Genomic DNA, 72089 nt, shown 5'->3' with positions numbered 1-72089 from the left:
TGGTTTGGTTTTATAGTTTTATTCGTTATTTTAATATTTCGGCCAATTGAATCAGATTTTTAATTGAAATATTGTGTTTTAACTTTTGTATATGTGTTTTATCTTGGCTGTAAACCACCCTGAGTCTTCAGAGAAGGGCGGTATAGAAATGCAAATAATAAATAAATAAATAAATACTCCAGGGGAAGGTTAGTGCAAAAATCCCCATTTTCTCCTGATCAGCTGTGAATTGAAAGGCAGAGAATAGATGGGGGCGGGACTAGTCAGAAGTTTTACTACCGGTTCTCCGAACTACTCAAAATTTCCGCTATTGGTTCTCCAGAACTGATCAGAACCTGCTGAAACCCACCTCTGGAGGATATGCATCATCTATTTTTTCTCAGTTCTTCCCCATCTGGCACTGGGAAACTAACACTAACATAACTTCTTAAGGCCGGGTGGGAAGCCCAGCTTGAAGTTCCTAAAAGTCATGGCTGCAGCTCCCAATGTCTTATGTACTAGTTTTTAATTCAACACAACAATATTTAAGTACCTTAAAATTAAATCCTAATACAGGTATCCTTGACTTATGACCATATTCTTGATTTATGATCATAATTCAGCCCAATTATGGGCTAACTTGACCTATCTTGATTTAAGACCATAAGTATCCTTGACTTACTACCATAATTCAGCCCAAAACTTCTGTTGCTAAGCGAGACAGTTGTTGTGAACTTCTTTTGCCACAGTTGTTAAATGAATCACTGCAGTTGTTAAATTACTAACACAATTGTTAAGCGAAACTGATTCTCCATTACTTGTCAGAAAGTCACAAAAAGTGATCCCATGATCCTGAGGCACTACAACTGTCATAAATATGAGTCAGCTGCCAAATGTCTGGGTTTTGATCACATGACCATAGAGATGCTGCAACAGTCAGAAGTGTGAAAAATGGTCACAAGTCTTTTTTTTGGTGCCATTGTAATTTCACATAGTCACTAAACAAACAGTTGTAAGTTGAGGGCTACCTGTATATATTTTTTTCCAAACTCAACCTTGAAAAGCAACTGTGCCCCTTAAACTCCCAAATTTGAAAACTACTGAATATAAGTAAAACTTAAATAATGATGGGTGTTTGCAGGAACTCCCTTAACATACGACACTGTTGGCCAAACCAACTTCCTATGTCTTCCTGGCTTGCAGACAGTGGCTCATCTAGTCCTAACTAGATATTCTGAAGTGGGACTGAAGTCGTCTGCTCTACCACCATCCATAAGGTGATAACTTAACTGGAATCCCTGAAGACAACCCCAAATCATTATTTCCTGTAAATATGTGTGAGGACCAGTGGTGGGATTCAAAAAATTTTACTACCTGTTCTGCAGGTGTGGCTTGGTGGACGTAGCATGGCTTGGTGAGTGTGCTTTGGTGGGCATGGCAGGGGAAGGATACTGTAAAATCTCCATTCCCACTCTACTCCAGGGAAAGGTTACTGCAAAATCCCCATTTCCTCCCAATCAGCTGGGGCTCGGGAGACAGAGAATAGATGGGGGTGGGGCCAATCAGAGGTGGTATTTACTGGTTCTACAAACTACTCAGTTCTAGAGGAGATCAACCCTGACTGCTCTTTAGAAGGCCAGATCCTGAAGATGAAACTGAAATACTTTGGCCATCTAATGAGAAAGAAGGACTCACTGGAGAAGAGCCTAATGCTGGGAAAGATTGAGGGCAAAAGAAGAATGGGACGACAGAGAATGAGGTAGCTGGATGGAGTCACTGAAGCAGTAGGCATGAGTTTAAATGGACTCCAGAGGATGGTAGAGGACAGGAAGGCCTGGAGGAATATTGTCCATGGGGTCGCGATGGGTCGGACACAACTTCGCAACTAACAACAACAACAACAAACTACTCAAAATGTCTGCTGCCGGTCCTCCAGAACTGGTCAGAACCTGCTGAATACCACCTCTGGTGGGGACCATGATGAGACAGAGCTTGATTCTGTGAAACCACACCCAAAAAGATTGTGGCTTCCCCCACAAACAGTTAATGCAGTGTTTCTCAACCTTGGCAACTTTAAGTGTGGACTTCAACTCCCAGAATTTCCAAGCCAGCAAATGGAATTCTGGGAATTGAAGTCCAGACGTGTTAAAGTTGCCAAGCTTAAGAAACACTAACTGAACCGCATTAGGGCGAAACTGCACAATATGAGAAACATAGAAAAATGTTGTTTCTTGCCTGATATGCTATTGAATTAATCCTAAATTTTGTTATTTGCAGTCTGCATTTTGATCCTTCAGGAGAACTAATTTTCTGCTGCTGTTATGTCAGAGGCTATTTCTTCTCAAAATTTCTGCCAGTTTATGTCTGTGATTTCCTCACCTTTTCGTTCTGTTTTTTACCATTATTTTCGAACTGAGGCTTGCTTAAAAAACCAGGATCTCTTTAGATTATTTTTCATAATAGCATAGGGTGGGGAAAAGTGTGTTAATTTGTTCCAAATGCTGCATGTGTTGATTTCAGATTGAGATCCAGATATATTGACATTTCAAAGTATTTAATTAATGAAGAAAAAGACAGCCAACTTAATTACGCCTGAGAATGCAGTGGAGCGTGTATTTTAGTCTTAAATTGCTAAGAACGGTAGCTAAAAGTGAGTTGAACTCAAAAGAACTACCAGATGTGATGTTAAAACTCTCTTTTTTCCATATGTGAGTCAGATGTCCTAATTAGTTAAAGGCAATTCAAATAACTGATTCCAGAACGACATTTTGTAAATGTAATTAAGAGAAAATGTCTGTTTTTGCTTAACACCTCGTGTAAATTATATTATTTACTCTTTTTCTTTCACTTTTTCACTTTGCAGACAGAGAACACAATTTATTTACTTGTGTATTAAAAATACGTTCTTTTAAAAGTATATTTAATTTTGCTTTTGGTAAGAAAAATCCAATATCTTATAAGGTATCTTAACACGATGGCAGCTTAGAACTATTTTAGATGGTTCAAATGCAATCTTGCATGTTTACACAAAAGGAATTACAATCTTTAATACACATTTATATATAAATATATTTATATACATGTTTAAACTAAAATGTATGTAAGAAGCAATACTGAAATTCCAAAACCTGGTCTCCTTACTCTTTATATCCTATGTCTACTTATTTAGCAATTAATTTCAATGGATTAGATATAATTTATTTCCTTATACAGTAATATATTTAGAATTGCATGGTAAATGTAATTTTTGGATACATGTTTTCCCAATTTTACTGGATCTGCAACCATACTGTGTTTAGTTTCCTTGGAAGACAAAAATATATGTTTTTTCAATATTTCCTTCTTTGATGTGTTAACTAACACAGGTCCTTGTTTATTCTTTCCCTAATAGGTAGTTATTTAAGATCAAAATGTGGATTACACTGATGCATGTGTTTAGATTGGTTAAATTCAATAGAAATATTTTTTTCAAAATGCATGTAGGTATTTCGTGTTTCTTTATCTCTGTTAGTGGTTAAGAAAAAAGCAATAAATTATGAATAATGCTATAACAAGAGAGATAAAATGCTGGAAAACCTGGGCACGTTTTTTAAAAAATAAAAAATTTACCTGGTGCCAGAAAGACATTAGATTTGATGCCATATGAGCTTCTGGGAGGAAAATCCAGATAAATGATTCAGTTTCCCAAGTGGTATAGTTCAGTGTGGCTTTAAAATGGGAAGCTGAATGAAGATAAACTGAACAATAATTGAATTCATCTCTCAAGCTGATAAGACATACAGGCTGGTTATACAGTTACGGAAACTGTTTGTGCTTTCACTTGGTGGATTAGTGCTCATTCAGAAATTATTTCATATTTTATAAAATAATGGATAGAAGACAATAAAGTCCTAGATCTACCCCAGATGTTTTAATATTATAGTGCAGGAATTGAGTGTGGTCTAGTCTAATGGACTAGACACGGTGGCTCAGGGGCTAGAACGTTGAGCTTGTCGATTGAAAGGTCGGCAGCTCAGCGGTTCAAATCCCTAGTGCTGCCATGTAACGGGGTCAGCTCCCGGTACTTGTCCCAGCTTCTGCCAACCTAGCAATTTCGAAAGCACGTAAAAATGCAAATAGAAATAATAGGGACCACCTTTGGTGGGAAGGTAACAGCGTTCCATGCGTCTTTGGCATTGAGTCATGCCGGCCACATGACCACGGAGACGTCTTCGGACAGCGCTGGCTCTTCAGCTTTGAAACGGAGATGAGCACCGCCCCCTAGAGTCTGCAACGACTAGCACATATGTACAAGGGGAAACTTTACCTTTACCTTTAGTCTAATGGAAAGAAGGACTAGAGGTGACATGATAAAATATTCCAATATTTGAGGGGCTCCTACCTAGATGAGGGAGTCAAACTATTTTCCAAAGCACCAGAAGGCAAGATGAGAAACAATGGTTGGAAACTAACCAAGGAAAGAAGCAACCTAGAACTAAGGAGAAATTTCCTAATGTGGTGAGAGCAACCAATGGAATAGGTTGCCTTCAGAAGTTCTGAGAGCTCCATCACTGGAGGATTTCAAAAAGAGACTGGAGAACCACTTGTCTGAAATGGTATAGGGTCTTCTGTTTCAGCAGGGATTGGACTAAAAAACTTCTCAGATCTTTTCCAACTATGTTATTCTATGTTATTATTCTATGACTCCTACTGGCTTCAGAGAAGAAAAACTGATTCTGGACCAGTGGTGAAATCTGAACCAGTTTACTACCAGTTTGCTGGTTGTGCATGAACGCTGCGCATGTGCATGCGCAGTGCAGACCACACACCAAATGCAAGGTGTGCATGTGTGCATACAGTGCACACCCAAAGGAGGCATGGGGTAAGTAGAACAGCACGCAGGTGAATAGGTTGTAAAAAATGCTTTTAAAAGTAAAAAAAAGGCTCTGACGATCAGGCAGCTCAGCTGGGATCGTCAGAGCCTTTTTTTTTTACCTTTTAAAAGCATTTTTTAAAAGAAGCGGCAAGCGGGGAAGCAGGCGACTGGGCATTGAGTGGACATGGGGGGTGGGCAGGGATTTTTGCTACTGATTCTCCGAACCACCTGCCACCATTGCTACCAGATCCCCTGATCCGGTCCGAACCGGGAGCATTTCACCCCTGTTCTGGACATCCTCAACGTGAACATCCTAAATATCCTCACCATGTTTACCATATTGTCACCATCTAATAGGAAATTCCCAGTGCCTAATAAAGTCAGAAGCCAGTATGATAAATTAGAGAATGCTGTTTGGGTTATAGGTGAGATGTTCGGAATTCCTTCACAACAGCGTAACAAAATCAGCGTCTTGCAGACAGATAAGTTATCGTGATGCCCAAGATAAGCAATACAAGAAGATAGAAAGTAGCGAGAGTTTTTTTTTTTTTAAGTAATCAGTTATGAATCAAAGTTTGTTCTTTCAAGGTCAATTTCATCTCTGGACAAGACATTTAAAACAGCTTTTCTCAGTGATGTACTGTACTGGGCATTTTGCTTGTCAGAACTCTAAGCAATGGTTCAGTGTTCAGCAGATTTGGGAGAACCAAAATTGTTCGATGTGACCAAACTTGTTCTCCTATTGTAGCTCATGATTAAAGCATTTTTAAAAAACCACAATTAAAAAAACAACAACTAAAAAACCCCCTAATCCTCTATCCGGATGACTCATACCAGCTGTTAAACAACTAGATATTTAAGTAAAGCTGAACACCACCTATAATCAAAACCTATAATATAAAAGAACCGTTCCCTTCCTGCATGGATTGTTGCGTCTACCGTAATTTGATGGATGCTGACAAATTTATTGGATGTTCCTGGATGGTTTTGACTAATGGTGGACAATAGTTATAATGGTGGCCTTACGTGTCATAGAAAGGCATGGAAATGAATACTTCATTTGAAATCAGTATCACTTATTCATTGGATAAATCATATCTCACCTTTGCATCAAGTGTTCCACATGAACAACCTAGGCTGAGGCAGTGACCCGAACCAAAGTTTCCATGGCTGAAAATAGATTTGAATCTGGGTCTTCCAGTCCATATCTAATATCTAAAACACTGTCATACACTATAATATTTCATATACTGTACTCACAGGGTGTGTATACAAAATATAAAATAAATGTGAAGTGCTTCTTTTCTACAGAATCATCAATCTTCTTCAGACATTACCAGTGTGCACTAGTTACTTGCATTTTAAGCATAGGATCCAATCTGAGTTGATTTCTGGGACCAAAGATTTATTCTTCCAAGATTTTGGGCTTGTGCTGGAGCCCATCAATAGAGAACTTCTCTCTCTCCAGAATATTTCAGGCATGAGCCCAAAAGCTTAGAAGAATAAACTTTTGGTCCCAGTGACTGACTCAGATTGGATCCTGCAACATTATCCTGGGACACATATATTTTCCTTTACTTGTGAATTAGTATATGGATCTAGGATTGGGACAATGACCATCACTGACACAACCTAACCGACATTTCCTAAGTGTCATTTCCCCCTATTTTTCTATCTCATTCCTAGGCTGTTTGACAATTTTGGGGTGGGAATTTGAACTAATTTTGTTTCATATAGAACTTTAAATATAAGCCTTTCAAGGTGGGCCAGACCAGGAAATTGGTTCCATCACATATTTGCCTGGGACTCTATTGATTTAGGTTATATGAATGCAATCTTGAATTGCATTTTCCCTTCTCCTCCAGCTTATACCCCAGGTAAAGCCAATCTGAATTTTTATTTATATTTATTTATTTATTTATTTATTTATCAATCATATATAAGATAACAGGTAAAAGTATAAACATAATTTGGATACATGAAACGAGTAAGTAAAAAAGAAATATCAGGACAGGGATGGTAGGCACGCAGGTGCACTTATGCACGCCCCTTATAAACCTCTTAGGAATGGGGTGAGGTCAACAGTAGACAGTTTAAGCTTAAAGTTTTGGGGGTTTGGGGAAGAAACTACAGAGTCAGGTAGTGCATTCCAGGCACTGACCACTCTGTTACTGAAGTCATATTTTCTGCAATCATATTTGGAGCTGTTTACTTTGAGTTTGTATCTATTATTTGCCCGTGTATTGTTGTGGTTGAAGCTGAAGTAGTGATTGATACGTAGGACAATGTGGTAGATAATTTTATGTACAATGCTTAGGTCAGATTGAAGTCTGCGTAGTTCTAAGTTGTCTAAGCCCAAAATTTGGAGTCTGGGGGCATAAGGTATTTTATTGCAAGCAGGGGAGTGGAGGACTCTTCTTGTGAAATATCTCTGGATTCTCTCAATTGTATTTATGTCCAATATGCAGTGTGGGTTCCAGACAGATGAGCCACCTCGTTCTCTGTCATCCCCTTCTTCTTTTGCCCTCAATCTTTCCCAGCATTAGGCTCTTCTCCAGTGAGTCCTTCCTCCTCATTAGGTGGCCAAAGTATTTCAGTTTCATCTTTAGGATAGTCATGGTGATATTAGGAACCTGAGCCAGCACCCTGAACTGTACATTTCTGAACTGTAAACCACCGAGAGTCATTGACTGAGATGGGCAGCCATAGAAAATGAATGAATGAAGAATGAATGAACATTTGCTGCATTATGGACCAGCTGGAACTCCTGAGTGATCTTCAGTGTAGAGCACCTTGCAATAATTCCAACATGAAGGGACAAAGGAATGAATGACTTGAATAGGGCATAAGGGGCATACACAGCATGGTTCTGGGCAAAAGCCCTCCAGGTCATGGATGTGATTTCCTGCAAGTCCAAGAGAACTCCCAAATTACATTTTTTTTAAATTTGAATTTATATCCCGCCCTTCTCCGAAGACTCAGGGCAGCTTACATTGTGTAAGGCAATAGTCTCATCCTATTTGTATATTTATATATAAAGTCAATTTATTGCTCCCCCAACAATCTGGGTCCTCATTTTACCTACCTTATAAAGGATGGAAGGCTGAGTCAACCTTGGGCCTGGTGCGACTCGAGCCTGCAGTAATTGTAATTGCAGGCAGCTGTGTATTAATAACAGGCTGCATTAGCCTGGTGAGCCACTTCCCAGCCCTTTTAAGATCTATCTGTGGAAATGCAATCCCATCAATGTTAAGAAATCTCCAGACTTGAAGATCCTTTGAATCTACAGCCTCTCAGTCCTCCTAGGATCTTTCCTTTCCTTTTATGCTGGCCTGTGGTAATTTAGAGATTACAAAGGATGAAGTTTGCATATATAGTGGCTTCTTTGTTTTATTATCTCTCCTAGGGAAGGTTTTCTTCCTCACTTCATTTCTTAATAAACTTGCTTTTGAACCACACGATTTTACATTTTCTGGTCACCTGAGGCCATTCTGGAGAAGCCAAGTTTGTTTAGAAATCATCCGCCCGTCACTTCAAGTGTTGAAATTTTAATTCTTTGATTCCCAGAGGGGATGGGTGGAGAAAATACCATAAGATAATTTCCTATATCTTGATCATATGTTGAACGTACAAAAGGTCCGAGTAGCATAAAGCTCCATTTCCCTGCTACTTTAAAATGTTACATTTGATGGAGCGGTTCAACTAGATGGATGTACCTAAAGCATGGGAAATCAAGAGTCCAGGCAGTTCAAATCAATATAAAGCTTAAGTTTATTGCAAACTTAAGCTCTCTACAAGAATCTGAACTACTAACAGCCAAAGCAAATTGATGGTAGATAAGAGTCAACCAAATTCAAGGTCAGGTAGACTTAGATCTCTTGTGGACACAAAGGACTTGAGACTGATGTTGCATTTGATCCCTCCCTCAGGCTCAGCCTGGTCATCTCCTACAAGAACGTAAGAATAGTGCTCTGGCTCAGGTTAAAATCCATCTTGGTTTGCCATTTTGCTTCTCACAGTGGCTGACCATATACTACTAAGTAGCTTGGAAGAAGCAGCTGGAGATACACCTTCTATTGTTCTATTGTTCAGCTGCTCCTGGTTTAGTGGCACCGTGCGTGCCCCCAACCAAAGCTGATGCTAATCCTTCAGACTAATAGCATGTGATAGACCTGTCATCAATGAATGTATTCAATCTTTTTTAAAGCTGTGCTTTGTGGCATGAATTTCACATGTTATTATGTACTTTGTGAAGAAGTATCTTTGTTTATTTGTTCTAAATCTCCATCCAACCAGCTTCTTTGGATCATGTCTGACCCTAATGTTTTCAAAAAGGGAGATAAATATTTCCTTTTTCATAACCCTTTTTCAAACTTGCTCTACAGTACATAATTTAATACACTTCAGTCATCCCTCTTCAATCATCTTTTTTTCCCCAGGCTAAAGAGCTTCTTTTTTAATAGCCCAAGATCACTTTAGTTTCCTTCAAGTTCACTGCTTACTCCTAAATAAAAAAAAAAAAATGCTGGTTCCATTACAGATCGGTAGTCCTTCACTTTTGGCTTTCTTCCTACTAGCCAATCTTAACAGAAAAAGCAATGGTCAGCTATTTCCATGTAAGTATTTTTGCCAAGAAGACTATGTAGTTGTGTCCAAGAAACCATCAGAATTAAATTTACTCAGTTGTGATAGAAGAAAGGATTTAATCTTTTTGAAATCAACTAAAGATGGCTGGATTCTATAAGGATTATTATATAAATCATCATAGTAAGATTAATTTTATTCTCTTTATACAAAAATAAAGGTGAGGGAGATACAAGCTGAGACAATGAGATAACTACAAACATTGAGTGGCATATAAATTTAATAAATAATAAATAATAATAATAATATAGGCGCCAGTTCACTGCATGAAAGATCACCGCAGATGGGAAACCTGGCAAAGGCTAAGAAAAGGAAAGTTGAAAAAGAGACAGAGGGGCTAATCCTGGTTGCACAAAAGCTGGCAAAGAAATTGAAAGAAACAATGGACCATCCAATTAGCTGCTGCAAGAAGTTTGCACAGACTGACTACAAACAACAGCATGACAAAACAGCAACAACAGTGCATTGGAATATCTGCAAGAAATACCACTTGCCTGCAAGCAAGAACTGATGGGACCACAAAATAGACAAAGTAATTGATAGGCAAGCAAACAATAGACAAGTATTGCTGCCACCACATACACACCATACTTAAGAATTGTTGATAAAAAAAGAGAAAAAAGTCTGGACAGTGAACATTGCAATATTTGGAAACAGTAGAATAGATTTTAAAAAACCTGGAGAAAATAAAAAAATACAAAGACCTTCAAATAGAAGCAGAACAATGGTGGTAAAAGAAAACAATGATAGTACCAACAGTAATAGGCACCTTGGTTACAATCCCAGAACAACTGGCGCATCACTTGAACACCATTGGCATTGACAAAATAACCATCATTCAATTGCAAAAGGCAGCTTTATTTGGAACAGCTCACATCTTGTGACAGTACCTTTAATATTATTAAATCGCAATACTTGCCTATCACAGGGCCTTTGGAAGGCCTCAATAGCTGGACAAAAATGCCAAATCCAGTCTCGACATCTGGTTGACTATGCTACCGACCATAATAATGCAAAATCTCTTAGGTTCTGTCACCAGCCCAGCCCCTTCGAAGAACATCGGATGGCTACAGTGACCTGTCCCTGAAGCAAAAGAAGCAGAAAGCAAATATCAAACCAGGATTGTTTTCAGCCAGCTCATAAGTAGGTAGAGAGATCTTCAGTCCTATCTAACATACAGGGTGATTGTGTGGACAACAATGGGAGGAAGAATTCCTTGAAATCAGGTGAAATACAACTACCTTCAGTATATTAATAAGTATATACTCTTAAACATTTTTTCATTTCTTATGACAGCATTATAGTCTTTATCCACAAACTGGGGAAGTTCTCTTAGTTTCCAATTATTTTCATTCACATCCAGACCCTCTTATCTAAACTTGCTCTCTTGTACATTCCATTTGCTTTGATCTATTGTGGCTTTCACTTAGCTTTGGAAAGTAGTCCTCCCATTACTAAATGGTGTATTACTTTCACATTTTAAGACCAGAGAGACAAACTTTTTAAAAGAAGGTCGGGGGTGGGGGGTGGGGGAGAAGAGTGCTACACCTTTGCACAAGACAAAAAGATAGGCATCTAGCTGGAGATGGATTCATTGAAAATGCTTTGCAGGTTTAAGAATGCCTCTGAACTTTTCAGCACACAGGCCTGCTCAGTTTTATGAAGACAAAGGGTTTACCAAAGGAGGATCCAGTTTCTTAATGTTAAGTGACTGCTGTAATAATTGACAAAAAGAAATGCAGGTAAGAGCTGCCTTCGAGCTAGCTAGCTTCTCGTGCAATAAACTACCTCAGACAGTAGTGGCTTCCACTTACCGTGTTTCCCCAAAAATAAGACCCTGTCTTATATTTTTTGAACCCTGAAATAAGCGCTTGGCCTTATTGCCATGCGCTCAAAAGCCTTATTATCTACTAAGATAGGGCTTATTATCAGGGGATGTCTTATTTTGGGGAAAAGAGGGTACCTTTGCTACTGGTTCAGAACCAGTTACTTCGCTCACACATGGCACGTCTGCGCATGCACAGAGCATCCATGATGACATCCAAGCGGCTGGGCGGAGCCTCCTGCCACCACCACTAGCAATTCGTCCGGACCGGGGCGAACCGGTAGAAACCCACCACTGACTGCAGAATATTTAGGATGCAACCATTGTAAACTCTCTTACTGCTTCCTTTAAATGCAGTGAGACTTACTTCTGAATAACCCTGATAAAATTGCACTGCATGGTCTACATTGCCACTGCCTTTACTCCCAAACATACCTATTTATCTATTGAAGAAAAAAAATGCCTTGCTCATCACAAGGTGGATGTTCTATGAGTTGAGCCTGTTTGCTTCAATCTACTCCAGGGGTGTCAAACTGAAGGCGTATGGACCGGATCCCGCCCATGGGGTGCTTAGATCTGACCCGTGGGGCCACCGTGGAAACAGCAAAGGACTGGCCCACGGTGCTTCTGCCAGTGAAAATGGAGCTCAGGAGGGCCTCCTGCAGCCCTCCCGAGCTCCCTTTTTGGGTGTGACAGCCAGTGGTGGGTTTCAAATTCTTTTACTACCGGTTCTGTGGGCGTGCCTTGGTGGGCATGGCTTGGCTTGGTGGGCGTGGCTTGGTGGGCGTGGCGGGTGAAGGATTCTGTAAAACCTCCATTCCCTCCCCAATTCAGGGGAAGGTTACTGCAAAATCCCCATTTCCTCCCAATCAGCTGGGACTCTGGAGGCAAAGAACAGATGGGGGCAGGGCCAGTCAGAATTTTTACTACTGGTTCTCCTCAAAATTTCTGCTACCGTTCTCCAGAACTGGTCAGAACCTGCTGAAACCCACTTCTGGTGACAGCCTCCTGCAGCTGTCTGCCAGTGAAGTCAGAGTTCTATTTTCGCTGGCAGAGGGCTGCAGGACGTCAAGCTGGCCACGCCCACTGCAGCCACGCCCACCGCGGCCATGCCTACTTGGCTCCCCGAGGCCCTGATGCGACCCTCAATGAAATCAAGTTTGAGACTCCTGATCTATTCCTTCATTATAAGGATTTTTTAAAATGTCTGCAGTCTTTTATACCATCCTGTCTATGTCATCCCTTTCCATTGTTTCTGGCCTCAAGTCTGGCAAAACAGCCAAAACTCAGTTGTGGGCTTATTCATATATGAACACTTAGAACACTCTGATAATACTACAATGCTAACAATAGCAGCAGTAGTTTTAATTGTAGTAGAAGCAATAACTATATATGACTTCATCAAAATTCATTACCAAGAGAGACTGATTCATTATTCATTACCAAGAGAGACTATATCTGGATGAAATAAGAGTGCTCATCTAGATTTACTAGCCATCTGACATCGTTCCAAGGGGCTGGTGACATAGTTTAAGAGTTAAGTCCTTCCAAAGACCAGCCAGGTTTGATTTCCTTTAAGATGGTCACCAATATTTTCCTTCATTTTTGGGAAAAAGAAGAAAGTGTATGTATCCAAATCTGGATCACATGGTCTAGATCACACATCCAACTATGCAATTCCTCTTGGGTGTTCAATTAAGATTATTACGGTTCATAGCAGAATAACAGAATAACAGAGTTGGAATGGACTTTGGAGATTTTCTAGTCCAACCCCCTGCTCAACCAGGAAACCCTATAACATTTTAGACAAATGGTTTTCTGATCTCTTCTTAAAAACTGCTAGTGTTGGAGCATCCACAACTTCTGGAAGCAAGTCATTCCACTAATTAATTGTTCTAACTCTCTTAAAATTTCTCCTTAGTTCTAGGTTGCTTCTCTCCTTGATTAGTTTCCATCCATTGCTTCTTGTCTTGTCCTCAGGTCAGGGGTGAAATCTAATTTTTTTTGCTACTGGTTCTGTGGGCGTGGCTTGGTGGGCATGGCTTGGTGGGGGTCATGTGACTGGGTGGGCATGGCTATATGACTGGGGGTTCAAAAAACAGAAACTCACTAGCAATGTCCTGCTGGAGCAGGGTTGGACTAGATGACCTCCAGGTCCCTTCCAGCCCTGGATTATCCTCTGAAGCTGCCTCTAGTGCCAGGTTTGTATCCTTCCTTCCTTCCTTCCTTCCTTCCTTCCTTCCTTCCTTCCTTCCTTCCTTCCTTCCTTCCTCTCTCTCTCTCTCTCTCAAAAACGAACCCTCCCCACACACACCCTGTTTTTCTTCCCAGCAGGCTTGCTAGGCAAACCAAAAAATGGGGGGAGTGCATTTTTCCTCCCAGCAGGCTTCAGTGAAGGATTTCCTCCCCTGCTGGGAGGAAAAACGGACTCCCCCCCTTTTTTTTTGGTTTGGCTATCAGGGAAGCCTGCTGGGAGGAACCGGTAGCAAAAATCCCTGCCCGCCCCCCATGCCCAGCTGAGCTGCGTGATCATTAGAGGCTTTTTTTTTACTTTTAAAAGCATTTTTTCGGCCGAACAAAAAATGCTTTTAAAAGTAAAAAATAAAACACTGATGATCACGTGGCTCAGCTGGGGATGGGGGGGGGATGCAGGGATTTTTGCCACCGGTTCTCCAAATCACCCGCTGCCATCGCTACTGGATTGGGCGATCCAGTCCAAACCGGGAGCATTTTTCCCCTGCTTCAGGTGCTATAAAGAATAGGTTGACTGCTACTACTTTTGAAAAGACTCTTTGTGGAAGCAGGGTGTACCATCAGGCTGAAAATAACATTTTATTCATCAGAGTAGTCTCTAGGCTGAAGAAGATTTTGTCCTAATAAATATGCTAAAGTCTGAAACCTTTGCTTGCTACTAAATTATAGCACTGGGCCTGTCCTTATGCAGGCAGGAAAGCAATGCCAGCATGAATTTCTAATACATATATCCCTGCCACCGCCATGGTCTACGTGTATCTTGCCTCCACTTTCTGCTTTTCACGTCCTTGTCAGCCGTCTGACTTCCTTCCAAGCGTGCTTTATGGATTTTCCATACCTTGAGGCTGCCTTGGACAACGTCGAAATAAGGGAGAACTGATGACTGTAAGCTGGCACAGGTAAAAATGACTTAACCCTGTGTTACATATCTGCTGGGGATGAGATGAAGGCAACAACACGGGGACCCAGCAGGAAAGATCATGTTGCCAGGGCATGTTCATGTTGTGGTTAGATGCAAGTGAGGACACAGCTTTTCATAAAATGCAGTAAGGCTTTTTTGTTGTTGTTGTTTTGTTAAGCATTTGATCCAAAGGCTGTTTCTACGGAGAAGTAATCTTTTGGGAGCTCTCAGAAAAATTAATTTGACATCTCAACTGATTGAGTCTATGATTTTATTGCCTTGCACCAGGGGTAAAATTGAGCAGGTTTGACAGGTTCTGGAGAACCGGTAGGGGAAATTTTGAGAAATTCAGAGGAACCAGCAAATACCACCTCTGGCTAGCCCCAGAGTGGGGTGGGAATGGAGATTTTGCAGTAACTTTCCCAGTGGTGAAATCTGAACCAGTTTACTACCGGTTGGCTAGCACGCACCAAATGCAAGGTGTGTGTGCTCACACGCAGTGCATGTCAAAAGGAGGCATGGGATAAGTAGAACAGCACAGGGTGTGTGTGTGATCAGCTGTGGTGCACAATCTTTTTTTTTATTTTTAAAAACATTTTTTAACGACCTATTCAGTCGAATAGGTCAAACTTTTTTTAAAAAATGCTTTTAAAAGTTAAAAAAAAGGCTCCGACGATCACACGGCTCAACTGGGATCATCGGAGCCTTTTTTTTACCTTTTAAAAAACATTTTTTTACAACCTATTTGGCCGAATAGGGGATTTTGCAGTATCCTTCCCCTGCCATGCCCACCAAACCACGCCCACAAAACCAGTAGTGAAAAAAAATGGATTTCACCACTGCTTCAATTGGTCACTAATTGAACTATTGTAAATCAAGGCCTACCTGTAATCTAAATGGCTGGACATGCATATAATTACAAGAGCTCCATTTATTGTTTTGACTTTGAAAATTTGTCCTTTTCTTTTCTACAACAAAATGCTCCTTGTTCCTCAACAAAGCTATGTCAAAGCAGGGAAGGGGATATCCACAGGATAAGGACTAGTCACTAGACCTAAAATGATCTATTTGTGCCACTAATTTCAATCCCCCTCCCCCGAGGCATTTTAATCCCTCAACAGGTAAGACTCATTCAATCATTTTCTATACTAAACAGTTGACCTAAATACTTTCATAAAACTCCTGCAAGAAAAAAAACCTACCAAGCAGGAAAAATTACTGTACTGTGTTTCTGGACATGAAAGAGCGAATTATTTTACTTCTCTGTTGTTGGTTTTCTTTTTAATCTCCATTATGTTCTTCAATCTTTTTGAAATCCTAAATGTTTTCCTTTTCATCTTTCCTCTTTCTCACAAGGTGGGATTTTATCGTCATTGTTTGGAAGGAGGTTGGTTCATTTTCTTTGTTTTTTGCCTTCTTGGCTGCTCCCGATAGCAGATGCACCAAGATAATGCTGTATTGTCTGACATTATTTTCCAAACCATTGATGACTTAAGTAGCTTGACATAGGGAACTATAGTTAGTCTTTATGAGGCAGAGTCCTGTATTAGATAGTAATTCCCCTACAGAGCCAGTCTTATCGTTGGACAGAACGGGCATCTCAAACAACTAATGCGGTATCCTTAAAAGTCAACAAATGAATCAATTTTTACTGCTAGAAATGAGAGAGTTGCTTCGGATGCCAAATTTAACTTGAACAGTGTTGGATACTATTCACCATTTCAAGGCAAAAGGCATTTGCTCCTTTTTTTTCCCCTCCAAAACCTCTTGAACCAGCTTGGGAGGCGCTATTTGAAGTTTGCTATAATTTGTTAGATACAAAATAGATCAGGAAGAGATAACCTGGGGACTTAGAGCGTGGCTGTGAACAATGTCACAAAATGGCTGCTCTCTCTCACTCTTTCTCTCTCACTCTCACTCTCACACACACACACACACACACACTCACACACACACACACACACACAAACACACACACACACACACATCTAATCAGAAAAATATTGTAAAAACACATGCTGCTGGGAATTTGGCAGGCAAATACAAATCTGCAGGTACAGTACCTATCCTCGATTTGGTTAAAACAGTGGCAAAGGAAGAATAGATATTGCAGACACAGTCACTGAATTTTCTAGTATTGGGAATGGGGTATTTTTTCTCTCTCTCAACAGAAACACAAAGAGAAATGTATGAGTCCATCTTCCATCTAAATAAGGAATAAATTTCCTTCCATTTGCTGATTCTGGTCAAGCAGTAGATAAATACTAAGAAAAGTCACATGCGCTGCCAAATACTTTAATTCAGATATGTTATAGTATAAAGTTTTATTTCTTCACCTTTATGATGCCATATATCATCATGTAGGTTTGGCTTTATTAGTGGTGGGATTCAGCCAGTTCACACCACTTCGAGAGAACCGGTTGTTAACTTTCTGAGCAGTTTGGCAAACTGGTTGTTGGAAGAAATCATTAGGGCAGAGAACCGGTTGTTAAATTACTTGAATCCCACCACTGGCTTTATTGACACCACCTTCCTGAGTTGACTTTTAACCTGGGTACTAGTACGGTGGATCATCTGACAAAATATTTTCCTCTTACTGGGATTTCTTCACATACCTGCCAATGCAGGTGTTAAAAGAAGCGGCTGAAGACAAAAAAGCAAGTTACCTAATTATGGACAATAACAACTCTGGATTTTTCTGAAATAACAAAGCTGTGCCTCTCATATCTTATGATATTGTCCCGTTCACAGACATTGCTACAATGAGATTAGCCCAAAGTATTTTATGTAGCATAATAGAGCAGGCTGGGAAAAGTTACTTCCTCAACATCAAAGTGAATGAAGCATACAATGAATTGGTAAGATGGGGATTCTCAACATCACTATCACTTTCTTGTTGTATGTATGTACACTGAGAGCTTATGCACTGGAGACAGATTCCTTGTGTGTCCAATCATACTTGGCAATAAAGAAGTCTAGTCTAGTCTAGTCTAGTTTAGTCTAGTCTAGTCTAGTCTAATAAATGAAATACATCCTTCTCAATTCACAACCTGATGTGCTGCATCAGATCCAGAGTGACCAGCAAAGAAAAATTCAAAGCTAATTGTACAAAAATGCAATAATGGTTGGATTATTTCTATTTCCAGAAGCCTGGTTGTTGTTGTTGTTTTACTGGGGAACTTATTTCTGCTCCCTAAGAAGCCATCTTAGTTGGTGGGGGAAAGTTAAACTGTAGATTCTCCAATATAGGGGCCCCCAGTTCTCAACTTTTATCTCCTCTTCTTTTTAGTATTTCCATGACGCCTTGGGTATCATCAATCTGCTGACTGTATGACAATTACTGCAAGTTCAAGTCCCACCAGGCCCAAGATTGACTCAGCCTTCCATCCTTTATAAGGTAGGTAAAATGAGGACCCAGATTGTTGGGGGCAATAAAAGTTGACTTTGTATATAATATACAAATGGATGAAGACTATTGCTTAACACAATGTAAGCCGCCCTGAGTCTTCAGAGAAGGGCGGGATATAAATTAAAAAAAAATATTAAATTGTTTGTATTATACTGGTATATTTATTAGTTAACTATTAGTATAATCTTAGTATTATTAGTAACTATTGGTAACTATAAAATGTAAAGTAGCTTTTTTCTCTTTTTTCTCTTCTTTCTTAGCTTGTATTTTTAGTTTGCTTGTGGTGATCACTGTTCTATTATTTTTAAGTATGTTTTCATATATTTTTCAAGAATTGCGTATGCATAAAATAAATATTTTTTTAAAAAAACATCAATATGCTGATGATACCTTGTTGTACATCTCCATCCTGGACCAAACAAGAGATTTAACCAAAGTCCTCTCCCAGTTTCAGACGGATCTAGAAGGAGATAATCAGGTTTAGGTATAATCCCAGCAAGATAAAGTGGGAATGGCTTTTTGAAGTTGACCCATTCTGGTAAAAAAATCTATTTTAGGCTGCGTGGACATGGTTGTGCTCTCCTTGTGTGAAGCAGATTCACAATCCTCTTGGATTTATGGTTCCTTTGCAAAGCTCCACCTTGTGTGTCAGTTGACGAACAAGACTGCACCTTATCACCTCACATTATTGCAATTTATTCTTCACGAAAGGGAAGACAACTCAGAAACTACCGGTGGGTCAAGATGCAGTGGTTCTTATAGTACTGCAGGAGCTACATTGGTTGTTGGTTTGATTTCAGATATGGTATAAATTTCAGATACGTTAGTGATTATCATTAAAGTTCTTTCTATCCTTAGACCTGGGTAACTCCAATAACACCTATACAACTGAGAATCTGCTTGCCTGGTAAAATCCAAATGAGAGGGTTAGCTCTAGGCTCTGATTCTGAAGAAGTATTCACAATAGGGACACTGAGGGTGAGCCATCTTGGTAGGGGCCACTCTCTTCTGGAATACCAGAGATAGTCTGCTCCATCCCTAAAAGCAAGTCTGCAGAACATGAAGGGTACCCAAAGACATCTTTAAAAAAATAAATGAATGCACTGCCCCCTCTCCAAAATGCACTACCAAGCGCTTCCACCAACTCCAGGCCTGGTTGCTGCTGGCAGCTCTAGTGCTACAGTTACTTCACTAACCCCCGAACAGCTCATCAGCATACCAGATACAGGTAGTCCTCAATTTACGATCACAATTGACCCTTCCCCAAATTTATGTTGCTAAGCAAGACATTTGTTAAGTGAGTTTTTGCAATCAATTTACGACCTTTCTTGCCACGTTGTTAAGTGAATCGCTGCAGTTCTTAAATTAGTAATGTAGTTGTTAAGTGAATCTGGCTTCCCCATTGACTTTGCTTGTCAGAAGGTCACAAAAGGGAAATCACACAACCCCAGGATACTGCAACCGTCATAAATATGAATCAGTTGCCAAGCATCTGAATTTTGATCACAGGATCGTACGGATGCTGCAATGGTGTGAAAAATGGTCGTAAGTCTTTTTTCCCCCCCAGTGCTGTTGTAACTTCATACGGGCACTAAATGAACTGTTGTAAATCAAGATAGTCCTTTGCAGCCCGTGATTACTTTAATTTTTCAATATGGGCCTTTACAAGTTCTGCATAATTCGTAGTGCTCCAGAGCTGGGTTCTCCAACCTTGGCAACTTTAAGACTTGTGGACTTCAACTCCCAGAGTTCCTCAGCCAGCTTTGCACAAGTCCACAAGTCTTAAAGTTGCCAAGGGTGGAGACCCCATAACAGCTCCAGAGGGCTGTTATGACCTGGCTTTCTCAAGAGCTGGTAGAGCACAAGGCAAGGATGAAGAAGATGTGAGGATGACATGGCTTGGCTTATTACCTGTGTTTCTGATAGGGAACACTGTTATATTTGTTTTTTTAATCTGAATGCTGTATGGAGAAACTATAAGCCATTTGGAGCTGGGCCAACAGGATTGGCATATAAACTGAAGTACCTAAATAATGTATTTATTTGTTTTATTTTATTTATTTATTTATTTTGTCACAACAGTATATATAAGCATTAACATGAAATAACTATATAATATATATGCATATATATGAGCATGAGTATGTAATAACTATATTAATTGGATATAATGAAGAGGAACAATAGGACAGGGAACAGTAGGCACTACCTATCTTTGTTCTTGTGGATTTTGTTTCTTCAAACAGAAATTAGAGGTGAGCCCAACAAGGTGAGTGTGTGCCGAAGAAAGTAGGCAGACAAAAGTTGCAGAACGGTAGAAATCTTAACTCCGTATCTATTTTCTGTCTAGGCAAGGCTTAGAGGCCACCTAAGCAATATTAACCTCAAAGCAAGGGAAAAAAACTGATGACAAAGCAAGTTCATCTTAGAATTATTATTATTATTACACTGACGTAGGGGAAATGTTCTTTAGGCATCATCACACTTCACTCACGGCAATGCCAGCGTTTGCCAATTGGCTCTTTATCCCAATTAATTAAATAAAAAGGTTTGTATCTGAGGGTTTTAAGGTTTCGGGAGCAACTTCCTATACATTTTTAATCCGATAACATTTACAGGAATGCATCTCAACAGCTGTATGGAGATGTTTGCCTGACCATAATATTTCTGTTAATAGGCGTAGTTAATGAATGTCATAAATCTGCACTACAATCACACAGATTGTCAGCTAGTTTGATCAAAGCCTTCTCTTAGTTCTTCACTTATAACGTAGGTTGTCAAAGATCAGAGGAATTATCACAGATAACCATGGATGCCATCAAGCTGGAGCTCACCATCTTTACCTAGCATATGGTAGATGGTTCGAGAAACATTTGACACATAATCTTCCATACCTATCTGTCTTCAGATTTTGTGATGGAGTTCATAATGAATACAATTGTTACCAAATATCTATAGGTAATGCTCGACTTACAACCATTTGTTTAGTGATTGTCTGAAGTTACAACAGCGCTGAAAAAATAGCAATAGCACTTAGACTTATATACCGCTTCACAGTGCTTTACAGCCCTCTCTAAGCAGTTTACAGAGTCAGCCTATTACCCCCAACAATCTGGGTCCTCATTTTACCCACCTCGGAAGGATGGAAGACTGAGTCAACCTTGAGCCTGGTGAGATTTCAAACTGCCAAATTGCAGGCAGCCGGCAGTCAACAGAAGTAGCTGCGCCACCATGGTTTACAATCATTTTTTTATACATACAACTATTTTTTTGTTTTTTTTTACATTTATACCCCGCCCTTCTCCGAAGACTCAGGGCGGCTTACAGTGTATAAGGCAATAGTCTCATTCTATTTGTATATTTACAAAGTCAACTTATTGCCCCCCCAACAATCTGGGTCCTCATTTTACCTACCTTATAAAGGATGGAAGGCTGAGTCAACCTTGGACCTGGTGGGACTAGAACCTGCAGTAATTGCAGGCAGCTGTGTTTTAATAACAGGCTTCTTACAGCCTTGAGCCGCCACGGCCCTATTGCAGTATCACCGCTGTTACATGTTCAAAATCCAGATGCTGGCAACTGGTTCATATTTATGATGACTGCAGCGTCCCAAAGTCATGTGATCACCTTTTGCAACCTTCTGACAAGCAACGTCAGTGGGGAAAACAGATTCATTTTACAACTGTATTACTACTTTAACAACTGATTCACTTAACAACTGTGGCAAGGAAGGTCATAAAATGGGGCAAAACTCACTTAACAACAGAAATTTTGGGCTTCATTGCGGTCATAAATTGAGGATTACCTGTATTAGGAAAACGTACGCCTGAAAATGTGCATATGGAAAGGGGATAGACGTGTTATATGAAGAGAACGTGTTATAATAAAGAAATTACTGGGAAAAGTATGCAAAAAAAATGCATACAAATGCACTTTTTTAAAAAAAAAAATCAAATTAATGCAGGAGATTTGGCTTGCTGTCTAGGAAATAGGGGGAATCAGAGTTCATTGCATCTAGAAGCTACGATCCAATCATGGAAGGCTGGGATAGAGGTTCAGGAACTATGGAGTGAGTCATCCTGAATGGTGAACTGAATTCATTATGAGCAATCTGGTTTCCCATTCTTGACGATGTCGTCTCCGTTCCTCTCCTAAAAGAAACAAGACTTCAGCCCGTTCCGCTGTACATATCCAGGCATGTTCTATATATTTATGCAACGGGGAAGAATCCTCATCAGATTTAAAATATTGCTATTTAGGGAAGGCTGCAAAGTTGGGATCTGCAAGAATGAGAGTTCATTGGCTCAAGTTCCTTTTCTCCTTCTCTGGTGATATAAAATTTTTGACTAGGTGCAATTCTGCTTTGAACTGCCTCATAAGCAACCGACTGTGATGTTTAGTGCAATTACATATTTCCTCTCTGTTCTCTTTATTATAACAAATAAGAATAATAATAATGTAAAAAATATCTGGCTCTTTCATCTTCAAAGAGATTTGGGAACATTGGGCTTGTTAATCCACATGCTTTTGAAATGTACCTGCAATGTGTTATTATCTTCATTGCATTACCAATGAGAAAAACCAAGGGAGAAAGAGATTTGCCTAAAGACACCCTGTCAAAGGAAATCACGATCAGCTGGGGGATCAAAACATTTGCCACTTGTTGTAGCTGCTTTGCAGACAGTGGCCTTGTCTGCAACACTTCCTGTGACTCAAGCTAGAGTAACATGAAAGTCCCAGAACAAGAGGTTGCAATCTATTGGACATCAGTTGTCTCAACTTCAAACTCCCAACAATCCCAACTTGGCTGGTGGCAAGGACCTGCAAGATCTGAAAGGAACTAAGCTACCTGCTCCTATTTGTATGCATACGGCTCCTTCTGATTATTATTATTATTATTTATTATATTTGTATACCGCCCTTCTCCCGAAGGACTCAGGGCAGTTCACAGCCAGTAAAAAACATTAGGTTAGGCTTATTTGATAAATCTTTCATGGGCTGTGCAGAACACACATGCATGGTTCTTGTGACTCACCAAGCCTGTCGTGTCCCACTCCTCCGCTGACGGCCGGGTCAGGGAAATCCGAATCAGGCGTGCCTCTGCAGCTCTGCCAAAGTCCTAGCAAAGTCCTCAGGGCAGGCAGGAGATCAGAAAGTGACTTCAGCAAGATATGTTTAGACTTTGCCTGACTCAGAGAATGCCAGAAAGCAGATCCTTTATATAGGCCATGGGGTGTGGCTCCATGACTCAGCACTTATCCAGGCCTGCCCCTCCCTTCCTTCTGTTGCCTCCGCCTATCAAGTCTTCTGACGCGAGGGTCACTCCAGTCGGCAGCTGTTGGCAATAGACCTCCCTCAGGATCACATGCTGTGGAGGAGGGGGAGGGGTCTAGTTGCTCCGTTTGCCTGGGCATGGAGCCAGAGCTGGGGGCTGGAGATATTTCCTCCTCTTCAGCCTGTCTGGGCATGGAGCCAGGGCTGGGGCCGGGAGGCATACTAGAACATTCCTCCGTGTTCGGAAGCAGATAAGCAGGCCCCGGCTGTGGTGAGATTGGGCGAGACACAACAAAGCCAAACTAACCTATCAGCTAATTCCAATGTTTTCCTTAGTGCCTAGTCCAGGGGGTCTCCAATCTTGGCAACTTTAAGACTTGTGGACTTCAACTTGGAATTCTGCGAGTTGAAGTCCACAAGTCTTAAAGTTGCCAAGGTTGGAGACCCCCTGGCCTAGTCCACACTTCTACCTCTTTGCAGTTCTCTATCAAAACACTTGCCCTCTGGAACAGCATCTGTCTAGAGATTTTGGATCTATCCTTTTAGTGTTCTCCCTGGATGACTCTTGTTCTTTCCGGATGCAATCAAGTTCCTTGCTAATGTGTAAGCATGTAAGTATTTGTTTTCTGAGGTTTTCGTGGGTGTTTGTATGTAGGTCTTTGGTTATTCGGGTTTTCTCCAGCGTTTCGACAAAGTCTCATTTGTCATCTTCAGGCTTCTGGGAGCTTTTGCTCCCAGAAGCACGAAGCTGAAGCCTGAAGATGACGAATGAGACTTCATCGAAACGTCGCCAAGACACTTCCAATTTTTCGTGGGAGAAAACCCGAATAACCAAAGACCTACATGTAAGTATTTATGTATACTTATAAATACCTACCATGTACATTAGGATCAGTATTTTTTCCAAGAACTGCTCCTTTCATTGCCTAATTGCATTGTCTATAAATAAGCATCAGCAGTCTCAATAAAACTCCAAAGAGTGAACAAATATATCCCACTCCAAATATATTTAAAACAGCAACACTTTACTCACTACAGGAAAAACCCTTCTCAAGAAAAACTGAGTATGCTTAGAAAATGTGGAATGACGGATGCTGGAAGTGGGGCAAAAGGGAATGGAGTACCCCAAACAAAGTCAGACTCCCTTTCAACATTTTTGGTAGTGATCCTTTTTGTTCATCCTTTGATTCCAACTAATTCTAGTTTTTTCGCTCTAAAGAAGCAGCTTTAACTCTGTCTGATAGAACTCCCAGCATCTACTGTTTCTTTTACGAAAAGATGAAAAAAAATGTGAAAACTATTTGGAGAAACAATTATAGAAATGACAAAGCCTCCATCTACTCATCAAACAAATTTGTTCCAAGTTGCAATCTATGACAAAATTTATGATGCCTCTGAACCGAGATGGAATACAGAGAACAAATTGTACCTGCCAAATCTCCTCTTTCATTAATACTACAGAGTATCAAATAAACAACTAAGAGGCTTGTGGCTCCTTAAAGTCTAAGAAATTTATTAAGACTTAATTTTCATGGATTGCAACGCATTTCACAACTGTTGTTTAAGTTAAATTATATAATAAGGGTGTTTGAAGGGGTTCAAATCTCAGTGCAGTATGCCTGTGTTTATTACAAAATCTGCAATAAACTCTATAGATCTGTGATGGTGAAACCATGGCATGGGTGCCACAGGTGGCACACGGAGCCATATTGGTGGGCACGTGAGCGTTGCCCTAATTCAGCTCCCACGCACACGTGTGTGCCGGCCAGCTGATTTTCAGGCCTTCTGGGCCCACCGGAAGTCAGGAAACAGGCTGGAAACAGGATGGGGAAGCTCCGTTTTTCACTCTCCCCAGGCTCCAGTCCCTTTCTAGGTCCCACCAGAAGTTGGCAAACAGGCCATTTCCACCCTCGAGGGGGGGGGAAGCTGTTTTCACCCTCCCCAGGCTCCTAGAAAGCCCCTGGAACCTGGGGAGAGCGAAAAATGGGCCCACTGGGCCATCATGGGCCAAAAGTGGGGAGAGTGCGGGGGGTCGCACACACATGCGCGGGGAGGCAGGGCGCATTGAATTATGGGTGTGGGCACGCGCATGTACGACCCCCCTGCACTCCCCCTGCTTTTGGCACGCAACGGCAAAAAGAGTTGCCGTCGTTGCAATAGATGGTGGTAATAAGGTGAGGTGGCTAAGTTACAACAAAGGACATATTTTGTATCAGCTAAGCATGACAAAGGAAGGCTCTAAAAAGCCTGCATTGCGAGCAGGCTTTCTTCCAATAGATTTTAGAGATAAACTAATAAATTGCCAATAAATTCATAATCAGAGTGCTGAAATCAATAAGAAATTTTAAGGAAGTATATTTAAGATATTTCATAACTTCATAACATCCCAGCTCCTGGGATCCCTTTTGCTGATACGGTATCAAGGAAATGCAATTTGAAACATTTAGAGGAGAAGGTCACAGTTCTGTAGACTTTTCAAATAAATAAGTTTGTAAATGGCTAATGCTTATTTAAATATTATGGGTTTGTTTTTTTTCTTAAAAGACTTAGAATGTAAATTTTGATCTACTAATTGGTCCTATCCCCCAGGTAAAGTGTTATGCTCAGTTTTCTGTTTACTCCAAAGTAATAATAATTTACTAAATTGATATGTCTCCTGATCCCAGATACTCAGGGCAGATACCCAGGTACTCAGTCCCACTATGTTCGGTGTGGTTCATTTCCAAGAGTACATAGGAGTACATTTATGAACTGCAACAATTTACCTTAGTGTCCTGACTTCCAGTCGTTGGGACTACAATTTCCAGAATTCTTTGCCATATAGTTAGAGGTCTTCTGGCTGGAGAAAACTATAGAATTAAATATTCTAGGGGAATCTAGAAAAAGATATGAAAAATAAATTGCTTAAAAAAACCATAAACAATATTATCTAGTCAAGTTAGTGTGCTAATAAACTAAAGACAAATTATTATATTGCCTTCAGTTCATTTATAATATAATAATATATAAATTTAGTGCCACCTTCAGGAAAATAAACTTATTTATATACAGAGATATGTAAGAGACAGTCTTCTGTCTTTGCAAGTTATTTAAATATGACTGCAGATTGCGCTTTTATTCAGAAAGTTATTACTTCTAGAACGTTAAAAAGTCAGATAATTTTGCATGCATTATGAACTATTGGTTGTAGGTGGATAGGAGTAGGTAGGTATTTCAGTGGAAGTCTCTGATTGTAAGATGCACAAACACCTACAAACGTCTAAAAAAGAAAATTCTAGTTTTTAGATCCCTGAGAGCATTGCAAATATATGGCTCTCATGAAAAATATTCTGTTTGGTATGTAATTCTCCCACAAATTTACAAATCCCTTAGCACCAACCCCTTTGTGTTATATACTGTATCAAAACAATGCAATATATATGCTAACTGTTTAAAAAATAGCTATATGCCAAAGAGACGTGGTGGCTCAGTGGCTAAGATGCTGAGTTGTCGATCAGAAGGTCAGCAGTTCAGCAGTTCGAATCCCTAGCGCCGTGTAACGGAGTGAGCTCCTGTTACCTGACCCAGCTTCTGCCAACCTAGAGTTTGAAAACACATAAAAATTGCAAGTAGAAAAATAGGGACCACTTTGGTGGGAAGGTAACAGTGTTACATGCGCCTTCGGCATTTGGTCATGCTGGCCACAGAGACGTCTTCAGACAGCGCTGGCTCTTCGGCTTAGAAACGGAGATAAGCACCATCCCTAGAGCCGGAAACGACTAACATGCACTGTTCGGGGGAACTTTTACCTTATATGCCAAATCCTGTATATGCAGCATACCAGTGGCAAAACCAAGCCCTTTGAAAATGTTCCATGAAAGCTTTGACCCATTTTTCAGACTGGAAGCATAGAGGCTGCTAATTCATAGACGCATCTTTTAGGAACTACAAATGCATTTTTAAAAAAGTTTGCCACGACAAGCTCCCATAATTTGTTATTTGTTTGTTGAAGGCTTTCACCCAAAAATTCAAAGCAATATACATTTCTGTTTAGTTATTTATTTATATTTCCCACTTCTAAACTCTCTCTCTCTCAGAGATATTCCTTCTTCTCACTTAATTCTCATAATAACACTTTGAGGCAGTGACTGATGAAAGTTACTCTGGGGAGCATCCATAATTTACTTTGGATTTGAACCTGACACCCCAAGAAATTGAACCGTGTTGCATTGTTTTGCACTGCAATGCCTGGAATCTCTCACGAATAGCAATGCTGCTAAAACGTTCAGCAATGTCTGAAGAGTGTTCCTTGTTTCTCCATTAAGCTTCTGAAAACCGATGAATGAGGAAGCTGAATTATTCGAATTTGAGCCAATAAAAACTGTCCTCAGATTAAAAGATGCTCAACATTGACTTGCATACCTTAATTTTTTTTAGGTTGGGGGGGTTGCTCCTAATTGAAGTAAAAATGTATTTTATTCAGATCTTATTGATGGAGGCAGTCTTCATTGACATGGGGGGTGGGGAAATAATAGAGGGTTAAATGTGTTCGGCTGACACCAGGGAGACCAGGATCTAATCTATTCAGCCACAATATCTCGTTGGATCATTTGGGGTACATATTTGTCTCCCAGCCCAGCCTATTTCATAGCATGGTGATTGCAGAGAAAAAATTGGAGAGTAATAATCAGCTAAACACATTTCTAATTGATTATGTGCCATCAAGTCATTACCAACTCTTAGTCCCTGCATAGATAGCTTTTACCAGAAGTTTGACTATCACTCAGGTTTTTCTGTCCCATTAAAATCTATGCCTGCAACTCTGTCAGCATTTATAGAAATCAGTTTCATTCTGAAGTTTGAATACCGCCAATATGCCAGCACTTGCAGAGGGAGCCATCTAGTGGATTTTGGGAGCAAGTCCTATTTCTTTATGTCTCTGTCATAAGGAGTTGAAACAAAAAAAAATGATTCACTTTAAAAGACAGCTAGTAAAGATAGAAAAGAGGACTTGGAATCAAAAAATGAGGACTCCTTCCACTTACGACTGGATGACTGTAACTTTGTTGCTTGTATTCTTATGATTTATATTGATTGTTTCCTGATTGCTTAATTGTTCCCCATGAATATCATTAAGTACCTTATGATTCTTAATGAACTTTTCTTTTATGTACACTGAGAGCATATGCACCAAGACAAATTCCTTGTGTCACACTTGGCCAATAAAATTCTATTCTATTCTATTCTATTCTATTTGGCTGATCTTTGGCCAACTCACTTTTTCATACTTTTCCTTTCCTTGAAAGGTTTTCAGAAGACTGGGGCTGGGAGAAAACTGAAAAAAATATTCATGTGAGGAAAGGGACAAGGTATTACAATGAGTTACAGTTCATCCCTTAACAGAGGAGCTCAAAAAGATAGTGGTACCCCAAAAATTCATGAAGAAAATTCTCCAGTTGGCCCTTGACAATCCCTTGAATGGATATGTCGTGTCCCACTCCTCCGCTGACGGCCGGGTCAGGGAAATCCAAATCAGGCGTGTCTCTGCAGCTCTGCCAAAGTCCTAGCAAAGTCCTCAAGGCAGGCAGGAGACCAGAAAGTGACTTCAGCAAGATATGTTCGACTTTGCCTGACTCAGAGGCTGCCAGAAAGCAGATCCTTTATATAGGCCATGGGGTGTGGCTCCATGACTCAGCACTTATCCAGGCCTGCCCCTCCCTTCCTTCTGACGCTGCCACCTATCAATTCTTCTGAAGCGAGGGTCACTCCAGTCGGCAGCTGTTGGTAATAAACCTCCCTCAGGCTCACATGCTGTGGGGGAGGGGGAGGGGTCTAGTTGCTCCGTTTGCCTGGGCATGGAGCCAGAGCTGGGGGCTGGAGGTATTTCTTCCTCTTCAGCCTGTCTGGGCATGGAGCCAGGGCTGGGGCCGGGAGGCATACTAGAACATTCCTCCGTGTTCGGAAGCAGATAAGAAGACCCTGGCTGAGGTGAGATTGGACGAGACACAACAGGATATCTAGACAGGGATTAGATTCTTTATCTAGCCTAGGAAACATTCTAGGCTAGCTAGATTCTGGGCTTAGCTAGAAATAATGCTATTGATAGCCAGACTGACAACTGATGTAACAAAAAGGATTATAAGATAACCCACTGCAAAAGTTCCTCTGGTCCTTTCACCACTTACAAAAATGGTATCGATATGCTCACGTCACTTCTGAAAGTGAACAAAGCACATTGATGTATTCCATTTCTGTATACCAACAAAATTCAGTATCCCAAGGCAGATGAGCTTGCCAAATTATTTATTTATTTTATTTTATTTATTTTATTTTGTCATAACAATATATGTAGGTATCATACAAAAAGTTTATATAAATTATATAATTATATTATTATATATAAACACATATATGAGTAAATATAAGGAGGTATAAGCATATATGTATATAGGAAGAAGAAAAGAAAAACAATAGGACAGAAACGGGAGGCACTTTTGTGCGCTTATGCACGCCCCTTAGATAACTGGAAAACTATCAAAAGTCTTCAGGGTGGAAATCCCTGGGTAAACTTGATAGATCAGGGGACAAACTTTTGGCCAGCTATATTAAAACATTTCTAAACTATGTGAGATCAAGAATGTAGGCACTAGTCCAGGGGTGTCCAAACTTGGCAACTTTAAGACTTCTGGACTTCAACTCAGAATTGTTAATACTTGGAATATACTACCTGACTCTGTGGTCTCTTCCCAAAATCCCCAAAGCTTCAACCAAAAACTGTCTACTATTGACCTCACCCCATTCCTAAGAGGTCTGTAAGGGGCGTGCATAAGAGCACAAGCATACCTACCGTTCCTGTCCTATTGTTTCCTTCCATTATATCCAATTAATATAGATATTACATACTCATGCTTATATATATGCTCATATATTGTATAGTTATTTCATGCTTATATATACTGTGTGACAAAATAAATAAATAAATAAATAAATAAATAAATAAATAAATAAATAAATAAATAAATAAATAAATAAATAAAATAAAGGGGGGGGAAAAGCTGGCTGAGGAATTCTGGGAGTTGAAGTCCACAAGTCTTAAAGGTGCCAAGTTTGGACACCCCTGCATGTCATCTTCAAAGTTTCCTGCTGCCTAGCCTCTGCTTGAACACTTCTTGTGAAGAATAGAATAGAATAGAATTTTATTGGCCAAGTGTGATTGGACACACAAGGAATTTGTCTTGGTGCATATGCTCTCAGTGTACATAAAAGAAAAGATACATTCATCAAGGTACAACATTTACAACACAATTGATGGTCAATATATCAATATAAATCATAAGGATTGCCAGCAACAAGTTATAGTCATACAGTCATAAGTGGAAAGAGATTGGTGATGGGAACTATGAAACGATTAATAGTAGTGCAGATTCAGTAAATAGTCTGACAGTGTTGATGGAATTATTTGTTTAGCAGAGTGATGGCCTTCGGGGAAAAACTGTTCTTGTGTCTAGTTGTTCTGGTGTGCAGTGCTCTATAGCGTCGTTTTGAGGGTAGGAGTTGAAACAGTTTATGTCCAGGATGCGAGGGATCTGCAAATATTTTCACGGCCCTCTTCTTGATTCGTGCAGTATACAGGTCCTCAATGGAAGGCAGGTTGGTAGCAATTATTTTTTCTGCAGTTCTAATTATCCTCTGAAGTCTGTGTTTTTCTTGTTGGGTTGCAGAACCGAACCAGACAGTTATAGAGGTGCAAATGACAGACTCAATAATTCCTCTGTAGAATTGGATCAGCAGCTCCTTGGGCAGTTTGAGCTTACTGAGTTGGCGCAGAAAGAACATTCTTTGTTGTCCTTTTTTAATGATGCTTTTGATGTTAGCTGTCCATTTGAGATCTTGCGATATGATAGAACCTAGAAATTTGAAGGTTTCTACTGTTGATACTGTGTTGTCAAGTATTGTCAAGCAAATCTTATCATGTCTATCAAGGTATTATCCAGGTCATGGTTGCCCCAAAGGTGATTTCTCAAGAGGCAACTGGACTTTCGTTGTTTTTCCTTGAAGACGTTTTGCTTCTCATTCAAACAAACTTCTTCATTTCTTCAGTTCAGAGTCTTATCACTTCTCTGAATAATCAGTTTCACTGCCAAGCTGTTCTTACCATAAGAAAGTTTTTGTAACACTTAATGAAAAATTGCCTTCCTGCAGTCTATATCCTTTATTTCATGTATTGTATTTTGGGAGTGATGGGAAACATATATTGCTCAGTTGCAGTGGTGAAATCCAAAATTTTTTACTACCGTTTCTCTTGGCGTGGTGTGGCGTGGCTTGGTGTGCATGGCAGGAAGGATCCTGCAAAATCCCCATTCCCTCCCCACTCCAGGGGAAGGATACTGCAAAATCTCCATTCCCACCCTACTCCAGGGGAAGGATATTGCAAAATCTCCATTCCCACCCCACTCTGGAGATAGCCAGAGGTGGTATTTGCCAGTTCTCCGAACAACTCAAAATTTCCGCTACTGGTTCTCCAGAACCTGCTGGATTTCACCCCTGCTCAGTTGCTTGGGTTGATACGCAAGAAACAGGCTGCTCATACATTGGAGAATGATTCTAAATACTAATCAGATCCAATCCTTTTCAGTATCTCACATCAGTCAAGGTTAGCTGTTCCATTCAAAACCCACACAGAAGTTTAAACAATTATTATCCTTCAACAATATGATCCTAGGTTGCTATTGCCATCTTCTGGAATTTTTCTGAGTTCCTGCTACAACCGTAAGGATTTTCGACTCTCCCATTCAAGTATTAACCGTGTCTGCTTTAATGCTTCTTCTTTTCCCTCCCAAGAACAGAAATAATTTCCTTTTCAAAATCAGCGATAAAACAAACTTTATTTAAGAACAGGCTTCTCACACCACAAAATCAAAACATTATATTAGATTATCCGAGATGCCCATAAACCGTACAACGTCACAACTTTTGCTTGCTTATAAGCTTTCCCTTTGTTTTATTCCTTGGTCAAAGAAGACACCCCTAAAGAAGTCTTGCTTAAAGCCCCGACACGATCTCCGTTGCCTATTTGTGAGAGAAATCTTTCTTCCCTCCGGAATCGGTTTGATTGGCGTCCCAACTGAGCTTAGCAGAAAATCAAAGCCAGGATACGTCCACTGGATCACGAGGATCACGTTTGGTTTCCCCCCCCCACCCAAATCGATTTCCCTCATTCGGGCGGCTTTCAACGTGCGCTGGGCTTGGGAATCGCTTCGGCCTGACGAAGAAGCGACGCCCTCCGTTAGGGCGGCTATGCAAAACAAAGAGAGCTCCGTCAAATAATATTATATATATTATTATATATATATATAAAGCGCTGCAAAACCTTCCTCCGTTCCCCGCCACCGAAGAAAGAAAACCGGTGGGCGGAGGAGGAGGAGGGGGGACGGGGACTCGCGCAACGATATCGGCGCAAGGCGAGACGCTGGGATTTTTCCCCATATTTCAGGCTCCCGGCACGAGGAACCATCCCTGGGCGGAGAAGTCGGCACCGCCTCCTTCCTCTTTCTTCGGGCGAACATGGCTGCAGCCGCCGTCTGCTCGGCCGTGAAGGTAAGGCGCCTTTTGCAGCCGTTTTTCGTCAAACGGGGAATGCCGCTCGGCTTTTCCCGTTTGTGTGTGTGGGGTCTTCTTCTCCCCCCCACACGGGACCGGGCAGGTTCCTAGGGGCTCCCGCACCTCTGCAAAGAGGCGCCCGCGGGCCTCGGCACGAGGGAGAACCTCCGAAGACCGACTCCCCCGCACCTTTTGGCCGGCCTAAGAATCAGCGCTTATCTCCGCCGGCAACGGCGGCGGTGCCAGACTTATCTGGCGGCGCGGGGGTTGGGTGGGTTTTGCTGTAAAGCTTTCGCTCTCCTGGGCTGCAAACCAAGGAAGCCCGGCTGAACGCAGGGAGATTTACTGCAGAGCAAAGGCGCGCAGGTGTGAGTTGTGTAAAACGTTTGTTGCTGCTGCGGGCTGGGGGAAAAAGCGGGGGGGAAGAAGAGAGCGCGTCGATCCCGGGGCGTGAGATCGTGGCAAGAAATCCGAATTTTTCGAAAAGGGTTTCTAAGTTTGCCACCGTGGATCTCCTACTGTTCTCTGTAAGCCTTTTTTTTTTTCGTTTTTTGCTCCGCTTTTTGCGCTGGACTTTAGTCGGTCTCTTTCCCCTGGTGGTTTTTTTTTTTTTTGGATCCTTTTGCGAATCGGCCATTAGGCTGGATTTTCTCCAATTTTTAGATGAAAAACCAGGCGATCGATCAATCGATCGTGGGGCTGCCAGCCTGCTTCCTTCAAGCACAATGCAAGGGGGCAGAGAGGTCCTGGTTTCCCCCCCCAACCCCCTTAAGAGTCTGAAACTGGAGATCACCCCAGCCTTGAACTGGGTTTTGGAGGCTCTTTGGAAATCTTGGAAAGCAATACAGGTAGTTCTCGACTTACAATAGTTCACTTAATGACCAAAGTTAGAAACTTTGACCTATGACCATTTTCACATTTAAACTATTGTTGTGGTCACATGCTTGAAATCGGGATTCATATTTATGACGGCTGGGTTGTCCCCGGATCATGGGATCCCCTTTTTGCGACCTTCCGACAAGCGAAGTCAACGAAGGAACCAGATTCGCTTAACAGCTGTTTTACTAATTTAACAACTGCAGTGATTTGCTTAACAAATGTGGCAAGGCAAGTCATGAAATGGGGCAAAATTTCACTTAAAAATTTCTCACTTGGCAACCAAAATTTTGGGGCTCGATTGTGGTTGTAAGTTGAGGACTACTGTACAATAGAAACAAAGCCCTGCCTGTGAGATTGAATTTTTTACCTACCATTCTGCTGATGCACAAAGTAGATCTGAATAAAAACAAAACGCTAGAGAGATACATAAAAACTTAACAAAAACTAGCACCTGTACCTGAATATGCCTAAACCCCAGTGTGCTCAACTCTTGAGGATTTTATGGACTTGGGTGTATTGTTTTCTTGGGTATGTACTCCCATGGAAATCTGTTGGCTGTTTTGACATAGGTATATGTTTTTAATTTTTCAGATTGCTGCTATATTTTCCTATCTGTTAACCAGGTTCAACCCTGACTAGCTTTTCATGATTTGCAAGGTTGCTACCAGCAAAAATTCACTTTTCAATCAATCAGAATAGAGCTGGAAGGGACCTTGGAGGTCTTCTAGTCCAGCCTCCTGCTCAAGCAGGAGACTCTATACCATTTCAGACAAGTGACTTGTCCAGTCTCTTCTTAAAAACCTTTAGTGATGAAGCACCCACAAGTTCTGAAGGCAAGCTGTTCCCCTGGTTAACTGTCTTCACTGTTAGGAAGTTTCTTCTTAGTTCTAGGTTTCTTCTCTCCTTCACCAAGGAAGCCGCTACATTCCCTTCCTGTTGTTCTTTGTGGTCAGACAAAAATGTTTTTAATTAGGCAATATGTGGTTTATAGTAGTGAAATCCACTTGTCTGTCATCTGTTACAAGGAAGTCAAAAGACACCGTTTTAGAGAGCATTTTCCGCCTTGCCAAACTGCAGCTCCATCAGTCAAACCATCCATAGTTTGAGGTTTGGATGGGAGAACATAGATTGAAACAGATTTGTCAACCCACGTTCTTATAAGACTGTAACATGAAGTTGCCATGGACTAAAATAGGCCTTCATGGATTATCTCCCTTCACTGTACAGGTAGTCCTTAATTTACGATCCCAAATTTCCATTGCTAAGCAAAGCGGTTGCCTCATTTTATGACCATTTTGCCACAGTTGTTAATTGAATCATTGGAGTTGTTAAGTGAATTACACAGTTGTTAAGCAAATCTGGTTTCCCCCATTGACCTTGCTTGTTGAAAGCCAGCTTGGATAGTTAACAAATGGTGATCATATGACCCCAGGACAATGCAACTGTCATAAATACATGCCAAGTGCCCAGAATTTGATTATTTGACCATGGGGTTGCTGCAGTGGTTGTAAAGGTGAAAAATGGTCATAAGTCACCTTTTTCAGTAAGTCACTAAACAAATGCTTGTAAGTGGACGACTACTTGGGATCAAAATGCAGAGTGTCTTATATGGCAGGGTCTCCAACCTTGGTCCCTTTAAGACTTGTGGACTTCAACTCCCAGAGTTCCTCAGCCAGCTTTGCTGGCTGAGGGATTCTGGGAGTTGAAGTCCACAAATCTTAAAGGGACCAAGGTTGGAAACCCCTGTTATATGGTATTATCTGGGAGCGATTAAGTCAGTGATGTTCGAAAATATTTTTGTGAGTAAGAGTCCATAATAAAGTTGCTTAGATAACCCTTAGATAACCCTTAGATAACCCTTAGATAACGGAAAAACAAGTTACTTTGCCAAGCTCATGTCATACAGTATAGTAGATGAACTTCTGTATGGGAATTTTGAATCGGAGTTAACATAATTCTCATCTCCTCTGCCTATTGCTTTATGGATTTCTTGTTCAATCAGCATATTAACTATCAAATTCCCATGATGTGATAAGATGTTATTAAGGGCCTCTGGTGGCTCAGCAGACTAAGTCTGTCTGTTATTAACATAGCTGCTTGCAATTACTGCAAGTTCAAGTCCCACCAGGCCCAAGGTTGACTCAGCCTTCCATCCTTTATAAGGTAGGTAAAATGAGGACCCAGATTGTTGGGGGCAATAAAAGTTGACTTTGTATATAATATACAAATGGATGAAGACTATTGCTTAACACAGTGTAAGCCGCCCTGAGTCTTCGGAGAAGGGCGGGATATAAATTCAAATAAAAAAAAAATGTCACACAGAATCCATGGCAAATATCAAAAGATCTTGTCTTCTGTGCTAATGAAAGCAAAATTCTAATTATATATGATGTCATAAAAACTATGTACCATAGTTAACATATAGAACAGGATATTTTAAGAACTTCTGTAATTAATATCAATAGGGCTTTGCTTTTTTTAAAAAAAATCTGTGTATCACAATCAATGGCTTCTTTACTATTTTGATTTTCAAGCAATGTTTTAAGGAATCTTGCCATTCTTATACTTGTGCATAGGGACCAGAAAAAAAGTAGCCTATCCTCCCTTAAAAGTGGTTTATTTACTGCTCTTTTATCTTGCAGTAGCAGAAGGTATGTTCCAAGTAAATTTTCAAGTGGAAATTAGGGTGCTACAGGAGTACTGTACTTCCCTGGAGAAGCATGGGTGCTGGAGAATCCCAGTAATATACAGAGTCAATGATGAAACAATGTGATAGAGGATAATTTCCATACCACATCTTTGGTTTGGAAGTTGGAGCCATGCAGCCAGTGATTTGATCTTGGGGGGGTTACAAGCATGTCTGTCAAGCCTAACCACCTCACAAGGTTGTGGTTGTGGGGAAAATCGAATAGAAGGAAGATATGTTGGCTATTTTTGCCACCTTGAGATATTTGTAAAAATAATAAAGGCAGGATACAAATAAATACTTTGGCCTAGATTTTTAAAAGCTTTATTTTAAGTTGAGTTTTTAGCTTTCTTTAGCTTTCTTTCTTAAGAGGTGAGATTTATTGATATACTCTCATTGTATTCCTTTTTCACTGTTTATTTTATTATTCTTTTACTCTGTTCTGTTTACACATCTTTCATTTTCTTCCTTTATTATTGTAAGCCACTGAGAATAGCACCATAGTGACATAGGCAGCAAATAAATGTAAGAAATAAATAAGGTTTAAGACATCAACTAGCCAGAGGAGCTAATTGAGCTACAGGTGAAGTGCTGTGAACTGGGGTTGCCCATTCTGCGTGGGCAACCCCAGTAATAAAAAGATTCAGAAGCTACTTCTTTAATGTTACATATGAGCTTTCTCCAGCCTTGATGCTTCTGAGATTTGTGGATGTTTGTGAACTGAAGTCTACATATCTAGCATGTGTCTGGTTTAGGGAAGACTGCATTAGAGACTTCTAGAAGACTTGCAGTTTTTAAAGTAGAGAATTTCCTGTTCATTAGATGAAAACTTTACCACCATTACTAACTATGGATTGATTGGGCAATCTAGAACTGAGAACAGAGATAAGGGGGCAGGTCTGTTCCTCTCAATGTTGTTGTTGAATTTGTTGTTATGGGCTTGTTATGGCCCACCAGTGGCCAGCAGACCTGGCAGCAGATTAGGACAGTGAGGAGGTTGGGGAGGAACATGGGCCAGTCCTGGAGTCTGAGGAAGGCTCTGATGAGTCGGAGGCAGAGAGGGGGGCAGGGCCAGATGCCAGTTATCAGCTGCCTTCAGAGTCAGACATCAGTGAGGCAGACAAACAGCTGGAGCCTGTTCTCAGTGTGCGCATGAACAGATAAATGGAACAGCTAAAGAACAAGGGTCGACTTAGGGGTAAGGCCACAGGTGGATGATGAATCACCTCTCCCAGGGAATAAAAGAAGAGCAAAAAGGGAGTGGAGTTTGCAGGAGACAATTAGTTTGCCTAATTGGTTTGTGACTCTCCAAGACTCTTTGCCAAGTTTTGAAGATATCGGCCTGGCAGCTCTGTAAGCCAGATAAGGTCTGTGACTGTAAATTCTCCCTTGAAAGACTTTGCTAAAGGTGAATGAGAGGAATTCACTGTTTGTTTAATAAAAGAGGTTTTGTCAGGACCAGGATTCTGCTTTGTGTTTTATGGGGAAGCCTAGGTTAGAACAGGGGTTCTGACAGCTTACAAAGGAAGTGAGGTTTGCTACTGTGCCTGTTTTGACACGAATGCCCTGTAGAAACTCTTGATAGCCATCTGCTTCTAGTACTTTTTCCATCTGTCCTGCGTTGTGATTAAGGGAGTTGCCTAAGGCTAAAAGAGATGTGTTTGCCAGCCTTATCAAAATAAATAAAGCAATAAAGAAATTGTGATGTTAGTGGTACATTCATGAATAATTTATCCTTTTATCTTGTCTTCTAATCTGTATTTCTTTCTCTGGAAGATTGGAATTATCGGAGGGACGGGTCTGGATGATCCTGAGATATTAGAAGGTCGAACAGAAAAATACATTGATACACCATACGGAAAGGTGTGTATAGGTAATTAAGCAATCTTTGTTTTGTGTGTATATAATGTGCTGGGGGAAACACCTGAAAAAGAGCTATATTTCCAAGAATTCCTCATCGGTTTCTATGAAAAAACACCCAGAACCTTTGCAACTTGATTGGATTTTTAACATAGTGTGATTAACACTTGCAAGGATTGAATGAAGAAAGATAAGAAAGTCCAGGGGTGAAAGTCCAGGAGTGAAAGACGATCTGGTAGCAATGGCGGCAGGTGATTCGGAGAACCGGTAGCAAAAATCCCTTCCCTCTCCCCATGCCCAGCTGAGCCATGCGATCATCAGAGGGTTGTTGGTTTTTTTTACTTTTAAAAGCATTTTTTTCTTCGGCCGAAAAAATGCTTTTAAAAGGCTCTGAGGATCCCAGCTGAGTTGCCTGATTGTCTTTTCTTTTAAAGGCAAAATGCTTTTAAAAGAAAAGAAAAGCCTCTGATGATCAGACAACTCAGCTGGGATCCTCAGAGCCTTTTAAAAGCATTTTTTTTACAACCTCTTCAGCCGAAGAGGTTGTAGAAAAAATACTTTTAAAAGTAAAAAAAAAAAGTTAGCCATGCCCACCCAGTCACACTATCCCCTCCACCAAGCCACACCCACAGAACCGGTAGTAACAAATTTTACATTTCACCAGTGAAAAAGTCCTCATAAAACATTATAGTTCTCTGAATTATGTCCACCATCTGTTCTTTGGGTGCCCAAATTATTTCTAATCTCCTGGGAAATGGCTCTGATTCCATGGCAGCTGATGATGGATCCACGAATTCAGCTCTTCTCCTTACGTACATATGAAAGGCTTGTACATATTGGGTATTTTAGTGGGACAGATGTATTCACAAAGTGTGACTTCATATAGGTTTCAGATTTATTAGATCTGCTGTCTTCATTACTCCTCATAGAGTATTTCTCGTAGAATCAGAGCTGATCCTCATCCCGCTGCTCAACGATGATGCGAAACTGTCTTTCCAGGATGTTCTGCACTTTGAATTAGTCACATAGCGTTCACTAAGAAACCCAAGCAGTCAGGTCCCAGAATAGCCATTACTGGTTGGTGGGCTGCTGCTATTGATCCTGTAATTCAGCGGTCTCCAGCCTTTCCAGCTTGGTAGAGATGGCGAGGGTGGGGTAGAGGGGACGGTTTTGTGTGCATGCACATGCCACTTCTACAAATGCAGCTTTGTGCATGCACAAGTGTTTGTATGTGCATGCACGCATGTTTGCCCACCAGGTCTGTGGCCCTGTTCCAAATGCTTGGGACCAGGACATGGACCAGGGGAGTTGGGGACCCCTGCTGTAATTGTAATATTCTGAAGAATGTACAACATGACTTTGCAATTGTTTTTTGTACATCAAATTTTGGCTGGCAGCAAAGCCTGCCAAACCTATTGAGATGTATTTCTATGTGTGATTTAATGTGTAGGATTGTAGTGCATAATGGATTTCCACTTTGATCCTGCATTCGTGGCAAATCAGATTTTTAAAAAAATTGTTGGTGGGATTTTATGATGCTTCTATAGTATATGTTGTATACTTGTTGTTTTTAATTCCAGCCATCAGATGCACTGATTTCAGGAAAGATAAAAAATGTTGACTGTGTGCTTCTATCCAGGTATGTGAAATTCCTTTAAAACACGTGAATTAGAATTGCATTAGAATGCCATTTATCGTAATCAAGCCAAACCTTCAAGCGGAATGGGACTTTTCACCTTGAACTCTTGGCGCTGCCTGTTTCTCCACCACGGTTTCGCCTCTGTGTTATTATGCCTCGGTACTTTGGGGCACGGCCCCTCCGTCCCAGTCTCTTTGCCGTGGCCCATTTGTCACATTTGTATTGGGCTTTTGGGCGCACAGGACATTCAAAGCCAGCCAATCAGTGCAGGGGCTCAGAGGCTTTGCGAGTAGAGGGGGGATGCAGTTCAGAGGGAGGCTCTGTCGGTTCGGCGCTTCGAACTGTCCTGTGTGCCCAAAAGCCCGATGCAAATTGTACTGCAATGAACGGGCCGTGGCAAAGGGACTGGGACGGAGGGGCTGTGGCCCAAAGTGCCGGGGCATAATAACACAGAGGTGAAACCTGGTGGAGAAACAGGCAGCGCCAAGAATTTGAGGCAAAATGTCCTAGACCCCCTTCAAGCTTGCTAACAATGCAGATTGGATTGACAGCTGTTTGGCAGGCAACTGAGGAGCTCTGCAAGAGTTTCCTTGTGCCATCATCTCTTCTTGCTTCCTAGAGGCTCACCAATCAGGTAGCTGATAGAAGGCACAGTATGGGTGGTAGGAAGTAGCAACTTTCACAAGAAATTACATAATCACCACGAATTGCCCATCTCGAGGTTGAGGATTATATCAATTACTCATGAATTTCCTCCAAATATAGGATTATATACTTTATTGAACTGGGGATGCAAGGGTTCCATGGCAGTGGTGAAATTCAGCCGGATCTATCTAGATCGCGCGATCCGGTAGTGCCGGCGGTGGTAGGCTCCGCCCACCCATCGGACATCATCACATCCTGTTTTTGACTCTGCGCATGTGTGGAGGAGGCGCGCACAAGTGTAGCGAGCATGTGCACTCACATTTGCAAACCGGTAGGGAAAGATAAGTGAATTTCATCCCTGTTCTGTGGTTAAAGACATTGAGCTTACCAGCTGGAAAGCTGACAGTCCAAGACTTGAGCACCATGTGAAGAGTGAGCTCCCATTCCTTGCCCCAGCTGTGGCCAGCTTAGCAGTTGGAAAAGATACAAACAGATAAATAGGTACCACTTTGGTGGGAAGGTAAACAGTGTTCCATGCCTCTCAGCATATAATCATGCTGGCCTCAGGACCATGAAATTCATGAAATTGTGTTCAGGTAATAGTGGCTTCCTTGGTTAAGAGATGTGTACTCCCCCTAAAGTCAGACAACTGGACAGGGGAAACCTTTGCTTTACTTTATTGAATGGATTAAGTTTCTTAACTTATGTTTTTTCATTTTCTTATGAGCTTCCTTGCAAAATGAACTGTGATTTGGGATAGAGAAACCAAGGATTCAAAAACAAAAAAAAAGTCCCTTATGGATATAAGCATGATAAAGGCTCTTAATCCAAACACATTTTTTTTAAAAAAAATCTAAAATATGAACCAAGAACCTCATGACTTGCAGCTAAGGTCTGTTCATCTGGTCTACAAGGTGAGTAATATAGATAATCTGACAGTTCTGGATTGACCACTCTAGAAGCTTTTCCTTGGTTCCTTGCTTACTCAAAAGGCTGCTTTTTTCCTTCCTGTGCTTCAAATTGTAGCTGTAGCATCAAGCACTTAATAAGGTAGTTCAGGAGTTCTGAAAAGGGGCCACATGTTTAGATCACAGTTTGATTTCTTGTCACCTCAACTCACATTTGCATAAGGTTGGGATAAATTATTTATTATTATCCAATGAAACTCAAAGCCCCTAAGAAAAGTGTTCTGGGAAATCAATAAATGATCTGTCATACTGGGAACAGTGATACAGTTTCAATGCAGTTGCAATGAAATGAAATGTATTTTTTCTATCCCACCTTGCTTTCTGAATGTGCCTATTGTCCTGTCGCTCAAAAAGGCCAGGTATGAACCTTCAACCCGAAAAAGCATCTTTAGCTGAAATGAGTCAGAGCAAATCATGATTTGCTGTATCACTTCCTGAGTGCAATGCAGATTTCCCCTCCTCCCCCAAGTTTTATTAGTTTTATTTATATAACATTCAATTTTTATCAAACAGTGTGTGTTCTGGGTACAATTATGCTCATTACCATCATATTAATAATACCATATTTTTTGGAGTATAAGACGCACCTTTTTCCCCCCAAAACGAGGGTGAAAATCTGGATGCGTCTTATACTTCGAATGTAGCCCCACCCAGCTTCTCAAACGGAGGTTTCAGAGGCTGAAAGAAGCTCCAGAAAAGAAGCCCCCAAACAGAGCTTCAGAAAAGAAGCCCCCAAAAGAGCTTCAGAAAAGAAGCCCCCAAACAGAGCTTTAGAAAAGAAGCCCCCAAATAGAGCTTCAGAAAAGAAGCCCCCAAATAGAGCTTCAGAAAAGAAGCCCCCAATCAGAACTTCAGAGGCTTTTTTTCTGAAGTTCTGTTTTGGAGGCTTTCAGAGGCAGAAAAAAAATGCAAAAAAAAGCAAGGCACAGAGCTTACAAGCAAGGAACCTGTTGCTAATATTCACCTCTGGGAACAGCTGATTGGGGTATTTCGGGAGGCCAATCCACCTGCTAATCAACTTTTTTCTTATTTTCCTCCCCAAAAAATAAGGTGCGTCTTATACTCCGGTGCATCTTATATTCCGAAAAATACGGTAACAATTGTCAATTTAACTGCCCAAGTAGCTTGTCCATTTATTGTTCTCCACTTTTATTTTAGGTTTTTAGGTTTAACCAGATTCCTTCTCTCTTTTCTTTCCCTAGGCATGGGAGGCATCATTCTATCATGCCAACAAATATTAATTTCCGTGCCAATTTGTGGGCTCTAAAAGAAGAAGGTTGCACTCATCTCTTAGTGACTACTGCCTGTGGTTCATTACGAGAAGAGATTCAGCCTGGAGATCTTGTTATAATTGACCAGTTCATAGATCGGTAAGCGGGGAGAGGGAAAATCTGGTTCTTTTTTTTTTTTTGAAAAAGTTTTTTATTTTTATTTTTCATCAACATATTGAAATGTACAGTCTCTTATCCATCATTAATTATTATTCATTCATCTTATCTTTTAAGTTCCATTTGTTAGTTGTTCGGTCCTGCTCTTTTACCATCTCCTTCCTTTATTTTAACACAACCTGGAAACAACAAGGGAGTGGAAAAGGGGAGAGGGGTAGAGAGAGGGAAGGAGGGGAATAGGGAGGCAAGGAGAGAGAAGGAAAGAAGGAAGGAGAAAGGAGAGGAAGAAGGAAGGGGAAAGAAGAGTAGGAGAGAGGGTAAGAAAGGGAGGAAGAAGAGAGGAGAGGGGAAAGAGGAGAGGAAGTAGAAAAGGGAAGGAAAGGAGGAATGAGGAAAGTAGAAAGGGATAGAAGAAAAGAGAAAAGGGAAGGGGGAAATCTGGTTCTGTATAGAGTTAGAACTAACAGAAATAGAATCAAGTCAAATTTGGCAAGAGATTCTGCTACTTTTGATATAATTCCTAAAATCTACTTCTGTCAAATCCATTATTTTAAATCAGTAACGGCAAGCGCATTGTTTTATTCCAATAAGAGAGCCAACCTTTCATGCCGAAGTATGTACAGGAAGAGGAGGAGAGGTCTCAGGGGGATTAAGAAACTGCCGTACATTACTCCATATCACCATATGATGATACCCCACCCCGGAAAAACAATTATTGAAAGACTTCTGTCCTTTGGCAGCATTGAAAAAAAGATCGCATTGCCTTCCTATTTGTCTTGTTCTCCTTCTTGGAGAACAAAATGTCTTGGATAAGTCTATTCTGGTGAGATTTCCCCAGCTCTTCTGCCAAGTTTGCAGAAAAGGAAAGTACAATTAAGGGTGGGGAAGCAGGAGATATCTATGGCTAGGAGGAGAGAGTAGCTGGACAACAGAGAGAATGGAAGGTTTAAAAGCATCAAGATGTTTTGAATGTAATTTTAAAGTCCCGGTAATTGGGAAATTGACACTTTTCTCTCTTTTTGCAAGCGGAGAGGTTTATAAGATATTTTTCTGACCTCACTGACTCTGTAATTGACTGTTGTTCATAGATACAATTTATAAAAAGCTGACTCTTCTTAATTTCCTATTTTTCATAGATGTAATTTATAAAAAATATGAATTATTATTAAGTCAATCACAAACGTGTTACATGCCTCGTTAGGTTTATCCATTTAGCTTTTAATATATGTGATGCCCAGGAAGGAAAGGTTTCTGCATATATATATATATATTTTTTTGAGACAGCCTAGTTTTCTCAGCTAGGTTAGACCAGCATTCAAGTCACAATACAGACTGTATATTTTGATCTGGTGGTTTAAAGCACCTTGATTCCAGCTCTTGATGTCTTTTTGTTTTCTCCCTTTACTTCTGTACAAAAGGAATTATTGTTAGGAAGAGAAAGAAGGGTGGGGGACTAAATGAAAAGTGCAATTGAGTTGTCAAATTTCATTTATTATTTTGTAGAAACAATTACAGTATTTATTAAAGAAACAGAAACTTTAATGTTTTTATAAAGTGAGCTGTTCTGTTATAAAAGCCCCCCTCTACAGTCAGTCCTTGGGGCCTGATTTTTTTCCGCCATTGCCCACAGATCAAGTTCATGATTTCTGCAGTTCATGTGCCCAAGAATGGCATAGTAATAGAACAATCCAGCCAAACATGAAGTCTTTATTTTCTTATACCATATAGACAGAATCTTGCCAGACTAAACCCATAGTGATGGATTGTATTCATGAAGGGAGAGGTGTTGTGATGGACTACAGTGAAGTAGTAGGTTCCAAAGAAGGAGGAGACACATTGTGTGTGGAGTGGGGGGGGAGCGAGACCAGACACAACATAGCCTAGAGTTGGATTGAAGAAAGAGGAAGAGATTTAAGACAGCCACTCCCTAGACTCTCCCCAAAGAATATACCCTGGGAAAGTCTAGGGTGTGGCTGTCATAAATCTCTTTCTTCAGTCCAATTCTAGCCTATTGTTGCGGTCCGTCAGCAGCCTACGGAGCTGGCAATGGAGTCAGACAGTGATGAGGCTGAGGTGAGGCCAGGACCATCGGGAAGTGAGCTGCGGACTCCAGAGCCTCCAGAGACTGATAGTAGTGAGGCCGAGGAACAGGAAGAGCCTGTTCCTAATGCACACGTGAGAAGAGCTGCCAGAAGGCAAGAGCAGCTCAAGCAGAGAGGACAACTTGGGAGTAGGGCCAAGAGATGATTGGCTCTTCCCATAAGGCTTAAAACAGACCAGCACCAGTGTTTCACCTTTGCCGGAAAACAACGTTGTAGCTCCGTCTTCTGCTCCGTCTTCTGCTTCGTGTACGTCTTTGTTTTTGTGGCTTCTGGACGTTTGCCAGGAAGGGCCTTTGGCAGTTTGCCTAATTGGACTAAGGTTTGTTATATAACTGAGGAATTTGTGTTGGGAGGCATTTGTTTTACTTTGAGTTGAACAACGCTGGGAATGAAGTAATTCCCAACTGTTCGAATAAAGTTTGTTTTTCCATGGACTAAGTTTATTACTACCTACTTGGGTCTGGGTCACAACACTTATGTTGTATCTAATCTCCCCCCCACCCTCCTTCTTGGGAACCTACTGCTTCACTGTAGTCCATCACAACATGTTCCCCTTCATAGACCAATCCATCACCATCTGTCATATTTTCGGCATCCTCTCTTATGAAAGTCACTGAGTCAACCGGTATCTTATATCCCCAAAACAATCCTATCTCCTTATCCTAATATAGATAGTCATTGACTTACGGCAACGGAGCCCAGAATTTTTGCTGCAACACAAGTTGTTGAGTGAGTTATGGTCCACTTTATAGCTGTTTGCCACAGTTGTTAAGCGAATCACTGTGGTTGTTAAGTGAATCTGGCTTCCCCCCCCCCCTTGACTTTGAATGTCAACTTGGCTGAGATTTGGGTTGGAAGACATGGATTGAATAAATTTCCCAGGTATTAAAATATCCTCAAGTTACAACAGTTTATTTAGTGACCATTTGAAGTTACAAAGGCACTGAAAAAAGTGACTTATATTGTTTTTTATACTTATGACCATTGCAGCATCTCCATGTTCATGTGGTTAAAATTCAGATGCTTGGCAACTGACTCACATTTATGACTATTGTTTATTTTATTTTTATTTATTTATTAATCATATTTATATACCGCCCTATCTCCCGAAGGACTCAGGGCGGTTCACAGGCACTTAAAAAACACATAAATACAGAATAAAAACAGTTTAAAAAACTTATTATAAAGCCCGTTAATTAAAATGTACAAATAAAACCTAATTAAAACCCATAAATTTAAAATCTAGCTCAGTCCTGCACAATTAAATAAATATGTTTTAAGCCCGCGGCGGAAGGTCCGAAGGTCCGGAAGCTGACGGAGTCCGGGGGGTAGTTCGTTCCAAAGGGTGGGAGCCCCCACAGAGAAGGCCCTTCCCCTGGGCGTCGCCAGACGACATTGCCTCGCTGACGGCACCCTGAGGAGACCCTCTCTGTGAGAGCGCACGGGTCGGTGAGAGGTATTCGGTAGCAGAAGGCGGTCCCGTAAATAACCCGGCCCTATGCCATGGAGCGCTTTAAAGATTGTCACCAAAACCTTGAAGCGCACCCGGAAGGCCACAGGTAGCCAGTGCAGTCTGCGCAGGACTTGCAGTGCGCAGGACTTGCAGTGTCCCGCGGGTCATGTGATCACCTTTTGCGACCTTCTGACAAAGTTAACGGGAGGGACAGATTCACTTAAGAAACGTGTTACTAAATTAACAACTGCAGTGATTCACTCAACGACTGTGGCAAGAAAGGTCGTAAAATGAGGCAAAACTCACGTAACTGTCTCACTTAGCAACAGAAATTCTGGGCTCAGTTGTGCTCGAAAGTTGAAGGCTACCTATAGCTGGCAGAACGGTTTATAATGGCTAGACTTCATTTATTTATTTATTTATTTATTTATTTATTTATTAAAATTTTATACCGCCTTCTCCCGAAGGACTCAGGGCGTGTACAGCCAAAGTAAAACAAAGATATATACAGTTTAAAACAACAATTAAAAGAGCAAATTTTAAAGGCCGATTATTAAAATTTAAATTAAAAGTTAAAAATATTAAAACCCAATTAAAATACATCACTAATTATGCCAGTCCCGCTTTAATGAATAAATATGTTTTGAGCTCACGACGGAAGGTCCAAGATCGGGCACTTGACGAGACCGGGGAAGTCCATTCCAGAGCGCCACTGCCCCCACAGAGAAGGCCTTACTCCTGGGGGCCGCCAGCCGACACTGTTTGGCGGACGGCACCCTGAGGAGACCCTCTCTGTGAGAGCGCACGGGTCGGTGAGAGGTATTCGGTAGCAGAAGGCGGTCCCGTAAATAACCCGGCCCTATGCCATGGAGCGCTTTAAAGATTGTCACCAAAACCTTGAAGCGCACCCGGAAGGCCACAGGTAGCCAGTGCAGTCTGCGCAGGACTTGCAGTGCGCAGGACTTGCAGTGTCCCGCGGGTCATGTGATCACCTTTTGCGACCTTCTGACAAAGTTAACGGGAGGGACAGATTCACTTAAAAAACGTGTTACTAAATTAACAACTGCAGTGATTCACTCAACGACTGTGGCAAGAAAGGTCATAAAATGAGGCAAAACTCACGTAACTGTCTCACTTAGCAACAGAAATTCTGGGCTCAGTTGTGGTCGAAAGGTGAAGGCTATCTATAGCTGGCAGAACGGTTTATAATGGCTAGACTTCATTTATTTTATTTATTTATTTTATTTTATTAAATTTTTATACCGCCCTTCTCCCGAAGGACTCAGGGCGGTGTACAGCCAAAGTAAAAACAAAGATATATACAGTTTAAAACAACAATTAAAAAGAGCAAATTTTAAAGGCCGATTATTAAAATTTAAATTAAAAAGTTAAAAAATATTAAAAACCCAATTAAAATACATCACTAATTATGCCAGTCCCGCTTTAATGAATAAATATGTTTTGAGCTCACGACGGAAGGTCCGAAGATCGGGCACTTGACGCAGACCGGGGGGAAGTTCATTCCAGGCGTCACTGCCCCCACAGAAGGCCCTACTCCTGGGGCCGCCAGCCGACACTGTTTGGCGGACGGCACCCTGAGAGACCCTCTCTGTGAGAGCGCACGGGTCGGTGGGAGGCAAAGGTAACAGCAGGTGGTCTCGTAAGTACCGGGTCCTAAGCCATGGAGCGCTTTAAAGATAGTTACCAAAATCTTGAAGCGCACCGAAAGACCACAGGAAGCCAGTGCAAGCTATGGAGCAGCGATGTCACGTGGGAGCCACGAGCGGCTCCGTTACTACTCGCGCAGCCGCATTCTGGACTAACTGCAGCCTCCGGGTGCACCTCAAGGGCAGCCCCATGTAGAGAGCATTGCAATAATCCAGCCTAGACGTAACCAGAGCGTGAGTGACCGTGCATAAGGCATCCCGATCAAGGAAGGGACGAACTGGCGAACCAGGCGAACCTGGTAAAGGCCCTCCTGGCGACGGCCGCCAGGTGTTCATCAAAGACAGCCGTCCGTCCAGGAGGACACCCAAGTTGCGAACCGCCTCCTTTGGGGCCACTAACTCGCCCCAACAGTCAGCTGCGGATGCAGCTGACTGTACCGGGATGCCGCATCCACAGCCACTCCGTCTTGGAGGATTGAGCTTGAGTCTGTTTCTCCCCATCCAGACCCGTACAGCTTCCAGGCACCGGGACAGCACTTGACCGCCGTTGGGGTGGTCCGGGGTGGAAAAGTACAGCTGAGTATCATCAGCGTACAGATGATAACTCACCCGAAACCACTGATGACCTCACCCAGCGGCTTCATATAGATGTTGAACAGGGTGGGCGAGAGAATCGACCCTGAGGCACCCCACAAGTGAGGCGCCTCGAGGCGACCTCTGCCCCCTGTCAACACCGTCTGCGACCGGTCAGAGAGATAGGAGGAGAACCACCGATAAGCGGTGCCCCCACTCCCAATCCCTCCAACCGCGCAGCAGGATACCATGGTCGATGGTATCGAAAGCCGCTGAGAGATCTAATAGGACCAAGGCAGAGGAGCAACCTGTCCCTGGCCCTCCAGAGGTCATCCACCAACGCGACCAAAGCCGTCTCCGTGCTATAACCGGGTCGGAAGCCGGACTGGAGCAGGTCCAGATAGACAGTTTCCTCCAGGTGCCGGGGAGCTGCCATGCAACCACATTCTCAACAACCTTCGCCACAAAGCGAAGGTTGGAGACTGGACGATAATTACTCAAAATAGCTGGGTCCAGGGAAGGCTTCTTGAGGAGAGGTCTCACCACCGCCTCCTTCAAGGCGGCGGGGAAAACCCCTTCCATCAAAGAAGCATTTATAATCCCCTGGAGCCAGCCTCGTGTCACTTCCTGAGCAGCCAGCACTAACCAGGGAGGGCACGGGTCCAGTAAACATGTAGTTGCATGTAACCTCCCCAGCAACCTGTCCATGTCCTCGGGAGCCACAGAATCAAACTCATCCCAAATAACCTCAACAAGACGCGTCTCTGTCGTCCCGGCTGGATCATCGCAATCTTGGTCCAAACTATCCCGAAGCTGAACGATTTTATCGTATAGATAACCGTTAAACTCCTCAGCTCGTCCCTGTAAGGGGTCATCCCGTCCCTCTTGATGGAGGAGGGAACGGGTCACCTGGAACAGGGCGGCCGGGCGGGTATCTGCCGATGCAATGAGGGTGGAAGCGTGAGGCAACCGCCTCCCTCATTGCCACTAGGTAGGTCCTAGTAAAGGACCTCACTAGTGTCGATCAGCCTCGGAACGGCTAGACCTCCAAACACTCTCCAGGCGTCTTCTCCGGCGTTTCATCTCTCTCAGCTCCTCGGAAAACCAGGGAGCCAATTGAGATCTACGCCGGGTCAGAGGCCGCAAAGGCGCGACACGGTCCAAAGCCCCAGCCGCGGCCCGTTCCCAGGCCGCAACCAGTTCTTCAGTCGTGCCGTGGGTAAGATCCTCAGGAAGCGGCCCAAGCTCCGTCAGGAACCTCTCCGGGTCCATCAGGCGCCTGGGACGGAACCAACGCATTGGCTCCGTCTCCCTGCGGTGGTGAGCGGCGGTCTGAAAGTCTAGGCGAAGAAGAAAATGATCTGACCATGACACGGTTCTTTCACTAAATCTCCTAAATCCAGATCATTTACCCACTGACCAGAGATAAAAATCAAGTCTAGCGCCTCCCCAATGTGTGTAGGGCCATCAGTTACTTGAATCAGGTCCAAGGCCGTCATGGAGGCCTGGAACTCCTGAACCACCGTCGGCGACAAGCCGGCAGATGGCAGGTTGAAATCCCCAAGACCAGTAGTCTGGGGATCTCCACCGCCACGCCAGCAAGCACCTCTAGCAGTTCAGGTAGGGCTGTAGTCACGCAGCAAGGAGCCAGGTGCGTGATCAACAGCCCCATCTGATTCCGTGGCCCCACTTCACAAGGAAGGATTCACAGCCAGCTATCTGAGGAACAGTGGACTCCCTCGGCTCCAGACTTTCTTTAATCACAACCGCCACCCCCCCACCCCTACCTTGGGTCCTCGGCTGATGGAATGCACGGAAACCCGGAGGGCACAGTTCGACCAGGGGTACACCCCCTTCTGTGCCCAACCAGGTCTCCGTAATGCCCATAAGGTCCGCGGACTCCCTCTGAATAAGATCACAAATCAGGGGAGCCTTGTTAACCACGGACCGGGCATTGCAAAGCATCAGCCTAAGACCCAAGCTCTGAGGGTCTTGACCATCCGGGGAACGAGTGAGGACTGGGGGGCCGGAGCACGTGATCGCTTTTAAACATCGAACACGTGCTCCCAAAGAGCGATACGGCCCCCTGCCTCCGCCATATCTGCCCCTCCCACTCACCGTACAGATGGGATAATGTTCTCCGCTCTGTACAATCCCCTCCCCTCATAACATCCATTTTTAAAATCCTGTTTCTAAAAGTTAACATTTGCGATAGGTTGTGTTTTTTTTTTCAACTGCTGCTGCAAAGGCTACATTTTAAAATGAAATTGATGGATTCTAGTTTAAAAGTACAGATCCCATCACAAGAAAACTAAGCAGAGTTCTTGAGCCACATGCCAGCGTTGATTTAAATGTAACTTCAGGTTCTTGAAAATCAAACCAGGAGCTGAAATAATTGCTTCCCGGGGAAAATGCTACCTTCTGAAGAAGGCTGTAATCCAAAAGTAGCTGTAATCGAATTTGTTTATTGTCACAGCAAGATTTATGCAGCTTTATTAATGAAATAAGCACTGCATCGCATTGCTTTCCTTGCTGTATGAAGTATGGTGATATCTTCACTCCCCCAATCGTGCTGTCACTGCTGCAGCTGCACATTGTACCCCCTCCCTGATACCCACCCCATGTTAGAACTGCAATTCCCAGAATCCTAGTCAGCGCGGCCATTGCCAGAGAATTCTGGGAGTTCTAATCCCATTGGAGTAGTCTTCATCATTCTGTTGCAAGCCTGCGTATTTCTTGTATGCCTCGTAGTTGCTCAGAATTTTGCAGCAAAGCTATTGAAATGTGTTTCATACTCATTTAGCAGAGTCCTTTGTCAAGAGGCGATATCTTATTGGCAGGAGTGGCGTATGTTCCTGTTTACTCCCTACATATTGCATTGTGAGTGGCCACCTGATCCCTTCCAGATGTTTGCATTTAACAACTCTTCCTGTTCTTTGCCGTTAGTAGTGCTGACAGGGTTGGTGAGAGGTGAAGTTCTGAAGTCTTGGCAGGAGTGCATTGAGACTATTTTTAGCTTTAGTTTCTTTTTTTTTCTTTCCCCAGTCCATTTTTTTTTTTTTACATTTATATCCCGCCCTTCTCCGAGGACTCAGGGCGGCTTACAGTGTGTAAGGCAATAGTCTCATTCTATTTGTATATTTACAAAGTCAACTTATTGCCCCCCCAACAATCTGGGTCCTCATTTTACCTACCTTATAAAGGATGGAAGGCTGAGTCAACCTTGGGCCTGGTGGGACTAGAACCTGCAGTAATTGCAGGCAGCTGTGTTTTAATAACAGGCTATGTATGTTCACAAACGTTTTCAGCTGAATTTTGCTGACCAAATAGCATTCTTCGTGCGTTTTTAGGGCGCGACACAGGCTTTATGTTTTTTTTCCCAGTTCTGGTTTACAAATTGAGAAGCATTTTGCTTCTTTCCATCTTTTTTTTTTTTTTTACTTCTGGTTTACTAATCATCAGTTAAGATTATGGTCTCATTTCTGTTTAAGGCCTCTTTCTTTCTTTCTTTCTTTCTTTCTTTCTTTCTTTCTTTCTTTCTTTCTTTCTTTCTTTCTTTCTTTTTTAAATACTTTTTATTTTTTTAAAAAAAAACAAGACACAACAAACACTAACATAAAACATATATTCCTTCTTTATATCATCTTTGTATCGGTATTCCTCTATTATTTACATTTTCTGTTTTCTTTAATTATACTTTTTTGTCCCATTATCCCTTATTTCTGTATATATTCCATCATACCTATCATTATAACAACTCATTTTCTTTCATGCACTACCTTTTTTTTTGGTGAACTTTTCCCCTTTTTCGTCATTTTCCGTTTCTAATTTCTATCCAATGATACAATTTATTCCATACTATATAATATTCTCTGTCTTCCTTTTCTTTTATCTCCTTTGTTAATTTATCCATCTCAGGCCTTTTTTCTGAGTGTTGGTCTGAATATGTTTGATTTTTTCCCCCCTCTAGAACCGTGATGGTGAACCTATGGCACAAGTGCCAGAGGTAGCACGCTGAGCCCCCTCTGCTGGCATGTGCGCCATCACCCCAGGTCGGATCTCAATGGCATTTCTTTCGTGAGCTTCTGTTTCCCTGCAAACGACGAAACAGAAGCTCACGGAAGAAAACGATCTTACCTCTTGCCACAATGCTGGTGTTGGGATGCCGCGCCAGCCAGCTGGTGTTTGGGTGTCTGCTCTGTGGATGTCCGCGTTCACAGACACCCCTTTCAATTTGGGCATACGCGCGCACAGTTTGGACACTTGGTGTCTAAAAGGTTCACCATCACTGCCCTAGAACAAACTGTAATTCTGTTACTGTGGTTGTCCAGTATAATTTAGGGAGGAAGTAAGAGCTGTTATTACAATCTTCCCAGCTGGAAGGCTGTGGGTATGTTTTGTTTCCACAATGTCTGGTTTCAGTTGGAAAGTACTGTTTGCCCTGCTTCCCATTAATTTGCCTATGACAATATTATTTCTTCTAACCTTAAGGATACAGGTAGACCTTGACTTACAACAGTTAGTTTAGTGATTGTTTGAAGTGACAAAAAGTGACTTATGACCGTTTTTCACACTTGTGACCATTGCAGCATCCCCATGGTCCCATGATCAAAATTCAGATGCTTGGCAACTGATTCGTATTTATGACGGTTGCAGTATCCTGGGGTTACATGATCCCCTTTTGCGACCTTCTAAAAAGCAAAGTCGATGGGGAAGCCACAAGATCCTAAACTCTTAACATTATTATGTGATTTATATTATCATACATTAGCTGTACCGTGTTTCTCCAAAAACAAGACCCACCCCAATAATAAGCCCAATCCTAATTTTTTTTGGGGGGGTGAGCCTAATATTACCCATACCCCGAAAATAAGCCGGGGGATAGGTGCGGCCATCACAAGTGAGCGCGGGGGGGACGACTGTCCAGCTCCAGCAGCAGTTCACTGGCCTCTTGGGTCAGCGCAAATACTGATTTTGCCCTTCTCTTTCTGGGCGCAGCACTTCTGCTTGTTGGGCGCTTCCCCGAAGCTGGCAGCTCCGCGGCCAGCTGCTTTGCTTTTTCCCTCTTTTTGGGAGGCTCGCGGAAGGAAAATGGGGAGGGGAATTTTGCTGCCTATCATCCATTTCTCAAGCTCAGCGCAGGCTGAGCGAAGGATGACAGGCAGCAAAATCCCCCTCCCCGTCCCCCCCATCCCCCGTTCGCCAAAAAGTCTCCATTCCGAATGCTGAACGTTCGGAATGGAGGTGATGGCGCGTCCACGGCACATCCAGCTCACTGAATCCGGTCTGCTGCATCTCAAAAAAAGTAAGACCACCTCAAAAATAAGCCCAAGTGCTTATTTTCAAGTCTAAAAGAAAATAAGACTCAGTCTTACTTTCTGAGAAACACGGGTATTATATATTTTATATGCAGCCGAAGACAATTCCTGTTCAATCAAGGCAAGCCAAAAGGGTGGACAGTCATGATTTATGTTGTCTTCTCTGATTAGTATTTTTTTTTCCTTTGCAGGACAACAAAAAGGCATCTCACTTTCTATGACGGGACTAATTCCTGCCTCCCAGGAGTGTGCCATGTTTCTATGGCGGAACCTTTCTGTGCCAAAACAAGAGAAGTTAGTAGATCTTATATTATGGACGTTAGTCCAGGTAGTCCTCAACTTACAACCATTTGTTTAGTAACTATTCAAACCATTCATAGTTACAACAGCATGCGTGACCTGTGACTGTTTTTCATACTTATGACGGCTGCCGCTGTCATGCAATCAAAATGCAGATGCTTGACAATTGACTCATATTTATGACTGTTCTGGGGTCATGAGATCACATTTTGCAACCTTCAGACGAGAAAAATCAATGGGGAAGCCAGATTCACTGTACAGCTGTGTTACTAACTTTAACAGCTACGGAGATTCATTTAACAACTTGGCAAGAAAGGTTGTAAAATGGGGCAAATTCACTTAGCAGCTGTCTTGCTTAGCAACAAAAATGTGGCACTCAATTGTGATCGTAAATCGAGGACTACCTGTATAGGATTCAATCTGTGATTGAGCAATGAATACCATTCTTATTTTCCTACCATTCTGCTACTAACTTATGCAGCTAGATGGATACTAGATGACACATATATTCTCCCTTCTCTGTTTTACATAATAGTGCTAGATGAATTATCTTATAATCTTGCATATGATTGAAAATTGCACTAAAGCTGGTTCTCCCTTTAGCTATTGTCAAAAATTATAGCAGTGAGATAGTTGGGCAGTCAACAAACTCTAGGTCAGTATTGCTCAATCTTTGACACCTTTAAGAAGTGTGGACTTCAACTCCTAAATTCCCTCGCTAACATTCTGACTGTGGAATTCTGGGAATTGAAGTTCACACATCTTAATGGTGGAGAAATATTGCAATAAGTAATGTTAGGTCCTCCAAACCTCCTTTATGACTATAGTTCTCCCTGTCCTTTCCCCACTTGTCTACCCTGATTTATTTATTTATTTGTTTGTTTGTTTGTTTGGGAATTTATATTGCCTCCTACTCGCTCAAGGTGGCTGACGGGAAATAAAAACACAATATAAAAGAAAAATAATAATACTAAAATAATGACCCCCCCACCCTGGCATCAACATACACTCATACCAGCCATTTAACCAAGGTGAGCCACGGTGGCGCAGTGGTTAGAGTGCAATACCGCAGGCTACTTCTGTTGACTGCTGGCTGACTGAAATTTGGCAGTTCAAATCTCACCGGCTCAAGGTTGACTCAGCCTTCCATCCTTCCGAGGTGGGTAAAATGAGGACCCAAATTGTTGGGGCAATATGCTAACTCTGTAAACCGCTTAGAGAGGGCTGTAAAGCACTGTAAAGTGGTATCATATTTTTCAGAGTATAAAACGCACCTTCTTCCCCCCTAAAAGAGGCTGAAAATTTGGGTGCGTGGTATGCTCCAAATGAAGCTTTTTTTCAGCCCTGAGGCGCTGAGGAGAGTGAAGTGATCTTCCCAGCTTTGCTGGTCCCTTGACTCTCCGCTGTGCTTTAACGAGCCGCTAGAGAGTGAGGGATCTCCACGCTTTACTCTGACTCTCAGCTGTTCTTTAGAAGCTTTTTTTCAGCCCTAACGAGGGTCTCCAAGATCTCCCCGTGCTTTGTCTGCTTTTCTCATTGCTGCTTCCTCTCAGCTGAGCCTTAGAAGCTGTTTTTTATCCCCAACCAGGGGATAAAAACCAGCAAATTAATGTGCTGAAGCTGACCAGACTAAGGATGCTAGCCAGTTGATAGGCAGATTTTTTTTTCCTATTTTCCTCCCCAAAAACTAAGCTGCGTTTTATACTCCGATGCGTTTTATACTCCGAAAAATACGATATTTAAATCTAAATGCTATTGCTATTAACAGGCTCCATTCCGCTCTGGGTTCCTCAGGCCCACTGACAGAACCACATCTTCTGGGCCCTCCAAAAGAGTGTCAGAGTGGGGGCGTGTCTTAATTTCCAGCAGGATGATTTTCCAGAGGGAGGGAGCCACTACGGAGAAGTCGGTTTTCTTCTGGGTCCCATTAGATGTATCTCCTTAGGGGATGGGACATGCAATATTCCTTGCCTCCCTGTTCTAGTGGGTTGAGTGGATGTGACTGGCAAGAAACGGTCCCTCAGATAACCTGATCCCAAGCCATGAAGGTCTTTAAAGGTGACAGCCAGTATCTTGGGTTACACCCAGAAGCAAATTGGCTAGCAAGGTCTGCACAAAACCATGCGGGCTGCTGCATTTTGTACCCACTGGAGCTTCTGGATGCTTTTCAAGGGCAGCCCCATGTAGCACGTTTTGCAATAGTCAAGTTGGGAGGTGATTAGGGCATAAGTGACTGTGAGTAGGGATTTACCAATATTGCAGCTGCTACCTTGTTTTTGCAAAATCCAAAAGTCTCTTGGGACAGACGTCAGAGCATTGAATTTGCTATCCTGTACTAAAAGGACTCTAGTAGTCTTAAACCTTGCAAGAATGAGTCTTAGGAAATAAAAAGCAGGTTAGCTATAGGACATCCATACAGAAATCAGAGTATCCAAAATTAGGCCTTAAGCACTGAGAGCAAGCTGATCCTCAGCCGTGAAGAAATAGCCTTGCAGAAAAATCAATGGCCATGATATAAGTCAGGAGAAGCAAGTAGGGAGAGAACAGATATTTTGATCTTCCCTCTTTCAGATTCCAAATTTTGTCAGAAATTTGGGGGGTTGCCTTACCCTGGCTTTTGCCATCAATTGCGATAAAGTAAACAGTGGATATATCCATCCATGTTTAGTTTTTCAGCAGGTGGCAATACGATTTACAGTTTTGAACTAGTAAATAAAAATCATATGGGAATTGTATTTGCTTGAAGAAATCAATAAAGTGATATATATTGATGATTTAGATCCGGGGTTATGTTACCTGAGCCTCCATGACCACAAGGGCCCCAAGGGCCTTCCATATTGGCCTAGCATCCTTCCAAACAATGTGATCAACCTCAAATTCTCAAAGCAACAGAAATAGAAGAATGGGGAATAATGTTCACATTTCAATTAAATATCAACTCAACTTCCCTTTTTTTGTCCCTTTCAGCCACTTGATTATTCTATTTCCTAGCATATCCTTTCCAGGTCAAATGAGGCTGCTATTGGCTTGACAGAAAACCAAGTATATTCCCAGGATGAATAAATCAATAACTTCTTTTTAAAGCATTAATCTATTGAGTTAATGTATTTTTGTTGGGTTTTTTTTTTGGTTTTTTTTTATTTATAATTTAATTTTTATACCGCCCTTCTCCCGGAGGATTCAGGGTGGTTTACAGCCATATTAAAACCAATACAAAATACAAACCACAAATTTAAAAGCAAAATTAAAAACCAAATTACAATAGGCCGAATCAAACTAAAGCAGTCATAGACCGACATAAAACCCATTAAAATTTTCATTTAAAATTTTTTGCTTAGGCCAGTCCCGCACGGTGAAATAATAAGGTCTTAAGTTCGCGTTTGAAGGTCCGGAGGTCGGGGAGTTGGCGCGACCCCGGAGGCAGCTCATTCCAAAGGGCAGGTGCCGCCACAGAGAAGGCTCTCCCCCTGGGGGCCGCCAACCGGCATTGTTTGGTCGACGGCACCCTGAGAAGGCCCACCCTGTGGGAGCGCACAGGTCGATGGAAGGCTATCGGTGGCAGCAGGCAGTCTCGTAAATAGCCCGGTCCTAAGCCATGGAGCGCTTTAAAGGTGATAACCAGCACCTTGAATTGCACCCGGAAGACTACCGGCAGCCAGTGCAGGTTGCGCAGGAGAGGTGTTATATGGGAGCAACGTGGTGCTCCCTCTATCACCCACGCAGCCGCATTCTGGACTAGCTGGAGCCTCCTGGTGCTCTTCAAGTGGAGCCCCATGTAGAGAGCATTGCAATAGTCCAGGCGGGAAGTGACGAGGGTGTGAGTGACCGTGCATAGGGAGTCGCGGTCTAGGAAGGGACGCAACTGGCGAATCAGGCGAACCTGATAAAATGCTCCCCTGGCGACGGCCATCAGATGTTCCTCTAAGGACAGCCAGTCATCCAGGAGAACGCCCAAGTTGCACACCCTCCCCCTGGGGGCCAATAATTCACCCCCAACAGTCAGCGATGGCGTAAGCTGACTGTGCCGGGGCGCCGGCATCCACAGCCACTGTGTCTTGGAGGGGTTGAGCTGGAGCCTGTTCTTCCCCATCCAGACCCGCACGGCTTCAAGACACCGGGACATCACCTCGACGGCTTCGTTGGGGTGGTTCGGGGTGGAGATGTACAGCTGAGTATCATCAGTGTACAGATGGTAATCCACCAGATTGTTGTTCTCAATCTGTGCTTTGATATACTTGAACTTCATTGCAGGCCCAGGAAAAAATTGAGATAATAGAGATGACCTTGATATTCCTCATGAGATATTAGTTAATATTTGGAGGGGGTTCAAATGACACACTCGCGCGCACACATCCCAGAGGGATAAAGTAGTGGTGTCTTTTTATCTCCCTTGATGATTTCAGGTTCTCCTGGATGTTGCCAAAAAGCTTGGAATCAAGTGTCACTCAAAGGGGACAGTAATTACAGTCGAGGGACCACGTTTTAGTTCTCGGGCTGAAAGCTTGATGTTTCGCAGCTGGGGAGCTGATGTTATCAATATGACGACAGTCCCAGAAGTCATTCTGGCAAAGGAGGCGGGAATCTGCTATGCGAGTATCGCCATGGCAACAGATTACGACTGCTGGAAAGAACACGAGGAAACGGTGAGTGAAAGTTGCTATTTTCCTTGGGGCTATGCGCTTAGCATAGACACGAAAATTGGAACGATGCTACTTGCCAAATTGCTTGGCTGAGCTATTCATTTTATGCATATCATTTTTTATATGAGTCCCTCTCAAAAAAAAAAAAAAGTTGGAAAAATTACAAATGCTGATAATCTCTGCTGGGCTCAGTTTTTCCCCCCACATGTCAACCTCCAGCTTTCGAGGTGTTAGAAAAAATGAGCGCATATGACATACTTGTAAATATATATGTGCATGTCTTGTACATTGTGGTCGAGTATGTATGCTTGCTACAAACCACACAGCCAGAAAAGCAGTGTATGTGTGTGTGACTTTTTTGATACCGTAAAAGTATACAAAGCAAAGATTGTAAGGAAAAAAAAAAGAAACGAAAAGAGAAGAAAACATTTGGTTACGCCTTCCACTCTTCTTTTTATAAGTCATTACCATCTTACGCTTCTCCCCATTCTCTTTGGCCCTTTTTAATTCCCAAACTATCGATTCAGTCTTTTCCTCCTTCAACAAAAAGACAGTAAAAGATTTTCCTGTTTTTTTTCCCCTGACCAGATTGGTCAGATTCACCATTTCTGTATGTTCCGTTAATTTTACAATTCCGTTTTTCTATACGATAAGCTTGCTGCAGGGACTGGAGGCCTTCTCAATAGCAGCTCCCGTGCTGTGGAACAACTTGTCACTTGAAGCCTGTGTAGCTCCCTCCTCATGTTCTTTTACAAGTAGATCAAAACATGGTTGTTCTAGAAGCCCTTCGACATTATTCTTATTTACTGTTTTACTACTTATACCGTGGTCTTTGTGTTCTGCTTTTAGTAACATGCTATTTATTTAACACGTTTTATAGTGTGTGTGTGTTGTGTTGTGCTGTGTATAGTTCATACATTCTGGATGCTCCCTAGAATCCAGTTGGTTTCAGGCAGTCAGATAAATTTCATAAATAATACACAGGTTGTTCTCGTACATTTAAATAAACAAGCACATACAGAAAAACATGGTCAAAATGAGAGGGGATAAAAATGGAAGTGTTAATTGCACCAAGGAAGAAAGGAACAAGCCTGGAGAGAAATGAGATGAGAGAATAACTGAATAGGCACGAGAGTATGAGGTCTTTATTAAATAAGGGATTATTAAATAGCATACAAATCCCCCAGAGGAACAGCACCTTCCAGGAGCAGTTAATCTTGAGGTTAATTTTTAAAGGCAATTTTCCAGCAGTAGCACTATCACCATCCATTAGCATCACATGTTCATTTCTTTGGTTTCAACAACTTCTGTTTTTATCCAAAGCTTTACTCCGGCAAGTGTAAATCCAACTCACTTGCCAATCCACTTTTAATTATTGGATGGGAAAAACCTTAGCTTTCTTTTACTTACGGTAAATTCAGCAATACAGGTAGTCCTAACCCAAAATCTCTATTGCTAAGCGAGACGGTTGTAAAGTGAATTTTGCCCCATTTTACGACCTTTCTTGCCACAGTTATTAAGTGAATCGCTGCCGTTTTCATATAAAATCTAATTCCCCTTTCCATGTAAACATTTTCATGCACACTTTCTCCTAATATAGGTAGCCCTCGATGGGCAATTGAAACCAAAAATTCTATTGCTAAGTGAGACAGTTGTTAGAGTTTTGCTCCATTTATTTCTTGCGATTGTTGATAAATCACTGCAGTTGTTAAGTTAGTAACAACTGTAAAGAGAATCTGGCTTCCCCATTGACTTCGCTTGTCAAAAGATCACAGAAGGGGACCACATGACCCTGGGACACAGCAAAGGTCATAAATTTGAGTCAGTTGTTGCTAAGTGTCTGGATTTTGATCAGGTGACCATGGGGATGCTGCAACAATCATAAATGTGAAAAACAATCATAAGTTATTTTTTTTTACTGCCATTGTAACTTCAAACAGTCACTAAAAGAACCATTAAAGGGCTACTTCTGTGCCTTCACTCAATAAACCTATGAGATATGTTGGGATAAGATGTAATAAATGACCCGGATATCATTCAGTGAACTTCTATGGTTGGGTGTGGATTTCTTGACCTTGATCTAAGGCCCTAACAACAGCTTGTTGCTTGAATGGATACTATGTTTAATTGGCTGAACATGTATGTAAAGGGAATTCAGGATCTAAGAGAATTTGCTATATTTTGAACACAAATGTTTGCCAATGAGTCTTGCTGCTTGAGAGATACTTTCCTAGATACTCTGATTGCTTGCTCAGGGATATACGGTCTATAGCAAGTCTCCAACTTTTTCAGCTCAGTGGTCTGGTTGCAACACTAGGGGAGAGCTGATGGTGCGTACGTAATGCTTTCACAAATGCAACTTTGCACACGTGCGTGCTCACCCACTTCTTCCACAGTCCAATTCCAAATAGATTGCTGCCCAGCACTGGGCTGCAGATTCCTGGTCTATAGAATGACAGATGTTTTACATACAGTGGTGATGGATGCTGGGAATTGTAGTTCAGCATTATTTGGAATACTTTAGGTGTGCTAGTTCATTCTCCAGACATAGGTACATTTGCAGCCAAGTAGTGTTTGCCCACAACACATACGGGGGGGGTGGTATTAACAGAATCCTGTTTACAAAAGTACAAATAATCCAGAAAGAAAAATACCTGTGAGTGGGAGGAGGATTATTTAAAAAAAACCCATCAAAATATCCAAGGAAAAATTGGCTGCAGAATACACACCTACTGTTAGGGGAACAGAAATGAAAAATCAATGGAAATGGAACTACAAACTGACTAGGAATATTCCAAACTCTAAAACTTTGTGTCACTCTCAGCTCTCTCAAACAGTTGTGGATAATTTTAGGCAATCAGTCTCTTTCACAGCTGAAATTAAATTGGAGGAGGGTATGAAAGTGCTGAATTGCAACTAGTAAAACAGTTTAATTTTATCTCGTCAGTACTCAGCACCAGGAAATTTGAGTGGTCTACATACACTGTTTTAGCCATGTACATAGTTAATACTGTAATATGATGATCACTGCTGGTATTTTTCTACATTTTGTTTTCCTGTGATCCTCTTTTGGGTGCATGTATCTGCAGATCACTGATGACATTTATTTTTTTCTTTAAAAAAATCTTCACATGTAAATCTGTCAGCCTTTAAGAGTTCACATGGGTGAGGATGGGGTCCTTACCATACTAATATTTTTGCTAACACAGCTACTTATTTTGAAATAATTTCACTGCTAAAGTGACATGGGCAAGTTATTGTCAACCCCATACTTGCATTATAATGATAACATGAACTATTTTGTAGGATTGTTAGTAGAATGTAGTAAAGAGCTTAAATGTGCTAAAATTGTAAGTGGATATTTGTTGAATTCCATTAGAGAAATCTATAATTGAAAAATTGTAATTAAGCACTCTCTAAGTGGTTTACAGTATCAGCATATTGCCCCCAACAATCTCGGTCCTCATTTTACCAACCTTGGAAGGATGGAAGGCTGAGTCAATCTTGAGCCGGTCAGGATCAAACTCCTGGCAGTGAGTTAGCCTGCTAACCACTGCATTCTAGCCACTGCATCACTAGAGCTCTATGGTATATGTGGCCTATTTTATCCCCCTCACAATGGCCCTTTGAGGTAGGCTGGGCTCAGAGAGAGTGACTGGCACAAAGTCTCCTAGAAAGTTTTTGTGCTTGAGGGTACATTTGAACCCTGACTTTACCTGGACCATGCTAACCACTATATGGTGCTGACCAGTGGTGAGTTCCAACCAGTGTTATCACCATAACCAGTGTTTTTTTTTTTTTTGTTTTTTTTTTTTGTTTACATTTATACCCCGCCCTTCTCCGAAGACTCAGGGCGGCTTATCACCGGTTCTCTTCGTGCACGTGCTTTGCGTGCTCCGTGCAGGCGCGTTAGATTTCTGCCCAGCTGAGGTGCAGCAATCCACTCTGCCGCGCCTATCAGCCTATCAGGTATATCATCATACCTACCTATAAAGGTATAACATCATCACCATTATTGGCTTGCCCGAACTGGGCCGAACCCACCACTGGTGCTGACTACCTTTTAAGGGTTACTGGTATAGGTGTTTGTCCACATAACTACATTTTACTTTGCCTTAATCCTATTCAGGTTGTTGTTGTTGTTTTTTACTGTGGCTATTGACTTTTTAAGATAAAATTCCATCAAATGTGTTTAATATATTAGGCAGGTTTTGTTTTTCCTTTAGAAGGAGCTTGCTGAGGATGTTCATAATAAAGTTACTTGTTATTGTGATAAAGATCATTTGCCTGCATCTATCTGAAAACTTTTCTGAATTGCTTTGGCTAAAATTATACTAGAGCATATCTAATGTTTGACATAATTTTCCTGCATCTCTACACTCTATATTTTGTTTATTGGGATTTACTCTCATTTTAAATGGGAATAAGATAGAATTCGAATGTTTCTGTTAGTGCAAGTCACAGAGAAAGAGTAGGAGGAGACAGAGATTGAGATTAGTTGGCTTGTTTAATATCAATTTCTGTGGTAACCCACTCATACAAGGCTACATACATACATACATATGAATGAAGAGAGCCTAATGATTGTCTTGTTCTTTTAGGTCTCAGTGGACAGAGTTCTAAAAACACTGAAGGAAAACGCAAATAAAGCAACTAGTTTGCTACTCACTGCTATACCTCAGGTTGGCTCCATGGAATGGTCAGAAACCCATCAGAACCTGAAAGTAATTTGATGTTTCTATTTAATTTATTATTTACATATGTGTGTTTTTTTTAAAAAAGTTTCCGGGATACTTTTAATGAGGGAACCCCAGCCCCCCCTCACCCCAAGTAAGTAGAATTTACATTGAAAAGCTCTAATGCAATAAGAACTAACTATGGATGGTACACTACAAGCAGTCCTCGACTTACAATCACAAAGGAGTCCAACTTTTTTGTTGCTAAGCAAGGCAGCTGTTAAGTGCATTTTGCCCCATTTTATGAACTTTCTTGCCACAGTTGTTAAATGAAATCATTGCAGTTGTTCGTAACACAGTTAATCTGGCTTGTCCATTGACTTCGCTTGTCAGAAGGCCACAAAAGGGGATCACATGACCCCAAGACAATACAACCATCATAAATATGAACCATTTGCCAAGTATCCGAATTTAGATCACATGGCTAAAGGGATGTTGCAGTGGTCATAAGTGTGAAAAATGGTCATAGGTCACTGGTTTCAGTACTGTAACTTCAGTCACTAAATGCATGGCTGTAAGTTGTGAATTACCTGTAAAACTAAAACATTGCAGTATAGTAACATAGGTAACATTGATAAAAATCTAGAAAATCTAACTTTTAGAACATGCTATAGAGTTACAGTTACACAGTTAAAATTCAGAACAGCCCAATTAAATCTTTTAAGAGCAGAGCATCATTCAGGCCATCCTAAAACTTGAGCTGAGGCCTGGCAAATCCCAGATGGTTGGATCTGGTGTCCAAAAAATATTATCTCTTACACTCACAAGATTAACAACTTTTAAAGCTGAGCTATGAGCAGGGGTTGAATTATTAATTTGTAGATGGATAGGTAGATACAGGGTTGTTTTTTTTACAAACTGAACCTTTAAGTGGAATAGAACTCATCAGCTCACCCATCAACAGTTCACTTCCTTGCATGATCCATAAGAAGCCACCCTAACATATTCAGGTGACCTAAACTCCAACTTTTAAATAAAAGATACGTTGTGTGATCCAAATACCCACTCCCGCCAATTCTTGGAATTCTGGTTTTTTGCATTTGCCAAACAGTTTGAAATATATTGGTGTTCTAGCTCTCCAAAAAAACATTTTAAAGGTCCTGAACATTTTACAGTAGATACTGACAGCCATGCTTACATGCATGCGCACCCATATGTTCACATCATAATTAAGAGCTTTAGTTTAAACACTAATACAGAACGCTGAAGAATTTCAGAGCAGATATAGTAAGAGTTTGGGTAAGTAAATACTGATTCCAGAAGCATACAAATAAGCACCAGATCTGTACTGTAGGCCCAAGTAGGACATTCCATTAACTAGATCGGAGGTCTCCAAATATGGCAACTTGTGGACAACTCCCAGAATTGCTCAACCAGCCATGCTGGCTGGGCAGTTCTGGGAGTTGAAGTCCACAAGTCTTAAAGTTGCCAAGTTTGGAGGCCCCTGAGAAAATGCTGTCTAGAACAGAGTTCCCCAACTTTTCTGGCATTGGACCAGCAGGGGGAGGAGAGGGGGTGGTTCCACACAAGAAACGGGCGCACACACCTGCTGCTCACATAAGGGGGATGCATGTGCGCACTCGCCTGCCTCTTCCCAGTTCTGATCGGCTCACAGCCCAGTTGTGGGCCGCAGTCGAGGGTTTGAGGACTCCTGTTCTAGAAGGTGATATCTAAAAAAGTTTGATAACTTGTAATGGCACTTGCAACAGTTCAATCACCCGGAGAATTTGGATCATGGCAAAGGCTATAAAAACTCGGGTCAATCCATATCTTATAGCTGGTGAATCCACAGTAAAATTGGTGAGATGACTTCTGAATCATCTATGCCCTTCTTTGGGCAATTATTCTTCAACCTGGCTTTTTTTTGCAGCAAATGTCCAAACAACCAACTATATTTAAATACAAGAGTAAAGTTGTATAAATCTTAAACTGTGCATTCTCTTTAGCCCAGAAGCAAGGGAACTATGGCTCTTACACGTTGCTAAAGTTTTAATCCCAGATTGTTAACCAATAATAAAACATGCCAAGATGTACTTCAGCAACACTTGGGAAATCACAAATTTCCTTTCTGTATTCTAGGAAAGAAAGAGTGGCAAGTGTGATTAATATTTATCTCCTTGCCCTGAGTAAGAAGAAATGTTGCAGATTTGGAACACAAAATATGGTATTTTATAGGGAGAAAACACACTTTTCTCTTTCCTCTTTCCTTACAGATAGTCCTCGAGTTAGGACCACAATTGAGCCCAAAATTTCTTTAAAAAAAAACCCAGCATTTTTTTAGAACTATAGAATAAAATATAAAAATACAAAAGCAAATAGTAAGGCAGGGGGGGGGGAGGAAGGGAAAAGAAAAATGAGGAAAGGAGGAAGAAAAGAAAAGAAAAATGTTGACTTCTGACTCTCTCCATTGCAGTAGAACAAAGCATTAACATCGAACCTCAACTTTTTACTTTTCTCTAATAATATAAACTAGCCATTTCTATAACAACAAATCAATCTAAACAGTAAAACCCAAAATCAAAGTTTCATTTTCCCCCCCATCTGAAGCACAAAGTCCAGAAGTTCCCTGTAGCAACAAAAGTACTTACCCGTATTTTTGGAGCATAAGACGCACCTACCTTTTTTGGGGAGGAAAACAAGATATACGCTAGTGTATGGATATGGGTAAATAATATAAAATTTTACCAGTTTGGAACTGTTTTAAGTTTTTTTCTTTACATAGATCGGTATAGTAATCAGAATCAGTACGTTATTCAGCATGCAATCTGTTAGATGTAAAGCTTTTTTCTGCTCTATTTTCCTTCAGGTAACATTTTAATTAAGTTAGTGAAATGCTTTTTATATTCCAGCTTATTGTTGATTCTAGACAGAAATTTTACAACAAAAGGACACAAAGAAGAAAATAAGACTCATAAAACACTCACAATAACTCTGCCTCTGCCTCCCAGCACAGCAAACAGTCTGCTTTAGTTTCTTTTTCAGGACAGCTTGATTAGCACAAGAAAAAAAATCTGCCTCCCAGCAATTTGCCTGCTTGCAGAGGCCCACTGACAATTAAGCAATGGCAAATCCCTGCAGCCTGAAACAGCTGAGGGTTGGAAGGCGGATCCAATAGAGAGGCAATTGCTTGTGCTAATCAGGCTGTGCTGAAGCTTAAACAGGGTGTTTGCAGTTTGCTGCTTGCTGCAGGAGCTAAATTGCTGGGAGGCAGAGGCCAAAGGGTGGGAGCTGGCAGGTGGGCAGGGCTACATTCGGTGTATAAGACGCACCCAAATTTTCACCCTCTTTTAGGGGGGGAAAATGTGTGTCTTATACTCTGAAAAATACGGTATATTCTTTTCTTGGATCAAAACAGTTGATTTAGCCATCTCTGCCAACTCCATCAACTTCTGTAGCCATTCGTCCATGGTGGGAGTCAAATTCCATTTTTGTGCATACAGTAGTCTTGCTGCCATCAACATATATAAGACCAAAAATTTCTGTTGCTGAACACTTAACGTCAATCGATTTGTAAGTCGAGGTCTGGAAATTTTTAAGAAAATGTTGGATAACCATCTGTCTGAGATGGTGTAGGGTTTCCTGCCTGGGCAGGGGGTTGGACTAGAAGGCCTCCAAGGTCCCTTCCAACTCTGTTGTTATTATTATTATGTCTACCTGTTTTGGTTTCTGACTCATAGTAATAATGATGTAAAACACTAATATTGTTGTGTATAAAGCAGGATTCAAGCAACAAAGCCTTCAGGTTCTGGGTTGAAGTGAATTAAGGCTCCTAATTAGCACCCCGTAACTTTTGTGCATACTCTGAATGTTACCTTTTACCAAAAATCTGTTTTGTAGTGCTTTTATTTAGCTTATTATTTAGCTAGATCGTAACTTTGTATAATGCAGTAATTACAAACTTTAAAGAATTGTTTCTTAATGCAGTATTTCTCTCCCCCTCCTTGTTCTGATTTTGTATTTCAGAATACTGTGCAGTTATCCGTTATGCTACCAAAACATTGAAAACCTAGCAAGCTGCAGTACTTGAAGATCAGAAGATAGACGTCTTTACTTTTAAAGAATGCCTTTAATGGATGCAGCATTTTTCATTCCCATCTGCTAATATGCTTCTTTTGGAATAAGATCTTGCAAAGGCTGAAAAACAGAACATTCACAGCAGATTTGAAAAGTAATTAATTCTTAGAACTGACATTTCAGACTGTGAACACAGTAGCTGATACTTGATAATCATGTTCCACTGATGCGAAAGAGGTTTTTAAAAAAAGGGTTATTAGCTCTAGTTCAAATATTCAATCATAACTCAATTCAAAAATGGCAAATCCATAACAAGGTATGTTTATATGCTCTTGCTCACCCTCCAAATGACCACCCCCCAGAGTGGTTATAGTGGTGGATTGCCGTTCAGTAGCATTTTTATAATGCAAACAAATGGTTTTGAATGGGGATTAAATGCATTTTTATTATGCTTTTTAATAGAAAATTACTGACTTTTTAAAAATAAGAGCAATTACAGGTTGCACTTTTTTGTTGTTAAAAGATTTCCTGGCTAAGATTTTCCGAAGCGACATGATAACGGTTTTTATGTATTTTTAGCCTATTGTTAAGAAAATATTTGCTTTTATTACGAATGTCAAATCCGTTTTCTTTTGTGTCTTCAATTTAATATGCTGGAATTCATGAATTGCTGGATTTATTTTCTTTTTATACATTGTTTTTTTAAGAGTTGTATGGCGGATGGGTAGACTTGGTTGATTTATTATTTTTTTAACTGAATGGCTTTGAGGGGGTTTATTGGACAGCAAAAAAGCAGGATACGTGGGTTTTGTGTGGTAAAGAATAAACACATTTTAAGACCACAAAAGACTCAATCATGTATTCCCTCAGTTGCTAATAGTGAGTGTTGAGCAACTCCATTTCCGTTAGACGTTTTCTGGTGCCCTTATGGCTGTGGTAGCTCCTCCAAACAAGGCCACAATGTCATTCAGAAAAAAAATCCTCTCAGTTTTGCAACCACCTTTTATTGAAGACTCCAATACACCATTTACCTCTAGCAAAAGCAGTAAAGTAATGGAGTCTAGGTTGGTGATGTTTCTGAGTGTTTGAAGGCATCGCAAACCTGTTTGAAGGGGTTGTGTTTGAACAATTATATAGTACGGCCTCGGAAACAATTCTCTGTACCAAGTCACTCGGGACTTGTTTTTTCCTAAATATTTCGAAGAGTGAAGAAGAACTACGATGTCTCTGAGCAACATATTCACATTGTTTGGAATGCTGCTGCTGAATGTTTACAATACACAGTGTACTGTTGTATCCTTGCAAATTATGCCTTAGTTACGTATGTTAAAACACCCCCTTTTCTGTTTTAAAAAAGGATGCAATGCTGCTTTTCTCAAATAAAACTCAATGTAACCTCCTCTGTGTCTTACTGGTTTGAAACTAGGCGTGCCTATCCCCGAGGTATTCTTTAGGTTGCTCTGAATGAGCAGAAAAATGATCAGTTTTTTTTTTAAAAAAAGAAAAAAGAAAAATTGAATTCTTGAATTATATTATCCTCCCCTCTTCCCATTAATATCCCCATCCAACAGTTTGCAAGATGTATCTTAGCCTTCCAATCTGTGGAAAGTGAAGTAGGGCATTTTAAATAGCAATAGCATTTAGACCTATATACCAGGGGGTGAAATGCTCCCGGTTCAGACCCGGATCAGCCGATCCGGTAGCGATGACGGTAGGTGGTTCAGAGAACTGGTAGCAAAAATCCCTGCTCCCCCCCCGCCCATGCTTGCCTGCTTGCTGCTTCTTTTAAAAAATGCTTTTAAAAGGTTTAAAAAAAGCTCTGACAATCACAGCTGAGCCGCGTGATCGTCTGAGCCTTTTTTTTTACTTTTAAAAGCATTTTTACAACCTATTCAGCCGAATGGGTTGTTTAAAAAATGCTTTTAAAAGTTAAAAAAAATCGCGCACCACAGCTGATCACCTCCCCACGCTATTCTACTTACCCCATACCTCCTTTTGGCGTCCACTGCATGTACGCACCTTGCATAGCACAGCCAGCAAACCGGTAGTAAATGGGTTCAGATTTCACCACTACTATACACTGCTTTGTAGCATGTATCTTTAGCATCCCTGAAAAAACATCCTAGAAACTTCTCTTCCTACACCCCAAGAAGCACAGTAGCAATTGATAAAGGAGAATATTTGTAGTTCAAGGTTGAAATGACTTCAACGCCACAACTTCTGAAGGCAATTACCATTCCATTGGTTAATTGTCCTCACTATTAGAAAGTTTCTTCTTAATTCCAGGATGCTGCTCTCCTTGAGTAGCTTCCATTCATTGTTTCTTGTCTTGCCTTCTGGTGATTTTGGTGGATACCCAAGAAGGTCGTTTCCAATTGGGAGGTAGCAAGCTGAAGTTGGACAGAAATATCCCCTTCAGTACCGTATTTCTACCATAGTTTAGGAACTATCCTATGCAGATTGTTGGGGTTTCATTGGCATGCTAGGATGGCCTGGGTGACTGATGAGAACATGCCCAACAGTTGGGTTATTACTAATAGCTGAAGTTATATTTAAAGATGCTAATCACAAATTCATTTCCCACCCTGCCCTCCAAATCTCAAGTCTCGGTGCTACACAATCAAATCAGGCACAACATATCCTGTCCAGATCATTTTAGAAATTAATTCAACAGCCATGAATACCAAAAGTTAGTTGGATCTTTTTGCTAGTCTTTCATCTAGCAAAGTTTTCCTTTGCCTGAAGATGATAGTTAAGAGGGGAACATTTTTAGACTGGTGGATTCACCAGTATAAGGCCAGGGTACTTAAAAATGTTGTTGGTGTAGTCAATAACACCTAATAAAGACCTTTTCACCTAGGATTTAAAAAAGTTTTCCACTGGTGTATTTTAATAATCTCCACTTCCTTTATTGTCTGTCACTTTGTATACAGCCTTGGTATTTTTATTCTCCTGATGAAGGATGGGAATTAAAGCTTGCAGTCAAGAAAAAAATCATCCACAAAGCTGGATCTGGTTTTATTCCTGAAATACTCAGTGGCATGTACATAATTATTCCATAATGACCTCATGGAATGTTAGCCCAAATGTTCCATTTGGTTAATTATAAGTACTCATTAAGGCTAATGAGTGGGGCCAGGACAGGACAGATTACAGTTTTGGGTGACCAACCCATTTGTTTTTCAAGAACCCATTTGTTGCATCAGAAGAATGAACTGTGGGCAGAAAGCTCACAGAGCCTCAAGATCTCAATTCAAGGGTTTTCCTAATGCAGAAATGGCATTGATGAAGTGGCTTCCACAGCCAAAGGAAAAGTGGAAGATCCCATACTTAGGGACCAGATGATGTAATCAGACTTTAGCCACTGCCATGGCATCAGTCTTCCATGTAGGAAAGGCTTTCATCTATATATATATAAAAGCGAAAACCACTCATGCCATAATCACGAAGTCTCCAGAACCATAAAGCCTACAAACTTGAAATTTGCCACGTATGTTCCTCTTGGCTTCTAAGTGCTCACTAAGAAAGGATTTTTCAAAATGACCATCAGAGCATTAGTACTTCCTATATTATTATAAAACACTCCGATGCTAATTAGATAGATGTTCTACTCCCCCTCCCAACTTGAAAATAACTCTGTAGAGAACAGTCAAATGTCTTTTCTTCCTTTTCCTCTAATGATTGAAATTCAGTGATTTTTTAATTTTTTTTGCAATATAAGAGGGAAAAAGCACAACATAATTAATGGCTCTGCCAAGGCAGCTTGCTTAGTTCCTGCATCATTGCTAGAATGCCCCATTATCCTAACAACTGACAGCAAAGGGCAGATATAAAGAATCCTGAAATGCACATATTACTCCTGTGTTCTTAAAGTGCCGGCTGCAGTCAAATACTGCCCTTTCCTTTCGCAATGGCCTATAGTCATAAACAATGCCAGTTCACTGAGAGCCAGTTTGGTGTAGTGATTAAGGTGCAGGCCTAGAAACCAGGAGACGGTGAATTCTAGTCTGACCTTAGGTTCAAAAGCCATTTGGGTAATTTTGTATTGGTCATTCTGTCTCACCTCACCAGGGTTCTTGCGAGGAAAACAGGAGGCGGAAAGAGGATGAGGTATGTTTACGCCCTTAAGTTACTTATAAAGTTATAAATGCAGGATTTTTTAAAAAAGGTGCATTCAGAGAGAGAGAAAGAGAGAGGGAGGAAAAGGGGGGGAGAGGGAAGGAAAGAGAAAGAGAGAGGGGGAAGAGAGAGAGAGAAAGAGGAGGGAGGACAAGAGGGAAGGAGGGAAAGAGAGGGAGGGAAAGAGAGAAACAGAGATGGAGGGAAAGAAATAGAGAGGCAGAGAGGGAGAGGAAGGGAGGGAAAGAGAAGGGGAAGAGAGAGACACAGAAAGAGAGGGAGGGAGTGAAAGAGGGAGGGAGGGAAAGAGAAACAGAGGCAGAGAGAGCGGGAGGGAAAGAGAGAAACAGGCAGAGAGAGAGAGAAGGAGGGAGAAAACCGGA

At 41.5% G+C, this 72089-nt stretch overlaps 1 protein-coding gene across 4 annotated transcripts; it reads left to right on the top strand.

Moving 5' to 3' along the window:
- The first annotated feature begins 32356 nt into the window (after positions 1 to 32356).
- MTAP (methylthioadenosine phosphorylase) lies at positions 32357 to 68986 on the top strand. 4 transcript variants are annotated; one of them, XM_058171112.1, is made up of 9 exons: positions 32664 to 32716; positions 38061 to 38147; positions 39725 to 39783; positions 42447 to 42489; positions 42599 to 42766; positions 54089 to 54191; positions 58601 to 58840; positions 63439 to 63561; positions 67537 to 68986. In XM_058171112.1, the coding sequence occupies exons 3-9, from the start codon at positions 39759 to 39761 to the stop codon at positions 67573 to 67575; spliced, it is 741 nt and encodes a 246-aa protein (XP_058027095.1). In that variant the 5' UTR covers positions 32664 to 32716; positions 38061 to 38147; positions 39725 to 39758; the 3' UTR covers positions 67576 to 68986. The 4 variants fall into 4 exon arrangements, with proteins under 4 accessions (XP_058027094.1, XP_058027095.1, XP_058027096.1 ...); XM_058171113.1 differs by having other exon boundaries at positions 32677 to 32716; positions 38061 to 38157; XM_058171111.1 differs by lacking the exon at positions 42447 to 42489 and having other exon boundaries at positions 32357 to 32716.
- Positions 68987 to 72089: the final 3103 nt, after the last annotated feature.

This window comes from Ahaetulla prasina, chromosome 2 (genome assembly GCF_028640845.1).
Source record: "Ahaetulla prasina isolate Xishuangbanna chromosome 2, ASM2864084v1, whole genome shotgun sequence".
NCBI classification, from domain to species: Eukaryota; Metazoa; Chordata; class Lepidosauria; order Squamata; family Colubridae; genus Ahaetulla; species Ahaetulla prasina.
The sequence above is the reverse complement of the archived record's forward strand: the minus strand, read 5'-3'. Positions and strand labels throughout refer to the sequence as shown.

Coding starts and splice junctions, on each gene's coding strand:
- MTAP (XM_058171110.1), top strand. CDS start 33,445: ATGCAAGGGGGCAGAGAGGTCCTGGTTTCCCCCCCCAACCCCCTTAAG. Junction 42,767..54,088: donor ATTGACCAGTTCATAGATCG/GTAAGCGGGGAG, acceptor TTTCCTTTGCAG/GACAACAAAAAGGCATCTCA. Junction 58,841..63,438: donor GGAAAGAACACGAGGAAACG/GTGAGTGAAAGT, acceptor TTGTTCTTTTAG/GTCTCAGTGGACAGAGTTCT.